A 72,089-nucleotide genomic window follows, 5' to 3' on the forward strand; every position below is an offset into this window, starting at 1 on the left:
GCATTGGTGCTTTTAAATTCTAATTTGTGAGTTTTAAATCAAATTTTTTTTTTAAAAAAAATTACCATTTGAACCTTTAAAAAATCTGACTGTGATAATATTATATGATATTCTTTGGCATTAGTGGAGATGCTTGGTCTATATACTGTATACAGTATATCACTGTCATTTTGACTGTTTGACTGATAAAGCTTTTGAAGTTTGTTTACAGAAGATTGATTTAGAAAATCTATAAGCATGACTGCTGAAGACCTACTAAATTGAACTGGTTTCTTGGAGTAGTTGAAACTGATTAAATAATATTAAAAGGCAGACAGATACAATACATGCAGCCATATATGCTATGGCCATCTTTCATTGTTCCACTTATTTAAGTTAACAGTCCAAACAATCAGGAAATGAAGAATAGTTGCTGCTCATCTTCACTTCTCATCTGATAATGAACCATACAGAGCATGTATTGCAAGCTTGGAAACCCTTAATGGTTTTTTTGCGGGTAAATTAGAAAAGACTGTTTAACTGAGTATAGTTTTAGAAGTGAGAATGTTCTCTTTAACCATGGCCTTTTCCTAAAACAGATGGTTATCGATGAGCAGAAAATGTTGCAAAATGGTGAAATTGTGCTGAAATATTTTCAAATGCACAGGAGTCAATGGCCAACGGGAGCAATGGATTTCTTCCCAAAATCTTTCCAATGTCAGACTGGGGGTCCAGCAGGACTGCTGCCTCATATCCACCCCACATACTGTACATTATTTCCATTGTGAATGTTATTTATATTATTTTACATTATTTACAGTCTTAGAGAAAAATGAGAGGGCATAGGGGTGTCATTGAAAGGGTTCAAGGATTCCAGTCCAGTATGTAAAAACATTATGTAATTATTCAAGCTTTTTTAATTGTTTGCCTGTTTCTGCCTCTTTTCAGTTTTGTAGTGGGAGTCACTGACCCAGGCAGACAAAAATACATTACTTATTATTCTATTAGGCCCTCTTCTATTCAGCTCCAGTCTCTAAGGTAAATTGGACCCTAGCAACCAGACAGCTGCTGAAATTTCAAACTGGAGAGCTAAACACAATTCTGAATAAAGTCACAAAAAATAAAGAAAATACAAAACTATTTGGTAACTGTATCCAAATATCACTGACTAATTCATAGTAAAAATGAATGCATAGGTCTGCTAGCTCTTTAATGTTCTAATAGATTTAAAGAAAAATGTACCCTCTTGGTTATTCTGCACAGAAAACATATTCTATTCTATTTTTATCTGTGACTGTGAAGATTCATGTGCCTTACATTGCTATGTTAACATGCATCACAAACAGTAAAAAAAGTGTTTATAAAACCCCACTGCCGTTTAAAGGTAAGTCTGTAATTGAACAAGAAGAAACCCTTTTTTTATTGAATTGAATCAGGCTATTAGAGGCCTGGGTACTAATTTTTGAGGTTGAGAAAAAAAATCCTCTAAAGGGAAATGCAACAAGTCATTGGTTCAGATATGGTTCGGGTGCTTTGGGAGGTCAAATCTTGACTTGTCTTCTCTGATAATACAGTATATAAGCATTAATTAGATTTCAATAAAATAAAGTTGACTAAATTTCTGTCACTATTTCGCTTTACTTTTGGTCCAAGATGCAGTCAGACACATGTCAGTGAGAAATTTCTCCTTGTTATTGAAATATGATGAAAAAATGGTATCCCATGAAATACAGCCAGTGATAAAATCTAAGTGGTTTCTCATTTATTTCCACTGTAAGCACAGAGAGGCCAGCCAAAGGCTGCGTATTCAGTATCATTTCTTACCTTTGCAAGGTTAAAAAAACTCTCATCAATCTACATTAAATGCACTGATACTTGCAGTTAATGAATTTCTAGTCTCGAGTTTTGTAAAACAATATGCTACATCAGCGTTTTGTTCAGGAACTGAGCCTTTCCCCAGAAAAAAATGTAGACATTCAAAAGTTTATATTGACCGTGCTCAGATATTAGATTTGTGAGAAGTATAGGAGAGATAGCTCTGAATCTTTTATTAGACCTACATCTCTGTTTAATCGCACTGCCAAGATTTATAGTAGGCATTTATTGATGTACTTACAAACATAGTCAAATAAACATGCCTTCCTCCAGGCCTGACTTTTCAATTATTTATTGGCCTACATCTTATGGACCAAAATAATTTGCAGGTAAAGGCTATAAACATAACATAAACACTGGCTAATGTTCTGAGTGGTATTAAAAGTGGGTAGTCTGCAATTTATTTTATGTGCATTACATGCTGCTTTGTTAAACATAATCTATTGCACATATGCAGGTTTTGGGAAAATGATTACACTTCACTTTTATGTCATACCCGATGCTTATAGAATACTGATGAAATTAGAGACATAATTAATATGGCATGCAGAATCACACATATGAGAGCTCATGTACGTCCTCAAGTGCAGTTGCAGTTCCAGCACCTCAGTCAGCATCAAAACGTGCTCATTGCACTTACATATGTTGCCTTCTTGACAAACTGTTCTTCCTGCCTTTTATTCCCAATTGAGCACTGCTCTCACTCTTGACATTGGGAATCTCTGGAGCTACTGCTACCTCCAGACCAGGTGGTAGTTCCAGGCATCCCTTAGTTCAGTTACACCATAAGAATAGGCACATATTTAATATGACGCCTGCTAACATCGAAAATGATGCAGGCAGACTTCAAAAATATTCAGTGCAGCTATGCCCACTTTGCATTGTAGCCTATGCAAAATGGTGTTCATTTGGTGAATTAGACATAAATATGTCTAATGTTCATGTGTTGCATATACAGATCCTTTAAACAAGAAAGTTGTTAATTAAAAGATAAACCAATTCCACACAAAGAAAATTTTGCCAAAGAACCAAAATGGAGAAGATGGGGTGATTAAAGGATCCACCATTCAATCCTGAGGAGGTGTTAAAACAATATCCAAACTGTCACAATAAAGGAGAACTAAAGTTTAACTAAGAATTAACACAAAATGCTGCACTATGTTTTAGGGGTCTGTACCAGCCCGAGGCAATCATAGCCCTTTAGCAGTAAAAATCTCAGCCAATAGCTCCCCGTTTTCACTGTATTCATTGTATTTGCTAATATACTATTATATATAGAATATAAATGTCACGATACAACGCTGCTTAGTAATGTTTTTAGATTGTTATTACATGATACCAGTTCATTCAGCATCAAAACGTAATAATAAGCCCTGTAGCATAAGCTAATATGACTACTGACAATTCATCAATTGACACAAGTACAAATATTTCAGTTTTTAAGCATAAGACAGCCTGAATGTAATTTACCTTTTCACTAAAATATTGGAATAGAATATGATTAATGGTGGTGATGGGGAGCAGGAGGCAAATTGGGAAACTGATGTGGTAAATATTGAAATATTTACAATTTTTCTTCAAAAGAAGATTGAAGTATAGAATCATAGACAATTTTAGAATTTCTTAGTTATCTAAGTTGCAGGTTCTTTTGATGATGTAATAAATGAGGCATGCATCACATGATCTGTGAAACATTAAGCTTTTAGAGACAATAGAAAGAAAAATATTTTTTAAGCTTTTTTATTGGTTTCAATCTAGCACAAAAATTGCTTACATGGGGCAGAATCCTCCTCTTGGAAACTAAAAATACATCACATTATTAAAAAGGAACACTACCCTTCTTCCTCATAAATACCTGCACAATGCTCATTGGTTGTCCAAGAATAATAGAGGCACTATCATTAACTATAAAGTCTTCATGTATAAGCGAGAATATATAAGAAAATAATGATTGGCTTACATTTTCAAAAAAAGTTAAGGTCATAGTTACTAAAATTAAAACTGAAGAATTTGCAATAATTCCCCTCTTAGAGACACATTTATTAAAAATAGAAATCTTGATTTTTTTTTCCTGATTTTAAAAAAACTTGAAAATTATTTGAATTTCAAAAACTTGCAGCAAAATCTGAAAAAAAACCTCATACACAGTAAAATCACATTCTACCCATTATTTTCAAAGAGTCAAATATTGAACCTCAAAAAAACTGAATTAAAAAATAGCTTGATCTTTGCTAATACAACTTCCATTGACTTCTACAGGAACTTGCCAGTTGTCTTATTAAATTTCTGAAAACTACAATATGTATACTTTAAAGGCAATGACCATTTTTTTGCTGCTTTTCTTTTCATTTTCTTTTGGCTTTCTTTTTGTAAGGGCTTATTTACAATGAGAGCTGTGAAAATGTGGAATTCTCTCCCTGAATCAGTTGTACAGGCTGATACATTACATAGCTTTAAGAAGGAGTTGGATGGCGTTTTAGCAAGAGAGGGAATACAGGGTTATGGGAGATAGCTCATAGTACAAGTTGATCCAGAGACTGGCCCAATTGCCATTTTGGAGTCAGGAAGAAGTTTTTGCCCCCTCTGAGACAAATTGGAGAGGCTTCAGATGGGTTTTTTTTTTGCCTTCCTCTGGATCAACTAGCGGTTAGGCAGGTTAAAACAAAGTTGAACTTGATGAACGTGTATCTTTTTTCCACCTTTTTTCAACTTAACCTACTATGTTTTTCAGAGCAAAATTTTCACAAAATCATGTTAATTAAAGCTATATTTATCTCAATGGAATACAGAGAGAACAGCACTAATGATTAAGATGATAAAGTGCAAATGATTAAGTGAAATGTTACAAAGTCAGTAGTAATTATTTACATATACATAGGGGCCGATTCACTAAGGGTCGAATATCGAGGGTTAATTAACCCTCGATATTCGACTAGGAATTAAAATCCTTCGACTTCGAATATCGAAGTCGAAGGATTTAGCGCAGATAGTTCGATCGAACGATCGAAGGATTATTCCAACGATCGAAGGATTTTAATCCAACGATTGAAGGAATATCCTTCGATCAAAAAAAGTTAGGCAAGCCTATGCGGACCTTCCCCATAGGCTAACATTGACTTCGGTAGCTTTTAGATGGCGAACTAGGGGGTCGAAGTTTTTTTTAAAGAGACAGTACTTCGACTATCGAATGGTCGAATTCGATTCGAAGTCGTAGTCGTAGTCGAAGGTCGAAGTAGCCCATTCGATGGTCGAAGTAGCCCAAAAAAAACGTTGAAATTCGAAGTTTTTTACCTTCGAATCCTTCACTCGAAGTTAGTGAATCTGCCCCATAATTTGTTTTTTCGTTTCCTTACTTTATATTTTATATTGTGTAATAATAACATACTTCAAAACGACCATTTTTCCTTAGTCCCCTGTTATTTCTGAGTAGGGTGCAATGTGTTATTGTCTGGGGCAGCAGAACTCATGGTTCCCTCTCAATCTATGCTGGCTGCTGTTTGCTTTACCTAGGGGAATCTGCAGGCTCCACACAGTTTATTACAAGATCCGACTCATTGCTCTGACATTTGTTGATCTTGGGAGTATAACAAGATGGAAACTGTTTACTATGATGATAATGTGTAATGCTTCAGGGTACTGTATAAACACCAGAAGCAAAGATTTGCGAATAAAACCCAAAGGGAATGGAAAGGTAAATTCTACTTTATCTAGTTTCATACAAAATTTATTTTTATCACAAATATCCCTTTGTTATACCAGACACATGCAATACACGCACTATGTTCTTTTCTTCTTTTGTCCCCTTATCCAAAGAAATATTGATGTAAAGAATATTTCCTATAGGGATACACTGTGTTTGTTAAAAGTCCACCTTTCCTTTTTAAAGCAGCAGGATCTCTGTGTTAGTAGCAATATTCTGATAGAATTGGGGGTCAGTGATGAAACATAAAGTAAAAAAGTATGTTAGGGTGATGCGGCAGTTTATCTAATGCTTCTATACTGCTATAATGAAAATGTTCTTTTACATTTTTCTGGAAAAAAATGTTCTATTTTATATATGTAGAAAAAGGGTGCAGGCAATCAAACTGGAAACAGGTTTTTGTATAATTCACTCTCACATCCAGAATGACACTTTTGCAAATCTAGCTCTTGATCCCATAAAAACTAATCGGAGTAAACAAAAAATGTGACCAAACACCCAACTGCAGTTATAGGTTGATCTGAAGAATCGGTCCTTCAGTCACATGTCACATCTAGGTTCACATGTTGCCAGATAAGCCCTTATTAACAAATGTTGTTTTTGGGAGTGTGGGTCTTTTAGACAATGTATTCTTTTGATCTAAACAGAACATAAACCACCATCTCAGAACGTAATTAATGAACAATCTCCTGTATGGAATGGAGTGCTGTTGAGCAAGCCTCTAATCTTAGATGGTTCCAGTCTGAGCTAGCCTGTTGTTGCTAAGCAACTGCTACTCAGTATCAATTTTGTGAGATAGTTGTTATTGGACCACAGAATCACCTAAAAATGAAACATGGATATGAGATATAATGAGCTTTATCATCGCTTTGGCAAACGTTTAGTTTTAGAAGGTGCACCCTAGGGCTCATTTTGCAAAAGCTGTCACTTTTATATTTACAGTTGCCACCTACACCCACCAATCAGTAGCCTGGGAATGAGATTTTCAAATTACTTTTACACTAAGGAAATGGTTAAAGAAGAAGAAGTATATGCAAATATTGTATGTGAATGAGCTTTCCTTCTCTGCTACTACTTTCCTAACTGTTTTGCATATCTGCCCATCTAGCTTCTGCCTTTATTTTTCAATATGGCTAAACATGGTGGTCTCCAACCAGGGTGAATGATTTTTGTCACAGAAATATGGGAAAGGGCCCTTTTTGGGATCTGATGTAGCAATTGGGAAGGCCTATGTGGGGACCCTCTTGTATAAAGCAGTCTTTCTGTCTCCTTTATTTATATTCTGATCTTTGGGGTTAATGTTTGCTTACTGAACATGACTTGAGATAATGCTATATTATTATAACTATTATTGCTGCTTTTTTACCCTCTGTTATTCTTTTAAATTCATTAACGTATTTCTTTTTTTATTTACAGTATAAAAAAGTGATAATTGATAACTCAAGAACAAATGAACTTACTGTACATAAATGTTGGTGTGCACATATGTTTGACAAATGTATTGTAATATTTTGAAATGATTTAAAATAACTAGGAAGAAATGTAAACCTTATTATAACCTTTATGGATACATACTTTTTTTTCCTGATGCAGATTTTGGGCAAAATTTGCATTTTCATGAGTGGTGAAAATTTGCACAAATCAATGCTAAAATTTTGCCATGTGAATTTGCCATTTGTTTTACAAACAAATAATGCATATTTTAAGTGAGAAGGAAACACCCATAACAAACACATATTTTGTGTAATAAAGTGATAAAAAAAACACCCATTGACATCAGTGCATTTGGTATTAGAAAAAAACATGACAATATGTGGTTTTGCGAATGTTCAGCAAAGTGAAATGCTGCCAATATTACTGGAACTATCATAATGTTATTGGAATAAAAATGTCTAAAAAATAATATGTAATGCAGTCAGTTTGACCTAATGTGGGTTGTTCAGTATTTTGGAAGTCAGTGAGAGAAGGTACACTTGAATACGTGTTAGTCTAGTAGAGTGATTAATATTCATTTTGTTTTCCTAAATAACATTATTTAGTTAACAGAATGTGTAAGGCTGGCACTTACTGATTATTTCATGCACCATCTCCGCATTGTTGCATGTTGTTGTATTGCAGGACGGTAGTTGTATTATGTCAGGTAATACTGTAATATACATTTGGGGGCAGATTTACATATCGAGGGTTAATTAACCCTTGATATTCGACTGCCGAATGTAAATCCTTCGACTTCGAATATCGAAGTCGAAGGATTTACCGCATATAGTTCAAAAAATCCATTTTAATCCATCGATCGAATGATTTTTCTTCGACCTAAAAATTGATAGAAAGCCTATGGGGACCTTCACCATAAGTTAACATGGCACCTCGGTAGGTTTTAGGTGGCGAAGTAGGGGGTCGAAGTTTTTTTTAAAGAGACAGTACTTTGACTATCGAATGGTCGAATAGTCGAACGATTTTTAGTTCAAATCGTTCGTTCCGAAGTAGAAGTCGTAGTCGAAGGTCGAAGTAGCCAATTCGATGGTCGAAGTAGCCAAAAAACTCATTCGAAATTCAAAGTTTTTTTTATTCTATTCCTTCACTCAAGCTAAGTAAATGGGCCCCTTGTTGTTTGACTGGATACAAAGTTAAAATCTTAAAATTATATTCACTTCATTTTGGTCATTGCAGTTTTCATGCAATTGTGTAATTGCAAAAAAATAGTAACATTTACAGGTATGTAGTGATTGCTCCAGTCTGCTATGACAATGGTTTTTCTGTCCTCCTCTGATTTTATCAGAGAAATAAAATTTTAACTTAATTACCTCTGCTAGTGTCTTGTCTTGTTAATTTTGACTACGCCAGCACTTACTTTCCTATTCAGTTCTCTTGTACCTATCTCCCTGTGTTCTCAGTTGACTTTCATCCTTCATCCTCCCCCCTTTAAAGGGGGCCAGGAGCCCCTGGTGTTCTGTATTGGCCCTTGGTTCCTTGACAGTCTGTCAGTTCTGCATGAATCATATTAAGACAAATGCAGGATTCTAAAGATGTAATAAAATCTCAATATTCATAGCATCAGCTACCCACCAGCTTAAGTGCAACCATGAAACCATTCAATGTAAAGAGGAAATTTCTTCTTATTTTAAATTAGATTTTTGTAGCATATGCAATAGCTGTTACCTGCACCAGAATGTTTTTCAGTTATTGTATGTTGTATTATATATTTGAGACGTAATTTAATGAATACCTCCCAGGATAAAAGTTATATTTGTTTACAAGTTTTACATTTGAAAAAGTTTTGAATGTTAAATATTTTGTAAATAATCTTACCATTTTGAAACTACCTTTGTGTTCCATTTTTCTTGCTTTGGCTTTTAATTTATCTCATTGAACACTATTCATAACAAAGCATTCTATCAATGTTGCACCCACTCGTTTATCTGTCAGCCCAAATCCAGATATTTCGACCTGTGAGTAATGTAATACTATCAAGAAGATTAATCTGCTGCTCCAAAGACAGCCACGTCTAGTCGCAAAAATAACACACATTTTAAGCTTTTTATTATGTTAATATATTAGTATATTACAGGGAAACCATTCCTCCAAAATTGTTAGAAATCTATTTACTGTATGTACACATCTAAAGTTTATTTGTAAAGCACTATTATAGTGTATGTCAAAAAACTAAAACTAACTGGGATAATACAATAAATGATCATTGTTTAGACTGCTGTCAATTACACACTATGACACAAAGTCATGTGAATGCACTGATAACATTTGTATTTCAATTTTAGTTATTTAATCAAATGTAACATATTTGCAGTTTCGTGGTAGAAATAAACATTATTTCAATACACTTTAAATGTAGTTTAGAAATCAAATGTTCTCAATAAATCATGAAGTGACTTCACTTGTTCTGATGTTTAGCTTTTTAAAGCATAATAATTTACTTTTTAGGCAATACAGTGTTTCATCCGCACCTCCCCCTGAAAGTCTTCAACTGTTGGTAGGTATTAGGACTTCTACTTCAACAGCAACCATTGAAGAGCAACCATATATTATGTTACAGTCACCATCTTGTTCTGATACCTTATATCCTTACACCAACTGCTGCTTTGTGTGGCCCTACTATGCACAGGCCTCAAAGTAGTCACTCGTTTGCATTCCAAATGATGTCTTTATCCCCATGACTGCAGTGTACTCACTGCAAGAACATAATCCCTTTACATACCATAGTAGAATGGAAGGAGAAAACACCTGCTTTTGCTCTGATCAACTAAAGCTGGTTTCAAGTCAATAACCAATATTAAAATGTGCATCTTTATACAATTGTCAATTTTTTTGCACAAGATCCTTAAAGAGCATAAGGAACTGGTAGAGAATTGCCATTTGGCCCAAGATGGTGCAAGGTAGCGCTGGGGGAATTGTGATGGCATGTGTGGGAATTCACTCAATTGTTAGCCTTAGCAAAAACGTCTTAATATAGAAATGCAACAACATTCAGGCAGTTTTAAACAGAAATGCATCTGTTTTATTCACAACAGAGTTTTCAAGAATAGTATGTAACAAAAGCAACAGTAACTCACAAACTTCTTGCTTCCTGTGGCAGAGCACCCCGCCCCCAGGGTATGACTCATCACTCAGAGCACCTGTGCATTCCGCTTTTTGAGTGATATGTATCTTACCGCTACTATTTTCCCTGCCACAGATGACATCAGAAAACACATGATTTCCCCAGTTGTTTATTCCCATTAAAATCAGTCCTTTGCTGTATGGCCCCAAACTACTACAGATTGTAATATTTACGACCTGTGTCAGGCTGAACCTTGTCTGCACAGATCGTAAATGTTATAATGTGTGCAACTAAGCAGTTAATCTCTCATTTTAGTTCATCGCTGTGCAGCAGAAATGATGACAAGCCAAATGCACAATTAAAGACTTTACTAGCTGTATATGAATAATATTTTTCTTTGTATGTAGAGTAACAGAGAACGTGTCCTGTCTGCAACCATTTATAAACCTTTAAGTACATAGCAAATGTGAAATCACTTTAATTTCCTTAGCTATTCTGTAAAAAAGCCCATTACTGAAAAGATCCTTATAGGACACAATTTAATAATAAATTCTATAAAACACAACAGAAAATGTTTCGGCTGGTTTGTTTTGAACATAATAGTCTACAGTTTAAAGGAAAAAAGTCCACATCGGTCTTTCTGTCATTCAGCTACTCATTTCAATGCGACCTATAATCTTGAGAATAAAATGTGCTGCCACTTGTCAAAAAACCCACGGTAAATCATTTCAGTCCATCAATTCATGCTAAAAGTATTTTAAATAGAAATCTTGTGGTGTTTACTTTAAACCTCCACATCCACTTTATGAGAACACATTGGCTTTTAAATAGTTGTCAAACGTCAATAATGTTGATGTGAGAGTGACATCAGCAGCTAATCAATATGAGTACCTGCATGAGTATACTGCTACTAAGCTGATTAGAAATAGAATGGCATTTCTCGGAATATGTGATGAATGCCACTTGCAGTAAAATAAGCTAAAAGGAAATTTATTGTGTGCATTGCAATCATCCACATAACTTTCCCAGGAATCAATGACAAAATTAAGGACAACGTGGGTGGTCGACAAAGAACATAGGAAAATACAATTTTCATTTTCAACATTCTAGAATATTAAAATATAGACATACAGTAGGCACTGTCTTATTATTATGGAGGAAAAAGTAAGTTAAAAAATAAGAATTGTTTACTTAAATAGGATTTTACTGAAAATGGCATTGCAATATTTTGGGGTATGCTAGATAACAGATTTCTAAGTAATACATACCATGCTCATATGTATTTGTTTGCATGTGTCTATATATAATGTATTATATTTATTATATTTGTGCTATGGCGGGGTGACGTTGAGTGCCTTCTGTGGTTCCACAAAGGCTTGGAAGAAGTACATCCCTCTATATCTTTTAAGTTATCCTATGATGCTGAACAGATTTAATTCTCAGATGTATTGATATATAAAAATGCTAAAGGTCGTGTTGATACAGTACATCCCTATATACAAAAACCACAAAACCTACTGAACGCAACCAGATCTTACATTTTCGCAGTAAGCATCTGTCTCATATTAAAAAATCAATACCCATTAGTCAGCTAGTAAGGGTTGACAGAATAGTGAGTGAGTGGTGTACAGGAGAAGGAGAGACAGCAACAATTGATGTGTAAAAAAATTTCAGTAGAGGGGATATCCGGAATATGTGTTACAACAAGCAAAGGGGAAAGTAGGTAAATTTTTTTAAAAAAAAGAAAATGTATTCCCTTTGTGTCCCAATATAATAGCTCTAGTAAAAACATTGGAACAATCTTGTGCCATTGGCACATCTTACAAAGGGCTTATCCCCAAATTGGAGAATTTACATTGTCACCTGTGTTGTCGTACTGTAGAGGAAAAACAATAGGTAGTATGGTTACATCTAGAGTAAAGAAACAACAAAGACAGATGGATACCTTTTTAGGAATATGAACTTCTGGTATGTATCCATGTACTGAATTGTTGGACACAATAAACCTCCTTTTTTTGGTGTGGTATATATATATATATATATATATATATATATATATATATATATATATATATATATATATATATATATATATATATATATATATATATATATATATATATAATGCAAAGTAAATGAACAAAAGAGGCATCATTTACAAAGGGCCCAGATACCTACCTTAAATAATTTTAGTTAAGTTGAATTTCTAATTTAGGTTGTTTTATTCTGTACACGGTAAATATTTCCTGTGCTTTATGCTGTGTTTTTGCTGTCTGCTTTGGTCTGCTTTGGTGCCTGTTGCATATGGAATGTTTAACAAAGTCCCATCTGGCCTAATGTGTTTGGCACTAATTTATAACTTGGATCAGAAAGTCCTACATAAGAACTATTTTATGAATACCTTGCTTTCCTATAGTTTTGAGCATTATGTATACATACTTCACAGATTTTGTAAAAGCCATTTAAATATTTTCTTATTTAGCACCAACTAAAGTCTGATTTCAGCCAAACTTCCTTTGTATTTACAATGCAAATGTGATTCCCTTGGTCTTCTATTAAATTCTGCCCATTTCCATTTTTGGAAATACATAATTGGAACATTAGTGGGCAGATTTATCAAGGGTCAAAGTAAAAATTCGAATTTGAATTTTCCTGTTTTTTTATGGCCAAAACTGTCAAATTCTATTATGGAATTGTTAAAATTCGATTTGAACTTTTAAAAAAAATTTGAATTCTATTTTCGAGATTTATCACACTCTGGCCCTTTAAGAACTCAAATTTGACTTTTCAACACCTAAAACCTGCTGAATTGCCGTTTCAGTCAATGGGAGACGTCCTGGGATCAATTTTGAGTTGTTTGCTGCCTTCCTGACATTCAAGTTTTCAGGTCGATCCTATTCACCCGAGTTTAGAAAATTTGATTTTTTTTTTGATTGGTCAAATTTCGAGTTCACAGGAGTTTATTGGAGTTTTAAAAAACCAACGAATTTGAAATTCAACCCTTGATCCTTAGGGTAGGCCTCCCATTAAACTGAAGTTTCCTTAGGTTATCCATATTTATTGGATGAATTAAGATGATTTCTAAGCCATTATACTTGTCGGGGTAGTGCATGTCAGCATTTCATGGAGAGTTATTTAAACTGATTCTTTATCACTATTCAATATTCAGTATGAGATTATTTTCCTACTTTTCCCTAACAGAAATAAAGAATAAAATAAGATTGCCTAACATGTTTTCCCAGATGTGAACTTTTGAAAGCCTTCGTGATTTTAACAGAAGTGGAATATATTTTTCATGAGCTTCCATTTTGCAAACTTTTATCTGTAACCCTTGTGTAGAGAAGATTAACTTACATTCAGTCATGTCTAAAAAAGGTCCAGTGTAATAATTTAAGTTGAACATCAATGAGTGATTGTTAAACATAAGAAAGGTTCACTATAGTGATACGGTGGCCCTTTTCTTTATCTAAATCCAATTTTTTCTGATTATTTCAATAAAAAAAGTCTGACCAAACTAGAATCCACAATTGGACCTTTTTTATTATTAAATAAGCACAATTTAATCAGATCGGCGACAAACACAAAAAGCCTGAATTGTCTGGATTTTGTCCTAAAAAATCCAAAAAAGTCGTATTCTGGAATAATTCCAATGCAGACCACAAACATATACAACCTCAGGAGGTCTGAGATGCCGGATTTTCGGATTCTGACTTTTTCCATCCTCGGGGTATAATAAATCTCAAAAAATTTTAGGTTTTTTTCCACTAAAATTTAAGATTTTATAGTAAAAAAAACTCAAATTTTCCGAGTTTTTGGCATTTAGACTTTAATAAAAAAAAACCTTAGTGTTAATAAATGTTAGGAAATAGGGTTTAATCCAAACTTTAATGTGACTAAGACATATTCTTGATGGAGAAGTACATAGGGGTACTTATCAATATGTGCAAATGTAACTGCAACAAGAAAAGCTAAAGACTAGAAAGATTTTGCATTGCATTAAAAAAGGGGTAGGGTAATTATTTAGAATATGCATGGCAGTTTTGGTCCCCAGTACTCAAAAGTACTCAAAGGAGACTAGAGAAAAACAGCTATAAAAATGTTCCAGCTATAAGGAAAGGCTTGTGAAGTTGGGATTGTGCACACAGAAGAAAAGGCGCTTAGAGGTGGACAAGATACTACATATAAATGTTTGAGAACCATAAAGAAAAACGTATATTTCCATAGGACATAAAGGCATCTACTACTAAGATAATATAAATTTAGAATCTGTCAAATTATCGTGCGGTTTGTGGGATTTGAACAATCGTACATCTTATGATTTTTCGGCCGACATCTGTCAGGAAATTGATCGGCCAGGTTAAAAAATCTTTATCGGCCCTAGTGCAATCTATCTATGTTTGCAGGGCCAAGCAGGCAGCTACTCTTCAGTTTTGCTGGCAATATTGCCTAAAATGGTCTTTTTAGTAGATGGACAGATCGTACAATTAAACGATCATTTTGAGATAATCGTGGTCTCACGATAACGATTGGATCTTTTAAAAATCTTTACATCTATGGCCAGCTTTAGTTATAACAACCAGCGAATAAATGGTGGATAACAAACAAGGGTTACTGAGTACAATAGGATTAGAGGGCCCTACAAATTAGAGTTTACAAAGTAAAGGTTAGGGTACAATTGAGACACTACGATTTTAGAAATAATTTTGTAATTTTTGCTGCAGCAATGATTAATTAATTAAGGTACATTGAATAAGCTTCTTTTTTTTTTATAACTCTTTATTTATTAAACATAGAGTTTTCATTTTCATCTGTACAACATCTATGCAATGACATTTATAGACCTCAGATCAGCACATTATTTCACAATATACAGAAAAAGTAATATAAAATAGAATAAAAAGGCATGGCATCCATAATATGGAAAGAAATCATATGCATCCTAGGTGTACCTGTTCCCAATAAAGGGAAAGTTTTTCGGGATTATTGCAAACAGTGTCAGCATTCCGTACATGTATACAGAGAGGAAAAGGAGAACAGAAACAGCAGGTAGGAGGAAAGAAAGAGTAAGGGAAGAAAAAGAGAAGGAAAATAAAGGAACATCATAAAAACAGCAAAATTGCGGGAGGGTTATCACTTCCCCAAGCGCCTGTTCCCAGGCCAGCATATAGCCCCTTCCTGGATCCTCTAGTGGTCATAATCGAATCCAAAGGACTGAGCACCGAGGGGGCCTGAGAGCCCACCATTGCCAGGGCAAAATGTTTTATTTGAAGATATTGGTAAAACAACGAATTACTAAACTCATATTTGGCTTGAAGTTCTTGAAAAGAATACAGTTTACGAGTGAGCGGGTGATAAAGGTCCCTGAGCTGAGTTAGACCGGCCTGTCGCCAGGGCTGTGCAAAAGAGTCCGTAAGCCCAGGAGGAAAGTAAGGGTTGCCCCAGAGAGGGCTTAGCCGAAATGGCCCTGGGAATGTGTTAAACTGTACTTTAGCATAGTTCCATAATGACACAGTCAATTTTACCGAGTTCAGTACACAGTCCTTGACTTTCAGCAACTTCTTCGAATCCCATAAAAAAGAGGAGATGGCAAAAGGAGAAACAGAATCATTTTCCAAGGATACCCACTTCCCACAGAGTGTCCTGGCCGACCATGCCACTGCCTGCCTTAAATGCGCAGCCAGATAGTACCTAGTAATATCTGGAGCCCCCAGGCCCCCCCACTCCCTCGGAGATGTGAGCACCCTCTTAGATATTCTGTGGGATTTAGCAGCCCATATAAAGTTAACTGATTTAGCCTGAATCTGCTTCAATATTGTAAATGGGACTCGTATAGGCAAGGTCTCAAAATAATATAGCAATCTGGGAAGAGTTACCATTTTTACCGTGGCAATCCTGCCCAGCCAAGATAATGAATGGGAGGTCCATTTATCGAGATCCGCACAAGTCCTATGAATAAGCTTCTTTAAACAGGTGGGTCTTTAAGGAGCGCTTGAAAGTTTGGAAAGTCTGACAACTCGAGGCAGAGAGTTCCAGAGAAAAGCAGAAGCCCGAGAGAAGTCTTGTAGACAAGAATGGGCAGAAGTAATGAGAGAATAAGCGAGGCGAAGGTCAGAAGCAGAGCGAAGGTTGCGTGAAGGAGTGTATTTGGAGATCAGAGTTGAAATATAGGGAGGGGCTTCATTATTAAGTTCCTTGAAACTAAAAGGTTGAACTTGATGGATGTTTTTTGAGGATAGGAATGATTAGTGCTTGTTTGTGTAAAATAATACCATCCCAACATAGTTATTGTTACAACTGATGATGGGCGAATTTATTCACCAGGCACAAATTTGCGGCAAATTTCCTTGTTTCACAGTCGCAAATAAATTCGTGAAACTGCCTCATAAATTTGCAAGCGACAATTTTTTGCACACCCATTGACTTTAATGCAATTGGACATAATAGGCGCGTGTCAAATTGACGCCGACATCGAAATTGTCACTGGTGTCGATTTTGATGCCTGTGAATTGACACCAATGTCAAAATTTGCGTTTAGTTTTTTTCGGTGAAAACTGGACAAATTTGCACATCCCTGGTTACAACCTACTTTGGCTTTTATAGCAAACACTGGCTAAGCATTGTGTCTGTGGCCTTATATTTTAGTTTTAAGAGGATTAAGAGGGTGTAAGATTGCACTTGTGTTTCAGGGTGTGCTAGATGACTTTTAACTGCCATGCAAAGTTTGTGTGAGCATTCAAGCATATGATAATGTATGGTAATTGAAACTGCATTGCATTGATGGTACAGAGATTTTAACTTCAGCTTTTAAATAGGATTCTGTTCTTCAATTACTTACATTATGATGATGTTTAATGTACTTTTACAGGGTCCAATTAAATTGACTTATATAGTTGAATTAATTAAAAATATTACAGTGTATGGTATAAGAAGCATAATGTAGTGTGCATACACTGTGTTTTTTTGTCTAAATAAACAAAACAGTATTATGTTTATTCTCACCTTGCTTGAAGGTAGAGAGAGAGAGAAGTAATTGATAATTCATTTGATTTCAAGCTAATAGCACACCAAATGCCTTGTAAAAACATACACATATTTATTAAGTACAAATTCTAGTACATTGCAGTGTAAACACAAAGATAATCACATTTTCAAGTCAACAAAGAAAAGGACAAACGTGTTTTTGCTTTAGCTGGAAACAAGGTGAGCAAAGTAAAAAGAAAGGAAAACATATATGGAGAAAGCTTACAACACACAACCAGATAGGTCTTGGACAAATAATGTCGAATAGTCTAATTTTTAAAGAGACAGTACATAATAAATTTCAATATTCTAATTTTCTAATTTTTATCAAATTCGAATCGAATTTGGACTATTCCCTAGTCGAAGTACACAAATAATAGCTTGAAATTCTAATTTTTTTCATTCGAAAATTCTTTGATAAATCTGCCCCTAAAAGATTCAGTTACCATGGGCACAGGTGATAATGTTGGAGTTGCGCGGCTACTTACCTGCATCGGCATCCAGGGGTGCTTCAAGGCTAAGTGCCACCCTGAGGCAACCAAGTTGTTGTAGCCCCTGGAGGCCGCTGGAGGTGCACTTGCAAGCAGTATGTGACATCTAAAAGCGACCCAACTGCCACCCCTTCTGATGGCTAAGATTTTCCCTCCTGTGACAAAACTCTCAAGTCTCCTCATCTGCATCCTTGTGCTCCCTCCCATTTACAAGTTGCGTCACTGTGATCCTCTCAAAGCATGCGCAGATGCACAAATTGGTGTTGATACACAACTATTTGGGTGCAAGAACACTCCCTTTCCAATTTGGTACTGAACGCCTAGTTCATTGTTAGGTTGTCTTTGTTGGTTCCAGAAGCCTAGTTGTATTCTCCTGTTGATTTCCTGTTGTGATTCTTCTCCTGCATTTTGAACTTCAATGTTTTCTGCCTGCCCAGACCCTAGGTTCGACTCTGACAACAAACTTGTGATGCCCATCTTTGATCTTTGATCTGTTTGACCACAATTTTTCCTGAACCCTTTTGATACCTTGCACCAGCTTAGTCTCAGTGGCTACTTTCCACTTCACTGGCCCCTGTACACACTTCAAATGGGTTCTGTGTTGTGTGAGGTTCTTTGGAGTTGCCTTCTACTAGAGTGCTGCTCCTCTGTCATGGATCCATCCGATAAGCCTGACAGGAGTGTTACTAAGTTACAAATTAAAATAAGTTGTTAAAGGGAAAATATTAAAGTCTGAATGTCTAAAACTTGAAAAATTCACGTTTTTTTTACTATAAAATCAAAATTTTTGGTGGAAAAAAAACAATTTTTTTGGAGATTTATAATACCCCGAGAATGGAAAAAGTTAGAATCCAAAAAATCCAGCATCTCAGACCTGCCGAGATTGTATGTAAGTCAGAGGGAGAGGTCCCTATCGTATTTGGACGTTTCTGTGGTTTGCACAGCAAAAATCCCGAAAAAACTTGTGCCTTGCTGTAAAAAAAAAAAACTTTTGCTAATAGGGTTCAGAAAGGTTCTTTCTAATCTCAGTGGATGCACTTTTAACCTACTTTTTATATAAGGTTTTAGAGATTTTATTATATGGTCTCCTTAAATATTCATACATTCTATCTCTCCTTAAACACCTCATCATGTAAAAAAAATCCACTTTGCTCAACCATTATTCATAAAGGAGAATTGTCATGCCTTTGGCTGGCTTACTTGCCCATCTCTGGACTCCCTATAATTCAATAAGGTTCCATATTAGCACAGGAGACCATATCTCCACTGCATTTTCTAAATGTGGCCTTAAAAGTGTTTTGTAAAGGGGATAATCTCCTCCGGTAAATCTATGCTCCTTTAATGAGGCTCAAATCCTTGTTTGCCCTTGCAGCTGCTGATTGTCATTGCTTATTACAGCCAAGTTTATTATCCACAAGTACCCCTTGATGCAGTGGCGTAACCAGATATTACTGGGCCCCACAGCAAATTATTTTTCAGGCCCCCAAAATGTTTAGAGGTTGACTTGTTTCTCCAATATTTATTGAAATTGTATATGAATTAGGGCATCATGGGGCCCCTATACCTCCTGGGCCCCCCTGCAGCCGCAGGGTCTGCTTCCTCTATAGTTACGCCCCTGCCTTGATGCTTCTCCATCAATTATTTACCTACACGTATGGTATTGGGGGTTTGCCTATTTGTATATGCCAAATGCATACATTTACTTTAGCAACATTGAATTAGATTTGTGACTTGGCTGCCTAGACTGCCAGTTTACCCAAATCCTGCTGCAAGGATGCTGTATCCTGAATGTAATTAATTGACCTGCTGTGGGGTGCGATTGCACCTGGGCCCACATGGGGCCCACTGGAGCCGCAGTAAAGCTTATGGGCCTTTTACAGTGCTGAAAATGAGCACCAAAAGCAGTGAAGGGTAAAAACAAGTAAAAAAAAGTGCTTTCACATAACACAATGTTTTGGCCAATGTTTCAGCCATTTCAAATCAACTGTGTGTAATATAACACTTCAAGTCACACGAAACCTGTAGACCACACAGCTATTTTGGAAATAAGTTAACATATTATTCAAGTCTGAAACTTCCAGTTAACCAAGTTAATGTTTTAGAGAACAAATATCGGCTCATATTTATGTGGCCGATATATTATACCTCCCTTGTGCCAACTACCATAGCAAAATATGGGCCCAGCATGCAAGGTGTTTATAGTGTTGCAACCACATCGTTTTTAAATGCTAATTAACTTTATTTAAAAAAAAAATAGAAACTGTCATATTTAGAACCAAACATTATTAGGGGAAATTGAGTAACTGTCCCCTTAACAGACAACCCCTCCCATCTTAGACACATACAGACACAAATTCAAAATATATGGTACACCCAGTACCAAGCCTGTGACCATTTGCCCCAAAAGTATAGCCCCAGGCCTGCCCCTCCAGAAAAATACCGGATCTTAGTCTATTTTTGGCTCCCCACTAGGGCAGCCCTACCACACTCCCCACCGTGGGATAACAGGGCCCTTCCCTTTGGCCAACCCCCTATTGTCCCATTCCTTATCTCCAGGGCAGGAGAGAGGGATGTTGTCTTCCCTTCAGCCGACCACAAGGAACTGCTCTTCACTTTTCTTTTCCTTAATACTGTATATTACGCTCATCCCCCTCCCACCTACAGCCTCCATAGTACTACAACTCCCTAGCACTATGTTACCTGTCTCTATTCATCCTGCCACTCTACCTGCTACCAGCCTGCTTGTTTGGTGCTTCTTTTTATTAACAATTCATCATTTCAGCAACCCACAACTGAAATAAATAAAATGTACTAAAATGTATAATTGTAATGGTGGTAAAAAAAAGATGATATTGAATCATCCTTCATGAGTCCTACCCAAAGGCATGGGCTCCGTTGCTCAAGTGTCCCAGGCCAGGCCAAAAGGACAGCATGAGCAAGGGTGAGCCCCACCATCCCGCCCCCTGAGGGGGTTTAGGGCCATTTGGACTCCCCTTCGCCTTGTGGCTAGGGGGAGTCCCTTCTACCTTGGGTTCAGCTGAAGCTTTCCCCAGGGCGTAAGTCTTGGCCTGGGGTCAAGCTCAAAGGAATATGACACCCATCCAGTGGTGCACAAATCAAACCCAAAAGGTGCTGGGGTGTGTAGGTGCAGTGCCATTGATTGCCTTGGGAAGGCTTTAGCTGGTGGCTGGAAAAATAAAAAACTTGCTGCCTGCCTAATGGCTGGGGCAAAGGAAATGAAGCATGATTAGGCAAAAGGTGCATGTGCATAGCCCCTAACTAAAAATAAATCAGACACCTCCCTCATGGTATCACAGCAGTCCCACTTTCATCAAGCTTCCACTTGCCAGCCTAGACCAGAGGAACACGTGTGTTTTATGTGACCTAAGCACTGGATCATAAGGGTCTGCATAATATTTTCTCTGCAATTCATCTCTTTATAAAAACGGATTGCCACTATGACTGATCGAGCTTTCCAGTGGATCTACATTGCTCTTTGCAGTCCCTCTATCGTATGTTAGCTCTTTATTTTGTTTCTTGTGTCTTTTTGAGAGTCTGAGCTCTGGAAGATCTTAGCATTTGTCATATACAGTACATATACATATATACATGTATACATATACTCTTTGATGACACTTTCCTTTGAACTTCCTCACTGGCCTTTATATAATTATATGTATGGGCATTATTCTATAACAGTATTACTCACTGCATTTTTTACAGTGCTAAAACATATTGTGAAAAAAAAGATATAGGGATAAAACAATAATTTAATCAAGGTAAAATGTAGCAGTGTAGTAGTCAGCTCTTCTCAAGGTCTGTTAATCAGCTACTTCTACTACATATTTTTAGGGGTCAGAGCCAGTAGCCCAAAGAATGAAAACAAGACTAATACCGCTTTCAGTTGCAAATACATTTACAAATAATATGAAAAACATTTGAAATGTATAACTAATGTTTATTGCATTATTTCTTAAAATGTAATTTTCTTTAATTATGTAAAAACATATTTTAGGTGGTGAACACCTTTAAGTTTGAATATATCTTACTTACAAGTGTCTGTATGGCCATTCTAGTCAGAGAATGGCATTAACCGAGCTGTCAGCCTATCCCATGTCATGAGGGAGATAATGGGGTTTTTTAAGGCCTGAATTTGTCTTCACACTAAGGGGCCAATTCACTCAGCTCGAGTGAAGGAATAGAGGAAAAAAACTTCGAATTTCGAATGTTTTTTTTTGGCTACTTCGACCATCGAATGGGCTACTTCGACCTTTGACTTCAATTCGAACGATTCGAAATAAAAATCGTTCCACCATTCGATAGTCGAAGTACTGTCTCTTTAAAAAATACTTCGACCCCCTAGTTCGCCACCTAAAACCTAACGAGGCCAATGGAAGGTCCCCATAGGCTTCTTAACAATTTTCTGATCGAAGGAAATTCCTTCGATCAATAGATTAAATCCTTCGAATCGTTCGGTTCAAAGGATTTAATCGTTCGATCGAACGATTATTCCTTCGATCGTTCGATCATAGAAATAACGCTTAATCGATATTCGAAGTCGAAGGATTTCAATTCGGCAGTCGAATATCGAGGGTTAATTAGCCCTGGATATTCGACCATAAGTAAATTTGATTACATGAAATAAAGTCTCAAAAAGGCCTGGAGTGAATTACTTTCTTCATTGTGACATGGAGTTGGTTGGCTCTCCATTAGGCACTAAATAATCCAAATTTTTAAAAATCTATTTAAATTTATCTGTAATAATAAAACAGTAGCTTGTAGTTGATCCCAACTAAGATATAATTAATCCTTATTGGAAGCAAAAACAGTCTATTTGGTTTATTTAATGATTAAATGAATTTCTGGTAGACTTAAAGCACAAAGACCCAAATTACGGAAAGATCCATTATCCAGGTCCCGAGCATTCTGGATAACAGGTCCCATACCTGTATTATAATATAACGTAATGTATTTGCCAGTCAGCCCAGTCTCCTGCACCTCCCACCCCCTGCACAACTCACCAAATTACTACTATCATGGAACGATCAGTCCAATGCCATCCTTTCTACATCATAACCCTGCCCCCATTTCCATCATAACATGCCCCTTTTTGCATCATAACTCCACCGGACATTTATTAAGTCAGAAGTCAGGCTTTGTAATATTTCTATAATCACTTCACTTTCTAAACTCTAATAAAAAAATTAGTACTTGAAGTTTTACAGGTTATCGAGAAAGTTCAGTATTACAGAAAGGCCACCTCCCATAGACTCCATCATAATCAAATAATCAATTTTTAAAAAAATGATTTCCTTTTTCTCAATAATAATAGTACCTTGTACTTAATCCAATCTAAGATTTCTTACTGGAAGCAAAATCAGCTTATTTGGTTTATTTAATGTTTACATAATTTGCTAGTAGATTGAAGGTATGAAGATCCAAATTATGGAAAAGATTCATTATCAGGAAAACCCCAGCTCCTGAGCATTCTGGTCCCATACATATATTAGCTTTTTGTTTTTTACTTGATGAAGTGGGTCTGGAATGCTCTTGTTCTCTTACCAAACCCTCATACTATAAATTCTAATTGTATGTGTGCAAACCTTTAGTTGTTACAATAGGAGAGAGCATTTTCTATTTAAACTCTATTCATTCACATTGATGAAGAAGGCTGGAAGACACTGTTGTGCTTTCTCTGAACAAAGCATGTCCATGGCACGTCTCTCTTCTGGTTACAAACAGAAAATTGTTTGACCTTTTACTGGCCAGTGACCTTACTGCTGCCAAATGAGTGATCAATTCAATTTCACCACCCACATGCTGGGCCAAATTGAACAGATCTGGTGTGGGGGCAAATACTCAGATAATACTGTGGGCCTGCAGAGACCGTTCAGACAAGAACACATCAATGCTTTATTTAATCCTGTTCAACTGATATATGGCTGTTTTGCAGCCAGATATTGGCAGGGTTGGCCCTTTCAAGTTTCCCATTCACATCCAATAAGCTGCCAACCTGGTCTAGACCCCGGTTTTTATTGCCCATGGATGGCCAATGTAGTTACAGTATATCTGTGAAAGGGTTTTCTGTACATGGATAGTGCTACAGTACTCCTACAACAATACTATTTGAAGGTGTCAATAGAATTCTGCAGAGTGGCTTACAATTCATATATATGAAATCCATATAATTTATGGTGTCAGCACTATGTTGACAGTAGTCCTAGAAGCTTATTATCTATAAATTCTTCAGCCACTGCATTGCTACACTGTGTTGGCATAAATCACCCGAAACAAAACTTTTTCACACAGTACTTAAGGCTTGTAAACATTCTCCTTCGCTGGGAAAGAAAACACTAGTTATTGGCTTTTCCCACAGATAAATTTAGTCTAATAGAATACAATGACCCTAAAATTTTATTCCCTCTATAGCTAGGAGGAGAGAAGCAATTTGTTTATTGTGAAGACACAGAGGCAGCTCCAAATAAGTGACTGTGCGTTGGAAGTTTCAAAGATGCTAATGATGCTTCCAGCAGTATTTCTTGCCCTGCCTAAGCAATGTTTGAAAGTTTATTTAGCAAAACGCCAGTGCTGGTGTCCTATCACAATTCTAATTAGATTATATTTTTAGCTAGATTGTTAGGAGGAATATTGGTACATTTTGGTGAAGTATTTCTTTTATCAATTAACCTTCAGATCACATTGAATAAAGTTTGCACTTGTTAAAACATATTTACCCCAATCTGATGCAGCATCGGCACCTGGTCTTGAGACGTTTTCAGTGTGAGTCGATTTTGAATTGAGACATAGATTTTTTTTCTGCTTTTAAAACTGAGGTTTCAGCTATAATAAACAGTGACACAATGAATGCCTAAGTAATCTCATTAGGAATAAGAACAGAGTAGCAAAAATGTTTTCACACACTCCTCTTTTGCAGTATATATACCTGTATCCAGTAGAACCACCATTTTACATTTTCAGGGGACCAGTCTCACATTATATACATTCTACTCACAGAGCATTTGTATTTGAAAAGCTCATCAAATATTCTCCAATAATTCAGTTTTTTATCATGCTTCAACTTTTCCTTAGGGACAATAACAATATAGCATGTGCTAGTACCGTCAGTTAAAAACCATTTTAATAAAAAAAAAAATTACAAAATCTCTATAATACTAGCGTATATCATGTTTTACAGCCGCAGTCCCGAATATCGTCCTTTACAGAGTGTACTGATGTGTATTGCGCCTATTCCAGGTGTATGCGTTCTCCATGTTGCTGTGTCCTAACGTCCTTTCTTCAACGTAATTGCATCCTGACGTCCTAGCTGACGAGTTTCACCTGTCTGGCTTTGAGTCAGCCTTAATTTGCACCCTGAAGGTGGTGGTACCCAGTGTAAACTGCGTTAACAAGCGCAGCAGCATTTTAATGGTGAGCACCAGAATGATGTTAATCTTAAAATTTTGGCTGCAATTGTGTCTAATTTGTAAAAACATGGTAGCGCAATTGCACACATTGCACTGACCAAAATCCACTGCATTATGGGTAAAAACATGTCAGAAATTTCACTTTACCCACTGCACTGGAGCTTGTACTGAGCCCTTATATGTTCCTGAATTCTTACTTAAACATTCCTAAACGCTCACTTTAAGACTCTCTACATGCTCCCTACATGTACATCCAATATATTGGACCCCACTCATGCAAGCAGATCACCTACTTAGGGGCAGATTTATAAAAATGTGGGAGTTTACCACAGAAAAACTCTGTATTTATCAAACAGTGAGTCCCATAGGAATGAATTGACATGACTCAATGTCAGCCCCAACACCCTCCTACTCCCAAAAATACTCCAGACAATAATTATGGGTGAAAAGGCCGCAGCTTGTTTTTATTCCTTAACCCAATTTAAGCTTAGGTAAAATATCCACCAAACAAACCTCATTATTATTATCACCAAATTGAGTAACCTGTTGACATAAAAACATTAGCCGCTAAAGGCTGCATATAACAAAATGAATAACGTGTTGACAATGAAGGCTGCATATAACATTTAACAATAACTTGTAATAACTTACAGTATTCCTGTTAACCAACCCTGTTCTCCAGCCTAAGGCTAAGCCTCCATCCCTTCCTTCCATGCCTGCTGCGTCTAAGCCTAGCCCCAGGTCAATCTTTGGAGTAAGCTATATCACATTTTGAGATTAAGTGTTAATGATCCTCTTGCAAAGAGACAGTTGTGGGAACTAATTTTACTTGCACTATGTAGGTTTTGCAGCAAATATGGACCTATAGATTTTCTGTTAGAAAAACAAATTCTAACATACTTATTCTTAGAAGAGTTAGAGATCCTAATCAAACATAAATCTACCAATTCTATTGATGCTTTTAATATACTGGGTTATAAACAAGTTAAATCCTTTCGATGGGTCATAACAGTTTCCATATGCTTCTTTGATTATGTCATCTTGCTATGCATCTATCTCATAATAGTGTAACTCCATCTTGGCCACCCCCCCTGTGCCATATGTTATACACCATTACTTACTAGATACAGGTCCTGAATTTCCTTTGCTAAGTGAAAGGGTACTGGGAATTTACCTCTTATGGCAGTGCCTCCACCTAATGGGATTCAAGAATACGCCTGTGGGTGGCCCTCTTAGGAAACAACGATTAAACACACCAAGTGCTGTATAAGAAATAACTTTATGTAAAGGTAAAAGAGCAAATTAAATATTCAGTTCACATACTAATATCAGACTACCCTGGGGTCCCATCCTGGCACCTCCTTGCCAGGCATTATCCAAAAAACTCAAATTCGTAGAAGTTTTCATATTTTTTACCGGATTGGTCAGCAATTTTTTTCATTCGTGCTTTTTCAGTTTGGTTCTTTAGTACATTACATGACATTAGTGATTTTAGAGAAAGTGAGTTTAGTCATGGTTTCAAAAACCTCTAAAACCACTAAAATTAGACTGTTGATAGATAAGACTCTGAGTGTTGTAAAATGTACAATACTCTTGTCTGACTACTATCTTACATTTATCTTTCACACACTGGATGGCAAGATTTGGTTCATATTTGTCACAGAAGAAATCCAGTAGCACTCTGAAGTAGGTGAAAGCATGTGATTTGCAATTTATTTAGCCCATGAACATACAAATAAGGGCAATGTTTCGGGTCCCCCTGGGCCCTTTTTCAAGCCTAGTGACAATACAGTGACAACAGTGTTTTAAAGGGCGTAGGGGAGGAGTGGCCAAACTCTTCCTAGTGACATCACTTTTAAAATTCAAAATCATCCATACAGTCCAATAAGACACTGATGAGCATTCAACTTTAATTGGTAGATCGCTTTCAGGAGACTTTTGAATTCGCCCCCACTCAGTTAAATAACCATACAGTCAATACAGCAACAATGCAGAAATCAGCCAAGCAAGCAACTCGGGCGGGAAATCGTTAACAGCAGGAATCTCTAGCAAGGGTTGATTCGTGCGAGGAAAAAAAGCATACCAGTCTTTGGAAATAACTGGGCAGGCTTGAAATAGTTAGTGAGACTGTCTTTGCAAATACAATTGTATAATGAGTCTTCAAGCATGCAAGGATTAATGCACAGTTTATGAATTAATCACCAGTGCTATCATAGCTTCAGAAATTAAAGTCTTTTAGGCAGAAAATAAATGCACACTGATACTGGATTAATCACTTCTCAGACAAGGAGAACAGAGGCAGAGCCGTTGCTCTGGGGCATCATCCAAGAAACGGAATCAGGGAGGAGAAAGAGTAGCCAAATTCAGGAACTTGCCGGGTCAAGCCAGAAGATCCGCCCAACCAATGCAAAAGTACCAAGGGAGGAGAGCTGAGCCAAATCCAAGAACTAGCCAAAGTCAGGAACTGAAGATATAAGATAGAAAAAATGCGGACGCTGAAGTAACTTCCGGGTAGAACGCAAGTATAACTGCGCAGTGTCGCCCCTTAAATACTGAGGAAAGGCAACCGCAAGGTCTGGCATGGAGCTGCAGAGCTGCGGTGCCTTACAACTGGTGGATTATAGCACAAATAAGAAGCAAAATATATAATGCTAAAAGTAATCTTATTGTAAAATAATGGTTTGTTAAACCATTAGCAGGTGGCCCGCTAAGCTACTATTGAAAGTAAAGTGGTAGTATATGATAAATATGGCCAATCAAATCACAGTAGCCTGCTAAAAGCACACTTTATATTATATATACTTCTGCACTACGTGCTACAGTGAGCTTTACCTCAATCACTACATTGCACTGGATCAGTCATTATGTTTTAATTCCCTGTATTCAGCTTCACTAGGGAACCTGGAGGTAGGCAAGCAAATTAGATCTTTGCGATGTTGAATTGTACATACCCCACATACAAGACAGAAAAATAGATTTGTTTTACTGTTCTTTTTTTTATGCCATTGAACTGTGACAACTATGCTCTGTATATACAGTAGTTATACACGCTACAAGTCCCCTGTGTTAATATGGAATACTAGTCAAATACTCAACTCTTTGTGGCCTTTCATTGATCTGTTGTCGCAAGTGTTTCAGTCCTTCTGATTTCCCATAGGGATGCTATATGCAAGGATTTTATTTCTGTATACTGTACTTAAAACGAAAAGCTGCAACATATAATCTTTGGGGGCACTTCTTAAGAGTAGGGGTCATTTATGAACAAACATAACTGCACTGTGTAATGTTGTGATGAATCTTTCAAGAGCGGAAAGAATTGTCCTAATCCTTTCTCCCAGCATGCAAATTGCATTGGGATTAAGAATTCAGACGGGTGTTAGAAGTAAGCACTGTTGCTGAGCTGGGCTGAGTACTATTACAGGTATGGGATCCATTATCCGGAAACCTGTTATCCAGAAAGCTTCAAATTACAGAAAGGCTGTCTCCCATAGACTCCAACATAATCGAATAATCCAATTTTTAAAAAATTATTTACTTTTTCTCTGTGGTAATAAAACTGTACCTTGTATTTGATCCAAACTAAGATGTAATTAATCCTTAATGGAAGCAACCCCAATTTATTGGGTTTATTTAATGTTTACATGATCTTCTAGTAGACTTAAGGACAGACCCATTATCCGAAAACCGCCAGGTCACATACCTGTACCAAAGAATATGTGTGACTGCTCAAAATGGTTTTTACACATTCAGATGCATTAACAGGTCTGCTTTGATAAATGTATCAATCTGTTTTGTTAAAAGACAAGGAAAGCCCAATAAGTTATCCCCCCAAGGTAGATTCAGTCTCTATGTTTTTTTCCTGGGCTGGTGTTACTTTATTGAAAAAAATCCCATTCCGGGGGGCGTGGCCGCATGGCGAGAGAGTAAGACGCACTTCTGCTGAGCTCCCGCCACAAGTCACTATAAACCCGGTTTTTGGGACACTTTTAGAAAAAATTTCAGCACAAATGGGGAAGCTAACTAAGCCCAATCCTACCGGTAACACCATGAAGAACAAGGAGACCTCATCCGCGAGCGGTATCCAGCAGTTCTTCCCGAAATCACAGGAACGGCCCGATCCGCCGGATGAAGCCAATATGGCGGACAGCCACGAGGAGGTCACTGTCCCGCAGGAAGGCCCAAACCACAACCCGGAGGTAAGCGGCAACCTGGAGGGAATAATACAGATCATGGCTCAAATGCCCAGCAAGGCTGACCTTCAGGCCTTCGGCGTAGAGCTTAAACAGGCTATACAAACTGAGACAGCAGTTCTCAAGCAAGAGTTGTCGGCTGTACGCGACACGCTAGAAGAACTTGAGGATAAAGTAGCGCAAGCAGGGGCAGCTACAGAGAACAATCACAAAACACTACACAAGCATGATCAGGCCATCCTAGATTTAAGACGCCACACAGAGGACCTGGAGAATAGGAGCAGGCGGTGTAACATCCGCATTAGAGGGATCCCTGAGAGCATCCTAAATGAGGACCTAAGGGAGCTGGCCATTAAATTGTTCAACGATGTGCTGGACTTAAAAGAACCCCTGTGATTGAGATCGAATGTATACACAGAGTGGGCAGTATGAGGGGTAATATGCCTAGAGATGTCCTGTGCTGCCTAGCGCGCTTTGAGATAAAGGAACACATTCTACAAAAGGCACGCAATGCTGAAGGTATACACTTTGAGGACAATGTCATTAACCTTTATCAAGACCTATCTGCCTCCACAGTTATGCAGCGCAGATTACTCAAACCTCTCACCGCCATATTAAGGGAGCAGGGTATCTCTTACAAATGGGGATTCCCCTTCGCCCTGCTAGCTCATAAGGGCGGGAAAACGTATGCACTAAGATACCCTGCAGATGCCACAACTTTTTGTCAACAGCTGGACATCAGACCACTGGATCTCCTAGATTGGCGAAATTATGTTCTGGGCACAGCCGACGAGGAGTCACCTAACCCAGTGTTGGGCTCCTCCACCAGCCAATATAATAGAGGCGAATCCACCCCATCCAAACAGTGGAGGAAACGCTTTCCTACTCACTCTCCAGCTAAACCGATGCCACCTCAAAAGAAGCAACCTTAACAGGTGAACGGATCAAATCTCAGACCAGGCTAAGTGGAAAGGACAGTTGCACTCATCCCTTCCTAATATTGCTGCAGACCAGGCTAAGCGGGAAGGAGAGGTACACTAATCCCTTCCTAATATTGATGCAACAGCACAATCCACTACAGTCGGCCTAGGAACTTAATAACGCGAAATTCTCAGCTTATAGCTTACAGGTTATCGAAGTTTGCCTATCCAGGCAGTGTTTTTATGTCATGCTCTAATGTTTGATTTGTTTAATGTTCTCTCCTATTATACTTAGGAACTACGTGGGAATTGTCTCATCCCGCGACATTTGGACGTTTTGCAGATTGTTGTGCGCCGGGGGGAGCTGCCGCGGACGGGTCGCCGTTAGGTATTACTTATAACACCCAGCTATTCATTTAGCGGTATAGGGCAAAAGAGACAGTGTATAATTTAGAGACTTCCAGATTTTGCCTTGGCTGTATGCTTATACGTACGTCGCTAAACTAAGACCGTAGTGCTTCATGTGCTTATGTCAAACATAGTGTATACTAGATGCGGTGGCGTCGTGGCGGCTCTCCCCGGAATACATCTCCCACACAAGTGTAAGGTTACTATATGCATTTCCTTGCTTTCATTTTCATGTTGTGTTGAGACTTGCTGAGACTGTGAGACAGAGTTAACTTTGACAGGTACCCTCCCCTCCCGTATGACAGTCCCTTACCCTGACCATATCAAACCGGCACAACTGCACACACTATAATTAGACTTGTGGCGGAGCAGAGGCAGACTACCACCGTAACACTTTCTCGTATCCTCCGCCCCCCTTTTTCGGAGGTAATACCCCACACCACCCCTTTTTCAAGTAATAGGTCAGACTGACCTATTAGTGGTTTATTCTACACTTGAGCTGTAGCTCAATCTACACCAACTCAGCTCCCCTTAGTTTCTCTCTACCTCCCACCTCCTCCCCCCCCCCTCTTTTTTTTTTTTTTTTTTTTTATGTGACAGGACACCACTTTCCGCCATGACACATTCACAAACTCAGGCACTGAATATTTACACTATTAATGTGAACGGCCTGAACTCCCCATGGAAGAGAAAGGCCTTACTGCAAGAAATTAAAGCCAAAAAAATCCACGTGGCTCTAATACAGGAGACTCACTACAAGACAGATCACATCCCGAAATGGTACGATAAACACTTCTCAAACATAATACATAGCATACCACAGCCCACAAAAGTCAGGGGAACGGCTGTACTAATAGCAGACGCCCTGGAATTCCAATTGGATAGCATCAAAAATGACACCCACGGCAACTTTACCTTTGTCAAAGGGACGTTACATTCCACAAAATACACGTTTGCCTCCATCTATCTGCCAAATAATGAACAAACTAAAGTCATGGAACAGATTTGTACCCGACTTTTAGAGTTCGCTGAAGGCACTCTGGTGATGGGAGGTGATTTTAATACCCCTCTAGATCCTAACATCGATTGCTCTTCAGGAAAAGCCTCAATGTCTTATAAGAAAATTAAGCAAATAAAACTCCAGCTGCAACTTCTTCAGGTGTTAGACTCATGGAGAATCCACAACCCAACAGGTAAAGACTATACCCATTTCTCTCACAGCCATAACACGCACAACAGAATTGATTATATTTTTCTCTCTCATAACAGTTTGGACAACTTAAGAGGCGCCTCAATAGAGAATACTACTTGGTCCGATCACTCTCCAGTAGTCTTGCGACTAAACATCCCCCTTTTAAGATCCAAACAATTCACTTGGAAATTAAATGATAGCCTACTTAAAGACCCAGAAGTACTCAAATCAATCTCAACAGCTACCAAGGATTATTTCCAAATAAATATGAATACGGCTAGCTCTGCCATCCCTGAATGGGAAGCTTACAAATGCTTTATCAGAGGTATTTTAATTCAGCAAGGAGCAAAAATCAAACAAGATAGGAAAAAGCAAAAACAACTTCTCATCCTTAAAATCCAGCAACTAGATAAACATCATAAACTCACTAGAGCCACACAAACGCTATCTGACTTAACGAAGGCTAGGCAGGAACTTAAACTACTGATTCAAAAAGAAACTGATAGAGCTACCTTCCTACTTAGAAAAATGTACTACGATCATGGAAACAAATGCGGCAAATTGCTAGCCAGAGCGCTCAAAGCGAAAGAAAATAAGACTCATATATTTAAAATGAAAGACTCGAAGGGTAATATACATATAACACCTAGTGGCATCCACACAACACTAACTGACTTCTACAAACGCCTGTACCAACAACGACCCTCAGACAATGCGATACCTACGACCACTACATATGTAGAATACTTAAACTCCTCAGGTATGCTTAAGGGACATCCAGATTGGCTACAAACCTTAGAACGAGATATAACTCTAGGTGAAATAGAATGGGCGATTAAAACCTCTCCTTCAGGTAAATGTTCTCCATGCTCTTCTTTAAAACTCTACAACCACATCTAGTCGCTGGTTTGGGCAGAGCATATAACATGATCCGCCTAGGCCACCACTGGTCCCCGTCCTCTTTAGAAGCCCACATCAGCTTAATTCTTAAAAAAGACAAAGACCCTTCTCAACCGGCCAGCTACAGGCCAATATCCTTAATTAATAATGATGTGAAATTATTCGCGAAAATCTTGGCTCATCGCATGAAATTAGGACTTTCTCAATTTATCAATCTAGACCAGGCCGGCTTTCTCCCGAAACGTGAAACGAGAGACAATCTTAATAAACTTATAAACCTAGTCACCATAGCTAAGCACAAAAATATCCCCATGTTCCTCCTATCAACTGACGCGGAGAAAGCTTTTGATCGGGTAAGATGGGATTTTATGTTCCATTGTTTGTCATACATTGGTATAGGTCCACACATGCTGACCTGGATAAAATCTCTGTACCATAACCCTACTGCTAAACTTAAAATTAACAACACACTCTCTGATCCAATCTTACTTCAAAACGGGACGAGGCAAGGATGCCCGCTCTCACCACTTCTGTTCATACTAACCCTTGAACCGTTACTAGCTAAAATACGGAATAATGCTGACATACATGGGGTATCCGCAGGCACATCAAGACATAAAATCTGCGCTTACGCAGACGACCTACTGTTCACCCTGACACAACCGGTTATCACATTGCCTAATTTACTACAGGAGATTAAGGAATATGGCTACCTAAGTGACTTTAAAATAAATTATGGGAAATCCAGTGCCCTTAATATAAGTTTGCCTCACTCCACGACGAATGCCCTCAATGACAAATTCCCCTTTAAATGGGAACGGGAGAAATTGATATATTTAGGTATTATTCTTACACAAGATGTAAATAACTGGGCTTGTATTAACTACTCTTCCGTTCTACAGACGATTAAAAAAGATTGCACATTGTGGTCCAACAAATCCTTGTCCTGGTTTGGCAGAGTGAACTCCCTCAAAATGAACACGCTACCGAAACTTCTGTACATCTTTCAGATGCTCCCGCTCCAACCCCCTAAAAACTTCTTCATCACTCTCAATGGACTGGTTAGTAAATTTGTCTGGAATGGGAAGCAACCACGCATAAAACTGAAAACTTTGACTTATTCACGGTCCGATGGGGGGATCGGCCTACCGGATTTTAAACTGTACCACTTAGCCTGTGTCCTACTTCGGATAATAGACTGGACTTACCATTTAAACTCCAAAGCATGGATACAAATCGAGCAGACTTTTGTGACACCTTTACTTAAAGTGGTTCCATGGCTCCCACCTAAAACGCCCAGACAGCTAAAGGATCCTCAGCCTTTACTATCCTATTGCTTGCACTTATGGGATTCAGTGCATATGAAACTGAATCTAACCACTAACCACTCGCTTCTGCTTCCACTAATAGACAACAAGGAGTTTCCGCCAGGCACACAATCTGGTTATTTTAATAAATGGCGAGATGGAAAGGTGACACAACTGTTTCATCTCTGTCCTAAAGGCACCATGCCATCCTGGGAACGAATACAGAACACCTTTTCACTCCCTGACACTGAAAGGTTCAAGTACCAACAAATTACAAGCTACACAAAAAAAGTACATAACCGTCCCGCTAGTGCCTTGCTATATACAGACTTTGAGAATCTGTGCCGCCACTCCACACCACCCCTCAGGAACATCTCCGCTATCTACCAAATACTTCAGCGTCCAACCAATGCCAAACATTCCCCCCTGCTACGATTTAAGAAATGGGAGAGCGTGCTGAATGTCGCTTTAACCGAACAAGACTGGGAAAATATTCTGGAAAAATCGCTTAAAGGTCCTAGAAGTTGCAGAATTTTGGAGAATAACTACAAAATACTTTCTCTCTGGTACAATACTCCCTCGAAACTACATGTTATGTTCCCTGGAACTTCAGACAAATGCTGGAGATGCAAAAGCCAAATAGGCACAATGCTTCATATATTCTGGGAATGCCCACTCATTCAGACATTCTGGACTCAGATACTAGACTTGTGTAAGAATGAACTGCATTTGGATATCCCCGCCGAGCCGTCTGCTACTCTTCTACACCATACTCTAGATTCTGCCTCCTCATACAAAAAATCCCTGACACAAACCGCTCTTAATGCTGCAAAAATCCTGATCCCTCGCAAATGGAAAAGCAACATCTCACCCACAGTGTCCGAGTGGATAAGAGAAATGGAGGAGATCCGCAAATTTGAGGAAACACATTCAGACTCCCATAAGACAATGTTAAACCATTGGGCAACCTGGCGCCCCTGGTTACAATACCTTGATCTCACTACATGAGACACGACTAACTGATATCTGCCAAATGTAAAAGAAAAAAAGCAATAGGATAAAGGGAGAACAAGGGATTATAAATGGGCTAACCATCATACTCATCGTAGACCACGATTGTGCAATCTGAGTCATTCTGTGAAACCGCTTGCAATCTTAAGTTACTGAGATGTGTCATTAAGGGTTAGATGTTTATCTATGTAATGTGTTTCCTTCTTCTTTTCTTGTCTCCTTACTATACCGTCTCTACGAAGCGGACTATAACAATGGGTATAGCTCCTGTCTACCTCCCCCCCCCCTCCTTCCCTCCCCTCCTTTTCTATTTCCTTTTATCTGGGATTTTGTTCTTTTGTTTACCCCCATATTGTACGTCCTCCATTTCCAGTACTGACCCCCACCTCGACCTAATTCGGATTATGACAGCGCACGGTGTTTGTTTAGAAATGTTGAACATCTTTATCCTTTGCCTCGGTGCCCTATAGGACACTTATTCTCTCCAAAGGAAACATGCTTAATGTTCAAAACTGTTATATCACTCATGTTCTTACCACCACTATGTGTGAACTTCTTGGTGGATACTTTTCGATATGTGATATTGCTGACTGCCGGAGGAAATAAAAATAAAAATTTAAAAAAAAAAAAATCCCATTCCATGAAAAAAGTCATGAAACATGGGGTGCCTTGTTCCTCACCTTTCCCAGATGTCCCTTGCATAGACTTAAGGGCTGATTTACTGTCATATTTTGTTTTGTTTCCCAAAATCATTTTTTTTAGCGCTAAAAATTGTGTACTTAACTAATTAACTAAATTAATTTACTATTAACTAAATTCTGTATTTCTTAAAGGGGACCTGTCACCCTAACAATTCCGAATTCTTTTCTATTGTGTTTGGCAAGCAAAATAAACTTTACTTACAATATATAAATTATTGAAACCTTGTTTCCTTCATGCTTGTAATTAACACACAATCACAACAAACAGGCAGCAGCCATTTTGTGGGCACTTTTATTAAGACAAGCTTTGCATCAACAAAATCTTATGTATGCACCAACGTGGTGGACCTAATGCCCATGTCCATGCAACAGCAACAAAAGTAGATGGTGAGGAACAAGAGGGTATGTAAGGAGTGCAGGGAAATGCAAAGTGAAAGTAATTGTCTGCCTGGGGCAAGTAATATACAGTATGATTGACAACTGAGATGTATTTTTTTTTACCATTTTCAGAGAAACCAAATGAATCATATTCGCCCATCACCAGCCTGTGAGTACTAGATGGCAGCATTTTATGTGACCTGCATGATGTGGGTGAGATGGCTTTAGAAATGCAAAGCTTGTTATGCCATTTTTCCAGGGGTTCATAGGTATATATCAGTGAAAAGACACTTGTTTGATTTTAGCTTTCCAACCTTTTTAGCCCCCAGTTATAGAGAAGAGAAACATGTCTGTTCAGTTCTGCATCATGTGCCACACTCCCTGGATTAATCTTTTTAATAAGATTGCCGACTCAAATACTAAAAAAAAACAGCTCCCTGAACAACTGAAAGAAGAAACAGATACTATTACACTCAAAATGTGATTATTTTTTGTTTATTTTATGTATTTTTATTATGCTCACAACTTGTTTTACAATTTCCCCATGGTCTACATATCTTCACAGAAACAGAAAGCAGTAATTTCTCCAGTACCAAGAAGATGCATGTAAAAGGCATTAATACATCAAAATTATGCATTTAGACAGTTTCCTGCAGACGAGAAGTGAGCACAGACCCCAGTGGCTGGGATTAGGAAGGGACTTGCTGCTGAAAGACAAGTGAACCCAGAGGAAAAAGCTAAATATTCCCATCAAAGAATGGTAGGAACTGTCTAAATGACAAGTGACTATTAGCTTCTGGGCAAAGGAGATTAGATTAACTGGCTGAGATGCAACATGAGGGTTGTTACTGTCCTATTTATATATGAAGCTGACAGACAGCAGGAGGGTTTCAACAAAGAAGGTGAAATGGCAGAAAAAAAGCAAGAAGACCACAGCTGTACTCTGTAAATCATACCTTTTGAGACAGCTGGAGGGCTGCCTAGTGCAGTTTATACAATAAAAAGAAGGGATATCCACACAACAGTTTAAATATCTTAAGAGACAGAAGGCGGTCTGCCATACAACATTACAGTACATGATGAAAACAGCAGGAAGGTACAGCATCTTTAGGGAGAAAAATAACAAGAAGAGCACAGGCCGGGTCAACAGCTAACAAACAGATTCTGAGCCAAGGGAGCAGACAATTTGTAAACAAGCCAAGCTGGGTCGTAACTTTGAAAAAATAAACATGGTGCTGAGGATTTGACAGGAATCAGAGCTGGAAAAAGACAAGTTAACCACATAATCAGAATGCTTTTTCACATTCTATCAGTCTGTTGGCTCATAGAATCTGTGTGCATGAGAAGAGTCCAACAGGCTTCAAATGGTAGCTAGCATGCTTACTGATTAACCCATGCACTGCTGACAGGAAATGACTGGAAAAATGAAGTATGTAAGCAACACATTTAACATATGTACTGTATAAGGGTGCCATCTTTTCTAGTAACACGTGCTGGCCTTCCTAGTTTTTTTATTGTTATTTACATTGCCATTAATCATCATTATTACTGGGAAGGCCAGTAAAATTTCAGTCCTGTAACAACCATGTTATTATATAAGACATTTCTACCTGCTCTCATATACAGATATGGTAGATATTATCCAGAATGCTCTGGACCAGATATTTTCCGTATAAAGGAGTCTTACCATAATTTAGATCTCTGTACCTTAAATCTTCTTAAAAACAAATAAAAAATGCAAAAGGATTGTTTTGCCCCCAGTAAGCCTTCATTATTATCTTTGGATCAAGTTTGGATCAAGTGCAAGGTTCTAATGTATTATTACAGAGAAAAAGGAAATCAGTGAAAACATTTTGAACTATTTGGTTGAAATGGAGTCAAGGAGAGATGGTCATCCAGTAATTTAGGGCTTCCTAGAAAAAGGGTTTCTGGATAACATATCCCACACCTATACTGCAATATGTTTATTTATAACTGAATCAAAAGTTTTAGAAGCAAGAAGCTTCTCTTATGTATAATTACAATTAGGGATGCACCTTATCCAGGATTAGGACAAATCTTTAAAATCACACGCCTTTTCATCACACAAATTGTGAATTATCCTAATTTGCATATGGAAATTATGGTTTGGATTTGGTTCAGCACATGGCCAAATCACTCATGAAAGATTTGGGATGTGTCCAAATCCCAAAGTAATAGATTTAGCGCATCCCTAATTACAATTGTCATGGGTGTCAAGGAGTGTTGTCTCAGGCAATGCTAAACTCCCCTCACGCACACACACACACAACTCCCACCCAAGATTACATTGAGTTCTCAGAATGGAAATTTCAAGTGGTGAGACATTTGTCTTAAAGATACTAATGCTGCATCATTGCATCCCCTAGTTAACTGCTATCATATTTTATGTAACAATCACATCAAAATCTCATCATCAAAATTTTCTGTTTCATTTTTATTCACATGTAAGGGCATATTTCTGTTACTTTTACTTTATATAAAATTTATATTTATATCAACTATTATATCCCAAAACCCCTATGCTAAACTTTCATATCTCATTATTAATCTTTTCAAGGGTTTAAAATTCTTTAACAGCACAAACAATGGGCTGCAGATCCGTATCTGACAAATGTAGTAAAAATTGTATTATAGGGATTGATAGAATCTTAAAATACACTTGCCACTCACGTACAGTATACAACAGACCGGCCTATGAAAGTGTCCATACAATCACATTCCATCTTCCATTGTTTTTCAAGCTGTTGCTCTTCTTTACCTCTAGTCGACTATGCACCCACCAACATGACACATCAGCAGAAGAAATTTAGTAATAGAATCAATCACAGGATAAATAGTTGAAACCTACCCTCAACCTGTTATATGTGTCCAGATGTGTTAGGCGGAAATTAGCCAAATGGCTTAACCAGATGAAGGTATTTATTGCCAGATTTAGCTGTAATCTAGACATAAAACAGGATATTAGAGGTCCATGTGAAGTGTGTCAGCACTGAAGCAAGATTATTTGTAATTTTAGTCGTGTTTTTTTTAGTCAAGCGTTTATTCACAAAAGTTCAATTTGCAGGGGAAATGCCCATATTTTTTAATCATTTTTTAATCATTGCCTTGTGTGTGAAATGTGTGCTGAATGTCACAAGTTTGTATCTTACATCTGAGTTATAAACTCATATAGTCAATCAGTGGACTACTTGGGGTTGTATACATTGACAAAAAGAACCATCATGTAGAGGAGGTATAATCAAATTATGCAAAGATAAAGTCATTACAATGATCTGTCTAATCCTGTCAGTGGACTTGAAGGCATCAGAGATTTTTCCACATTGTTTTGGACATATAAAGTAATTTATTATTAAAAGAACACTGTCACCATATTTGATACATATTTTATATCTAAATCCTCATACAGAAATATGTCTCATAACTCCATAGGTCCTACCAACATAAGGTCCACAACATAAGAGCACCATGTACTTTGAAAAGCTCAATGTGAGTTACTTCCAGGTTTAAAGTCTGTTCATGTCAGTATTAGTTTCGGGGTGAGGGTATTTAAAGGATGTTTGGACATATTTGCTGACTGAAGGGAAAGGGCCACTTGAGCTGTCACAGAAGGGTCTGTTCCAACATTATACTTGTACAGTCATAAGTCATTCTGGATACTTATTACTGTACATGCAGCGAATGAAAGGACTTTCCCTAAGTGCCTTGACAGATTTATCCTGGTGTGTGAAGGAGCTTTGCTGATCTTGAGAATTCATACATGCAGGCACTGTTATTCTACATATAAACACAAACAGGCTTGGACTGAAGGTTCAACTCAATGCACACTGACTTAGCAAGGGCCCAGCATGCTTCAATATGGTGGAGAGGCCTAAACATCACATAAATAACTATCCAATGCTTTTTCACCCTTCATCTGTGTGATCTTGCATGGAACACCACATACTGTATCTACCCCATCTACCTATTATGACTTCATAGGTAGGAATTTTACAGAAGTAATGATGGGCAACATTTTTGGCCAGGTTTCACTGCTAAATGCCATAAAAAAGATGCCTAAGAAAAATTGTTGTGCAATACAACAAATTTGTCGCCTATAGACTTCAATGCATTTGCCGAGTTTTATGCCATTTCGGGAATCTATAAAGGCTGGAGTGACTGGGTGTCTAACATAATAGCCTGAACACTACTTCCTGCTTCACAGCTCTCTTGGTTTCCACTGATTGGTTACCAAGCAGCAGGGCCGCCATCAGGGGGTCACAGGGGGACAGTTGTCCCAGGTCCGCAGAATTTTCTGCCTAAGGGGGGGCTGGACCATGCTCACTTACTTGATTTCAGCTCAGCGTGCTGCCAGTGTCCTACTGGCAGCAGGCGGAGCTGAAATCAAGTAAGTGAGCATGGTTGGGCCCCCCTTAGACACAAAGCCCTGGCAAGTATTTTTTTTTTTAAATTTGGGGATATCTAGCCAATTTTTTTACTTGCAGGAGGGCCCCTGATCACCAATGGCTTTTTATAACTTGTGGGGGGGCCCAGACTATCAGTTTCTTTTTTTTTACTTGCAGGGGGGGGCTAGATCACCAATGGCTTTTTATAACTTGTGGGGGGGCAGGCTATCAATTTCTTTTTTTTACTTGCGGGGGGGCCCCTGATCACCAATGGCTTTTTATAACCTGTGGGGGGGGGCCAGGCCATTAATTTTTGTTTAACTTGTAAGGAGGACCCTATCATAAAAATAGTTATGGGGGGCCCTGACACCAATGTTTTTTTTTAGCTTATAATGGAGCCTGACAATCAATAGCTTTTTATAACTTGTGTGTGTGAGGGGGTTACCTTTTTTAGCACTGATGTCTATGTGGTCTTTTAACTGTAGTGTGGAGTGGGCGGGATCTAGGTGGGGCTTGGTGGCCGTGGTGGGCGGGGCCCAGGGGGGCCCTGAAAATTTTGTTGTACGGGGCCCGTGATTTCTCATGGCGGCCCTGCCAAGCAGCAACCAATCAGTGACTTATCATGGGAGGCCACATGGGTCTTTTGAATCTGGCCTAGATCTGCCTTATTGCCTACCTGAGCTGCAATATAGCTTATTTCATTTACAAGCCTCAGTCTTGCCTGTTTTAGCTCTGCTTCCTCCTTGGCCCATATTCCAAACACTGGGCCTAGTAGCCTTTTTGGGGGTTATTTACTAAACTCTGGATGCAAAAATCACGAAAAATTCATGATTTTTTTTATAAAATCGGACTTTTAAAAAAAATCACACATTTTTCAGAATTTATTAAACCCAGAGGATGTAAAAGTCAGAATCTGAAAATTTGGCATCTCAGACCTGTCGAGGTTGCATATAAGTCAATGGGAGAAGTCCCAATGATTTTTTGATGTGCGCTGGGTTTTTGGCAATACCCTGAAGTTTTCGGACAAAATTCTGAGTTGTGAAAAATTCTAAAAAATCTTACAAATCGTATGAAAGATCCAAAAAAATCGTGAAAATCTGATTTTTCACGATTTTTTTCTGATTTTTCCCACAAACAAAATTTTTGGGAATGTGTATTAATAAATAAGCCCAAAAAACCTGTGCGGATTTGGTCTGAGTTTTTTTCAGAAAATAATGAGATAAATTCGGACTTTGATAAATAACCTCCTTAGACGCCATAGTAGCCCCTGATTCTTAAAGTTATTATCAAATACAAGTTTTTCAAGTCCTGTTTTATTGTTACAGAGCAAATATAAATTGTTTTCAAAAAACAACATGGACTTGGAATTTTTAACATGGAAAAAGGAATTACATGTACTATTTGAAGATATAAATTATTAGTATAAATACACTAGTTAGTATATCTTATATATATATAATAGATATTGAATGTCAAAGTTCTTTTTTTATATACATATGCAGAAATAATTGCTTGACCATCATAGTAATTAAAAGTGATAATGTCCTTGGAGATTCCAGAGCAGATAGAACATTTTAGATCATGTCTGGTTTGAGCTGCTAATTAATCAACTTTTCTTCCAGCTAAATATTGTCTGTTTATATCAGTGGAATGGTACATCATTACAATGTTCTATACAGGATGCATTATCTATTATCTAGCTTTATTTAGGGTTGTGTAAACAAGAAATGATCGCTGCAAGTGAATGTAGGTTAACCATAACAAGAGGTGTCTTGGCTTATCATTGATGACAACATATGTAGTTGGAAAAAAACAAAACTTTACTTTTTTGTGACTTGTGTAACAGGCAATCCAATCATTAGCGACAGATGCAACCTGGGGCCATTTCTGACCTGCTTTTTCCTTCTTTTGAAACCAAGAAATAAATAGCAAAATCTTCTATACCATCTTCTAGACTGCAGATTTTCTACCAGTTAAGGCTGTTTAAAGATGTACACTGACAACTGTTGCTAAAGAGAACATAATAGAATAGTACACATTTTGTGAAAATTATAACATCAACTCATTTATTTTTAAACCCTTATTCTAAAATGTACCTCTTTTAGACATCTTTGAAATCATTGATAGTAGTCTTGGCATTGCTGCCTGATCATTTAGTGGCTTTGCTATTAAATTAAAGGGGACCCGTCACCCAAAAAAATTATTCCAAATGCTATTTTATCACATTAGTCAAGCAAAATGAACTTTAATTACACTATATAAATTATTTGAATCTTGTTTCCTTCAGTCTGGGAATTCATAATTATAACAAGCAGGCAGGAGCCATTTTGTGGACACTGTTATTAAGACAAGCCTTGTATCATCTCAGAATCTTGTTTGTGCACCAGAATGAGGGACCTGATGCCCATCCCCATGTCCTGGTTACACAATTATATGGTAAAGAGATTGGGAGGAATGTGGGGAGAGCAGTGACTTGTAGGAAGTGCTGAATGGAAAGTGAAAGTAAATGTCTGCCCCGCCTCTATGCCCATGGCATAGAGGAGGGGCAGACAATATTTGATTGACAGCTGAGATGTTTAAATGAGCTTACAACAGCTATGAATGCTTTAATAAAAAATAGAAATTGGATTTCATGTTTAATTTGAAAAGGACTTTTATTACACAGATTTTTGTGTTTGGGTGACAGGTCCACTTTAAGAAGTCAACAAAATACCAGTAACAGCTTCCCTTCCCAGTCAAATCAGTGGTATTCATCCTAAACCACAGGTGTAGGTGTGTAATTCTCTGCACTTTGCACCCTGTGCTTTAGATAGTACCTGACCCCTTATATATTTTGGGAGCAGTTTTTCTATAGTAAGAAACAGCTACAGTTATGGAATAAAAACAAACTGTACTGGGGAACAAAATAAGTTAAACTGATACATTTGTGTTGCTGTTCTAGGGGAACAGTCTCACAAAGTTTCCACGGCCTCTGAAGGTGGAGATGCTGCTGGTATCTCAACCTAATAAGGAAGATTTGAAGTTTTTACGCAAAAGCATTGAGTGGAGTGTGCTTTTGTTCATATTTTGGTCTACTTAAGGGCCTGTATATCCACAAATATATATTTATTTTGTTGTGCTTTCACCGGGATGATTGGTAATGGTGGTTACCTGGTTTGATATTTCTCAGAATTTTCAGTATTTTATTTAATGTTTTAAAGTGATGGCCTAATATACTGTTTGGCATTGACAAACAATTGTATTACTACAGTATATTAACATTACAGACACCTACAATTTCTGAATGCCAATGCGTTTAAATTTGAACAATTTCTACACCCCAAGGTATAGAAAGGTACAGGCAATACAAGATAATCAGCTATCAACTATGTAATTAGAGTTCTAGTTCAGGTTTTTTTCCTTTTGCTATGATAAATGAATGATCATATCCCTTAAAGCAAGGTTCCCCAATCCTTATATATATATAATTAGGAAACCCTGACCTCCCCCTGAAATACTGTATTACTACTACTACTACTACTAAAATTACAATCTGTATTTGACAGAAAGGGTAGGGGTACAGTAACTACTTTATTATGTTAAGAGTATATACTCCCACACACACACATACAATGCACAAGGAAACCAGTCTCAGAACTATAGTTAGCCTTACAAACATTGTCTAGCACTATAAACTGTTTACCTTTATACTAACTTTTAGTTTTTTTAGTATGTTACATAGAGTATACCCATTCTAAGCTTTTTTAATTTTGTATGATTTTTTAATTATTAGGGTTATATATATTATTCTATATATATTCTGTCTAGTACCACTAAACATAGGAACGTAATTAGGAAGTAAATTAAATGTATCCAATAGTGTGCATCGATGTGCTTTAAAAACCACAATGTGTTCCAAGCCTCATTTCTTGACAAACGCGCATGCGCGAAACCCATATCGAGAGAAGAGGCATCTGAAAACAAATATATGCAGTAAATTACTGCAAAACAACCCATAGACTTCAGTGTATTTTGTGCTGAAAAAGTCACTGCTAAATAAAAGTAGACCACAGAAAAGGTTGCTGCAAAAAAAACTCCTATTGATTTCAATGCAATTTTTGCAAATTTTTGTTGCTTCGCAAATTTTTCTGCGGATTCACAAATTTCTCAGCAAAATGATACAGGACAGATTTGCTCATCACTCATTGTTAATTTCTTCCACCCACTGATTTATAGCAGCGTTAAAAAATAATAATTTTAAAGCACTCTTATTATCCTAATGCAAGATTAAAATTGTCTATCTATCCTTATGCTTCAGTGTTCATGTTTGGAAAATTTTCTGTAAATGCATGTATGATGAAATAAAAATCTTTAAAGTAAATGATCCATTTGTTCACTGAATTTTAATTATGTTCAGCTTATTCTTACCTGTTTTAAATTCAGGTCTGCAGTCTGACCTTTACTGCTTAATGCAATTATGCATCACATGTACACTTCAATGATATTAATTATATGCACATATAATGAGTTTTAAAATAGAAAGTTAAGGTAAGTTAATATTTGCTTTGCAGTATGCAATCTTTCTGTTTGTTCAGACATGGTGATTGTATTAACTCTATTAGCAAAACATAATGCATCAAAATAATTAGTATATATGTAAAGGCTAAAAACACTCCCAGAAATGCCTTGTTTTCCATCAAGATTAAGCTGCTTCAATAACATGTGCAGTAAGGGGGTTATTTATCAAAATCTGAATTTATCTCACTATTTTTGGAAAGCCACTCCAACCAAATCCACACTGACTTTTTCCCCCTATTTATCATTACATTTTCCCCAAAAATTGTTGGCCGAGCACAATGGGAAAAAAGAGAAACAATATTACAGCATAGTGATAGTAGGGATATAGAAACCTCTTTGTTTGTAAAGGTGTAATAATATGTAAAAGATATTGCATGGTATAAATTTTGCTTCATTCTACATGTATAACAGTGTTATTATGTAAACATATTAGCATTACTGTATAAGTGACACTTATTGGAAACGTATTGCATGATTGTTTGATTAACAATTATGAACTATATTGGATGTAATGTATTAAAAGATTAAAAAGATTATGTTAAAAAAATAAATTCTTTCCCACACAAATTCTTGTGTGGGAAAAGTCTCAATAAGATAGTAAAAAACTTTTTTGGATTTGATGCCTGCATACTGTGACTTTTTCGTATTTGATGCTCGAATACTGCAACTTTTTCAGAAACCTTTGCAAATCAGGGGACATCTTCCATTAACTTCTACGTGAACTCGGCAGGTCTGAGTTGGAGTACTTTTTTATTCTGACTTTTAACATCATTGGGGTTTGATAAATCACAAAAAGGGTTTAACGAGGGTTTATTTTCTATCAAAAAAATTGTTGGTTTCCCATTTAAAAGTCCAACCAGAAAAAATCAGACTTTGATGAATAACCACCTAAAACTTGCAAACATTCAAGAGAGTCCTTAAACTAAGGACATCAATCAATCATTCACCTATTTGACTATTAAAAGGGAGACCTAAGATACAGTAGATAGACTTCCCCGATAAGAGATCACCATGGAAGTCACCTGGGATTTACAACAAAACAAACAAAGAGTAAACTTGTTGATCTCTTCCGCTAGTTTACAATGACTTTAGCTAGTTAACTAGTGCAAGGTCATTAAAAGTACATTAAACTCCTTTTTGTTATTTGACTTTTGTATTGGTATTATGAGAAAAGGTAAATGGATAATTGTATTCTTTTTCTTGCTTCTAGAAAATCCCTACTCTGCTTGCATAACATATTCAGTGCACTTTTTCTTTACAATACTGTAATTACTCTTCCCAAACCCCCAAATTGAAATGCTGCTGCATTTGGGTACTAATCCTTTAACACATAATGGCTTGGGTCATGGCCAAAAAAAAATAGTAAGAGAGTAAACTTTAAACACATATACAGTACAACCATGTGAGTTTCTTCATAGGAGTTACAGTAATTGTCCTCTAACTGTGGCCTTCCTGTGGCAAGCTAATCTGTTTCACTTCTCCAAAAAATTCACTAAAACTGTTGAAAAATAAGCAAAATGCCAAAGTTAATAGGCAACAAAATGTTTTTACATACAGCAATTTTTTGTGGCAACTTTTTGTCCCATCGACTTTTTTGTCTCAGTGGCTTTTTGTCCAAATGCTTCAAATTCAATGGGTGTTATTTTCTTATTGTGACTTTTTGTCTTGGAGTGTTTTTTGGTGCGGTGAATTTTTGCTGCAGTTACATGAAAAAATTTGCAGATGGTGAAGTGCAGAATTTTGCTGAAAATAATGTATGAACTACAACCAATATAACAAATTGGCATTGAAGTATGTTGTTTTACAGTAAAGCCCAGAGCCAACCTGGGAAGACGGAGACATGACTGGGGAAGCCACGGGAGCCAGTAATAAGGTATATACCTGAGAACAGTGACATCATGGTGGTGGGTGGATCTTCCTATTTTTGTCTGGAATGATCAGGAGCAGAGGAAAGCAAGACTTGTGGCAGAAAAAAACCTTATCTGCAAAGGTATTTATTTGACCACTTCATAAGTTGCATTTCTACCAGAGATAGTTTAATGAAAGAAGCAGATGGTATGTTTAAACTTGTCTGTTTAATTATACTCTAATTTAGGCATAAGGTTGATCAGGTTAACAATGTAATGTTCAAGAACTTTGGATTCACACCCACTTTCTTTATGGAAGGTCAAATACCAAGGTCTTGCTCAAAATATTAACTGTTACCTCAATACAAATATTTCATACTGTATATTTAGTGTGCTTATCATAAAACCTATTTCTATTTTCAAAATGTATTTAACTTGAAAATGAAACTCAGAAATAGCATCTAATGTATTCCCTGTTTATTAAATAACCTTCAAGCATGAGTTATATTTTCACATTTTATTTGACCATAACTTATCTTCCTTTATCTGTTTTTATCATTGGTATATCGATGATGGAATTGGACAGCGGGTAAGAAGATCTGATAAGAAGAACTGATCTTACAGTTTGCAGTTGCTTGAATATGCAAAATTAATATTAAATGAATTGTTTGTACAATACTGTTAATAACATTTCTGGCAAATTAATTGCCGAGAATTTTCAAAAAGAAAAAATAAAGATACCCTGCTTTAGATTTCCAGCATTAAGCATGTGACTACTTTGAAATTATTTTGCTGGATGACAACCTATATTTTTTGAACAAGAGCTTGTTAGTGTATTTTTTGTGTGTTTGAAGCCAACTATCTGCAGGATTCCAGAAATTGTGCTAATTGCTGTAGTGCTCATGCTATTTACAAATACAGAGAAGCAGTGCAATATACATAAAAATAGTGCTTTAAGGGGGTTATTTACCAATGTTAGAATTTATCTCAATATCGGCTGCTACAAACTCCGATCTAAGCCGCTCGAGTTTTTAATGCTTATTTATTATTACATTTTCTCGAAAATTACCTTTGCGGGAAAAGTCATAAAAAAAATGTTTAAAAGTTCGTTAGTGCACAACAAAAAATAAACACCAAGACAAATGAAACTTTTGAATAGCAAAGCCTTTATTAAGAAATAACTTACAGAAAGTCCACTTCCTGTCCTCTTCAGAAACGGCGAAAGGGCGACCATCCATACTGCTCCCCAAACACTTCCTTATTTCCAAAGTAAAAAAAAGACTTTAATTCAACACTAGTGTAGCCCTTTTCTGCTACTGCAAGAAATCTAGCACTGTTTTTCTGCCTTGTGGCACTACAGAAGTCGTGTGTCAACGCTACAGGGGAGAGCAGGAACACTATAAAATTGTGTGACTCCATCCAGGGTCAGGACAAACTGGGCTGTCATACCCCTCACTGGAGGAAAGTTTGAAGAATTTATTTGCAGGACCCTGTAGTTTTAAATAACCATGATATATACAGCCTACCAGCCAGGAGTAACTTTAAAGAATAATGCAGGTGATGATCTCTGATCTGCTGATGGGGATCCTCACTTATGTGGCAATATCTTCAGTCCTGAGAAGGACTCCCTTTGGCTTTCCATGCCCTGAGAAGAGCACACTTTGCTCCAGAGCCTTCACAAGGAGTCCCTTTCTTTTGATGCCACAGGCAGCATTCTTTATTTTGTATATGTCAAAAATGTTTGCATTTGCCTTGAGGTTATTTTGCAGTAACATGTCTGTGTCATAGGATTATAGGGAAAATGACAGTGTAGTTGACATTTTATGTGACAGCTTTGGCTAAGCTTCAATGATACAAGTCACTGCGATCACGTTATGCCTACTGATCCAGTTTGGTGTATGTAAACACAGATTCATTCACTTTAAGTTCTGTCCCTGTTCTGAAAAATGTTTTTGTTTCAGGAACTTACTGCAAAAGCTTGAAATCGCTCCCTGACCATAAATACAAAATTGTTAAAAGCTCCAAAAAAGGAAGGCTTATTGGGAACCAAATAGCTGCTTAAATAATATGGGATTCTCAATAACAAGCAAAATGTATAAAGTAATTTTATACAAAAGGCAATTTTACCTAATAGAAAGATTTTGCAGGAAATAGGAAGATGGGAGAAATAAAAGCCTTTTCCTTACTGTGGTTTCCAGACTGTATGTGCAGTCCCCTTTTTGAGACACAACTTTTGACAGGTGCCCCATCTTAACTCATCACAAGTATTAGCTGTATCAGCCATCCATTCAAAGTTCCAAAAATATCTGCAACAAAAAATTGTTGACCAAGCTGGGCTTCCAGTAGTATCTAAGGTACTCTTTCCAAATCTCTCCTAATAGGGAAGGCAGTACTGCAGTTTGGAAACTAATTCCTTAAAATAATTCCCACTAAACCCAGAAAAAAACCCAAATAATCAAAAAATATTTTTTCCTTTAAAATAAGATTCTTACTAAGAGATATATATTAGCATCTTCAAGGTGCTAAACACCAGTAAGAACTATTAGTTACAAACTTTTAGTTGGTATTCACTATGGGGTTCCGGATACAGTATACTAGGTCATTCAGTTCAGGTCTGTACTGGTGAAACACACTAAGGAGCATGTTTATAAAGGGCTGTACACCAAACAGTTGGTGTAAATTGAAAGTTTGTTTTAAAAATAAATTTTTGAAATTTAAATTTCTCATGTTAAAGTTGTAGTTTCATTTATAAAGCTGTGTATTTTGATTTACTCCAAAAATGTGCACTATAATTGTAAACCATCTCAGAGCTGGGGAATGGAACCAATGAGAAATTATTAGCACAAAAGGAACTAAGATGAGGTATAAAATATGTGTCATTTACAATAGCGTGTATATTGATTTTAAACCATTTTTTACACACTTGCACTTTTTAAACTATGATTTTACACTCTGCCACCCATGCATTACACAGCATTATAAATGCACATGGTTTAGCACATTGTAGCATGGCAGTAATGTGGTGATGCATGGTGTATTTTAGCTACACTTTGTAAATAGCTTTATAAATATGCTCCTAATGGTACTCACTCTCTGCACTGGTCTCCTCTCCTAAGTAGTGGTCTGCTTATTGGTGCACCTGACCAACAGACAACCCTGTACTAATAAGAATCTCCCTATTGCAGGGCATGTCTACATCCAGATAGGGCAACATTTCCCATATACTGATACTTTGTTCACTAGGCAGCAATGGAGCCTTTTTTGTACCATGAGATACATAGGAAGCAGACAGATTAACAGAAAAACATAATATGGATTCATATCTCAAAGGGACTTTATGAGAAGTAAAAAATGTACTTGTTCTACAATATAATTTGTTTTCATATCCTCTGCAAATATGTTGAAATATGTTTTTTTTTTTAAATGAATCGTAATGGTAGAAGACAACCAATGAAAAATGCACCTGAATAGAGAAAATGTGTCAAAGTAAATGTGCCAGCGGTAACCAAAAGCAGCTTAAATGTTTATAATACTTGTGATTGTGATATATGAGTGTAATATGAGTGTGTAGGAATTCATCTCATGTCATGTGGGTTTAGAAAGAGTCAGCACTTTACAACTGCTTTCAGATAACCTATTGTTTATCCTACTCAATGTAACTGAAGGAGTCTTGACTTAGTTTAGCTGAACTTGGATCTTTACTATTGAGTGCTATTCTCATATCAACCACTAGGTGGAGAGCATTTTACGCAATGCTGGTGGGAGGGAGCTGCTTTTATCTGAACATCCCAATGTTCAGTTGATTTACTGCTGGGTGGGAAGTGAGGGTTGTAATATCCATCTTGCACTGCAGCAGCAAAGAGTAACTGAAGTTTATCAGAGCACAAGCAGCAAAGAGTGACTGAAGTTTATCAAAACACAGGTCACATGGTTGAGGGCATCTGGGAAACTAAGAACATGTCTAGCCCCATGTCAGATTTCATAATTAAATATTTAAAAAAATGTTTGCTCTTTTGAATAATGAATTTCAATGCAGGATTCTGTTGTAGCTATCATCGGATGCATTTTGTAAAATAACGTTTCCCCATGACATAATCCCTTTAAAATAATTTACAGTATCATTCCAATAAGAAGTGCAATTATTCTGAAAAAAACTGCCTCAAATAGTAATTATTTTTAGTTTTTTTAATTTTGATATAACCTCTGAAAATATTTGGCACACACAATATATAATCCCAGTTATTATAGTAAATAAAGCAAATCAAGTCAATTACATTTAGGGGCAAATTTATGAAAATGTGAGATTAGAGCACCATCTCACCAACTTTCTATTCAGTCTAATGGAGTTTTTAGAATTGTATTTATTGCGTTTATGTTTACTTCACTATTGTAATTGTAACCTGGGCATATCAGATTAGATTTACAGTGTGCAGGTTAGCTTGTTGTGGGTCTCATTGGTAGTGATGGGTGAATAAATTCGCCAGGCATGGATTGGAAATGTCCACGTTTGCCGGCTGCAAATGTTTTGAGGAAACTGAGTTGAAAAATCCACAGCGACAAAAAAAATTGTCACGCATCAAAATTGACGCTTGTGAAAATTCTTCAGATGTCCATTGACTTTAATGCATTTGGACAAAATAGTCACACGTATAAAAAAACCTTATTTACCCTGGATATGATAACACTTAAATTCTGAAATGGGTGGCAAAGACTGGTATTGGTGTTTATTTTTTGATAATCTTTAAAGTACATGCATCTGGGCACAAGGCAGGGCCTGTCTTAATTCAATCTCTCATCTGAAAATATCAAAAACAGTTTACAGTTTAACTTGAAAACTGTTTGAAGGAGTACTATCGATATATATTTCTTCCATCATACATCCTCTTGTGTGCATTAAAGTTGACTTACAGTTAAGTGTTGCACCAAAGTCTTCTCTCAGGCAAGAAATGCAATTATCTTTTTGTCTGAAGTTCTCATGGTTCCAGCATTGATGACCCTTTAAGAAATACAGACAACAAATATCTAATGGCCCGAATACATCTATATCAACGTAAATACACATTCTTCAAAAGCAGAACAGCTAGATAGACATACAATGCAGCTAGAAAGGCACACATTTCCTAACAATACATTTTGATTAATATTGTGCCAGAATGCTACATTGAACAATTCATTTAAAAATGATCTTGGCTTTTTTTTCATCTTAGAAACATTTTATTTTCTTTATTTTCAATTTAGACCACCATTTAAGGTAGTTGTAAATATATGTCATTAGCATGTAACGTTGAACCATTTTATAACATGACTGACAATTTATTCATTGCTGCAATGAGAAGGCACCTATATTCTGTTCTTATAACGGTGTCTGTAAGATCACGTTACCAGTGTTCCTGCATCTGGATAAAATCATCTCTTTGATCACATCTCATCTACTTGAGATTGGACCTACTTTCTCTTGTTACATTCTTAAGGTACCCCATATAAAAGCAGACATTGACTCCAATCCCACCAACGTCCAAACAAGCAGCCTACAGGACAGTGTACAGGCCAAAATCTATTCCCCTACCAATTAAAGATTAATGAATGTTGGTTTAGGTTTACATACAGATGAGAACTGTATCAGGACTGCGTTTAATGGGTCTACACAGGTAAATAACAACCAGGTCAGACTGATTGGACTCAGCCCTTGGTTTACAAAATCAGGCAAAGATTTGCTTTTGCCTAGTTTTGGTTATGGTTGCAAACTGACTGCATATTTCCATTGAAATCCTCCTGTTACTTGCTGATTTTCCTTTATCAGAATGTAGATATGAGGAAATGAGGTCTTTTCTTTTCATGTTAATTGTCTTTTCTGAATAAAAACCTTCAACATTCATTCGAGAACCATGACGTGCATGTAAATCCCATGCAAATAAATGTCAGTCTCAATGGCAATCAATTTCACTATAGTCAAGCTTGATTTAAATGTCAAAAACTGCAATATTTTTTTCAAATTAGATTCTTTTCAAATTGTTTCACAATGCCATTTTTTAGTCTGCTTATTAATTATATACTGTATAAGCACTATACCTAAATATACAACATTTTTACTTTTTTGAATCAGTTGACTCACATATTGTTGATTTCAGATCTTAGTTTCTCATAATCCTCTGACGATATTTTCACATTACACAAACATTTTGCTAGTTCCAAAAATAGTAATATGAGAATATGATACCTAACCAAAGTTTAATAAAATGACTAAGCCTGAATCTGATATTGCTTTCAAACTTTAGGCTTTCAGAAACTGCTAACACACTTTTGCAAAACCATAGATTGTTTTACATTTTAATAGCTGGTATATGTTCATATAGCTATATTGTTGTGCTCCTGTGCATTAACTCGCATACAGTTGTACAATACAATTTTGAATTCAAGATTAATTTGAATTCAAGCTGTTAACATATTTTTTTAACTGAAACTCCACAACTTGAAATATAGTTTCCAAAACTTAATTTTTTACGAAGAAAGGAAGAGTAACACCAAAAAATAAAGTGTCTTAAAGTAATGAAAATATAATGTACTGTAGCCCTGTGGTTGTAAAACTGGTGTATTTCCTTCAGAAATAGGGATGGGTGCATTTTTTCACCTTGTTTTGCCATGGAAATGCCGCCCATAGACTTGTATGACGTCCTGCATCAAAAAAAAATATGCACGTCCAAAAAAAATCTGTTGCGCGACCAAAAATTTTTTGGACGCCCATAGATTTTATTGGGCATCAGCGACATTTCGCCGGTGGCAAATTTTTGACAAAATGGGTCAAATTCGCCCATCCCTATTCAGAAACTCTTCTACAGTTTATATAAACATGCTGCTGTGTAGCCATGGGGGCAGCCATTCAAAGTTGAAAAAGGAGATTAGGCACATGATGCATAGCAGATACACTTTGTAGTATACAATAGGATTCTTCAGAACTTATCTGTTATCTACTGTGTATCCTGTACTCAAATGGATGTTCCCATGGCTACATAGCAGCTTGTTTATATAAATTATCATAGTCTTTCTGAAGCAAACACACCAGATGTACCAGGACAGGACAACAATATTATATTGCCATTCCTTTAAAACACTTTATTTTTTTGATGTTAAACAAAAAATTTAACATCAACCTTGAGTAGAAGTCAACAGGAGTTGTCCTAGGCCAAGTGTAAGCAATTTTTTTTAAGTTTAAGTTTAATTTTTTTCCGTTTTTCAAGCTTGCTGTGTGCAAAACACATGTACTTTAACAAGGCACTTAACCGCAGCTTTTTGGTTCTGTTTTACTAAAAAAGTTGTGTGTCCATGGAAAAGTGTTGCAGATATATAATATCCATAGACTGTGTAGCAAGAAGTAGAAAATAAATTGAAAATGCCTGGTTTGTTGTATCATGCAGGAAGACACAGTTTAAGGATACCTGACCAGTTGTGTATGGTGATATGAGTTACACAGATAGAAATTAATTTACATAATTGATAGTTTGTTTGAATCATTTATGACAAAATATACATTTTGCCACAAGCTGGAGATGTTTCTTATGGTACAATATGGCAAAATGTGGCTGCAAAATATGTGAATCGTCATTGTACTCTTTCATATAGCATACTGAATCATTACATCATAGAACATGTTTGTTAGAACTGTGTTTTCACAGGTATGGGACCTGTTATCCAGAATGTGCGGGACCTGGGAGATCTTTCTGTAATTTGGATCTTTATACCTCTACTATACGTCTACTAGAAAATCATGTAAACATTAAATAACCCAATAGGTTGGTTTGCTTCCATTAAAGGAACAGTTCCGTGAACAAATAAAAACTGGGTAAATAGATTGTATGTGCAAAATAAGAAATGTTTCTAATATAGTTAGCCAAAAATGTAATCTATAAAGGCTTGAGTGACTGGATGTCTAGCCTAATAGCCAAAACTCAACTTCCTGCTTTTCAGCTCTCTAACTCAGAGTCAATCAGTGACTTGAAGGTGTCGGACTGGAATGCTAGAAGCCCACCAGTAAAACCTTAGCCTGAGGGCCCACTTTCCAACTATTATGCCGCCTCTCCTTACTCAACCTCATTATTTTCCTAGTATTTTATCTCTACATACTAAACTCCATTTTTCCATTATTAAGCCTTTTTGTTCCAATAAAGAAAAAGGGAATGACCATGAAATAGGCCAAAAGGTTAGAAGCAAGAGGCCCACTGACACTTTGGCCCACCAGGAGTTTTCCTGGTATCCCAGTGGGCCAGTCTGACACTGTGAAGGGTGGCCACATGGGATATAAATATTCTATGAGTTTGCAATTGATCCTCAGCTTGCAGCTCAGATTCAAAAGCAACAGTTATGACCCATGAGCTCTGTTCTGTTATGTTAGCTATCCAGTCACTCCAGCCTTTATACATTACATTTTTGCCTAACTAACTATATTAGATACATTTATTTTGCAAAGCCTATCTATTTACCCAGTTTTTATTTTTACCCTCAACAATTCTTTTAAGGATTTATTATGTCTTAGTTTGGATCAAGTACAAAGTACTGTTTAATTATTACAGCAAAAAATAAATAATTTTAAAATATTTGGATGAAATGGGTCTATAGGAGATGGCATTTCGGTAATTCTGAGCTTTCTGGATAGCGGGTTTCTGGATAACAGATCGGGTGTACTGCATAGAACAGATATAATAATTTTGCATGGAATATCCCCTACTCAAGTAAAAGTAATAAAATATATCTCATTCCACATCACATTGAATAGTCAGTCACAAATTTGCCCATGACCAATGAGCCCCAATGATTTTAGCATTTTCATTTTAAACAAGAGCCCCATATGTTACATCAGTGTATCCCTGCAAATCAGGGAAACTCAGACAAGGAGATAAAATGTACTCCTACAAGTACAAAAAGTTTTAGAGTTCTGTAAATTTTATACACTGAAAATCTTGTGTTCAATAACATTGCTTTAGTTAAATACATTTATATGTTTACAATGGATACCAAAGGATAAATGGAGCATTTACAAAGATATATATATTAAGAGACTGCAATTTCAGATCCTCAAGATGCACTTTTGCCTCTGGATTTACAAATGGAAAAAATTCAACAAGGTTTGAATGTCACTAAATGTCAATGCAATTCCAATAGCACGGAGCAGGAGTTAAGATTCACTGCACTTATCATAAGTAAATGTTGAATTTAAGACTTTATATTTTAAAATATGTGTTCTCTGAAGAACAGCAAATCCCTTTAAATGTTGATGAAAACTGTCATATTAAAAAAACTGTGCTCGAAAGAAAATTTATATTTACTCTCCACATTTCAGTGAATCAGTTTTTGTTTTTATAAAATGAACATAGAATTTGCTTTTTTATCACTTTTTTTACAGAACTGTGAAGACTGACCTTTTTTTTATCAAAACAGTAGCAAACCCCACACAACCCTTTGGTCTCTGGAGCACTTAATAGGAGATTTTGGACCAAAAGATAATTTCCTAATATTTTTTAAATTCCCATTATTTATAAATAATCAAATTTTCGAACTTTGTTCTTCAACCTAAAGATGGAAATATTTTAGTATTGATATTGTTATATACATACATAGTAACATAATTAGTTAGCTTGAAAAAAGACACACGTCCATCAAGTTCAACCTTTGACTTTATATATAACCTACCTAAGGGTGGCCATGCACGATAAGATCTGCTCATTTGGCGAGGTCACTAATGAATGTTAGCCTATGGGGACCTTCTACAGAATTTTTCTACGTTTTTGAAGTCAAAGTAAAAATTCTTTCGATTCGAAGGATTTAATCGTTCGATCGTTTGATTTTACTTCGATAGTTCGATGGCCAAATTCAATGAAAAAAAGTTTGAATTCAATATTCGAATTCGAATTATTTTAATTCGATGGTCAAATTTTGAAGTATTTTTAACTTCGAAATTCGACCCTTGAAAAATCTGCCCCTAAAGGTAAAATCATCATGATGAATGATGGTCATGCAAAAAAGTGGGAAGTGATGTTGTACTGTCAGCATATTTGTTGCAGTTAAGCTTAAATCAACCAAAAACTAGTTCCATTACAAGTTGACCTAATTTTTTAGAAGTATTCTCCAGCATAATAGATTTTGTAAAAAAAAAAAATAGTACAAAATAAATGAAAGATGATTTGTCCTGGGAAAATTCTACTTCCTTGATTTATTTTGTTGATACTGAAATGCCACTAAAATGGATTTGTGCTCTTTTCTGTTGTATTTTATTGATAACTACATATGAGGGACAACTTGCATCTGATTCCTCTCAATCAGTAAATAGTGATGGGCGAATCTATCCCGTTTCGCTTTGCTGAAAAATTTGCAAAACTCCATAAAAATTCCGAAAACGGCAAAAAAATTGCAAAACACATTGAACTCAAGGGGCGTAAAAATAATTTTGACGCAACAATTTTGATACGAGCACCAATTGTTTTACGTGTGACCAAAATTTTTGTATTCGAAAATTCACTTCAAATTCCCTTCGACCATTAGTAAATGTGCCCCTTAATGTTTCAGTGGATTGCTGTTGTTGAAGCTGTAAGGAAAGGTATAAGTTCAGCTAACTGAATATGTGCAAATATTTATTTAAGATGATTTGTCCTGGGAAAATTCTACTTCCTTGATTTATTTTGTTGATACTGAAATGCCACTAAAATGGATTTGTGCTCTTTTCTGTTGTATTTTATTGATAACTACATATGAGGGACAACTTGCATCTGATTCCTCTCAATCAGTAAATAGTGATGGGCGAATCTATCCCGTTTCGCTTTGCTGAAAAATTTGCAAAACTCCATAAAAATTCCGAAAACGGCAAAAAAATTGCAAAACACATTGAACTCAAGGGGCGTAAAAATAATTTTGACGCAACAATTTTGATACGAGCACCAATTGTTTTACGTGTGACCAAAATTTTTGTATTCGAAAATTCACTTCAAATTCCCTTCGACCATTAGTAAATGTGCCCCTTAATGTTTCAGTGGATTGCTGTTGTTGAAGCTGTAAGGAAAGGTATAAGTTCAGCTAACTGAATATGTGCAAATATTTATTTATGGATTCTCAACTTAGTAACAATGATTTTTGACTTAGTGTTTCCTAAGTGAGCCAGTTTGCTTAAAGTCAGTTTGTTTGACTGTTTTATCCACACTTCCCTTGAATATACTTATTTTTCCAACTCTTTTCAATAAATCACTTATGCCCTTTAACTAAATTGCCGTGAACACCACAAATCAAGTGTTGGGAAAGAGCTCAGACATAAACCATAATGGTTAGAAAGAGACAAAATAAGCACTTTTGATTAAGAGTAGCTCTAAAAATTTACTAGCAAGTAAAATAAAATATATAATAAAAAAAATATTAAGAAAACTTTGAAGCCATATTTAAAAAACATAAAACAGCACCTCTTCTCACCTCTGAATTTTCTTTATTGTAAAATTATTGAACTTTACAAAGCACAGACTACTTAATGAGATTTGTCTTGTGTCTCTGACATTGTAACCTGGAGACTGCAAAGAAGATATAGCTCTCATATTGCTATCACAATACCACTACTGTGACTGCTGTGTTGGATAAAATTTTACTTAGCGTTGTCATGGTTATGTCAAAATAGCTAATCTTCACAAAAATAATACACCTGATGAACTGTCAAATGGAATGTTATTTTTATACAGTAAAATAAAGTGTTCTGTTGCCATAAAGAACTAATTTCATGGTTAACATTCTTATGAACAAAGATATTCTTATTGGACCCTGGGGAATGATGTAGCCCCTACATAGTTACAGTTTAAAAAAGGACAGTAAAAGGACAGTATACACATAAAAAAAAACTTTGCTAAAAATGAGCACCCTAAATATGAAGTATGTTGAAAATGCAGTCTTTCTATTCTTTTTATTAAGAAAATGTTACTATTGTTTTAACTTTATAAAACACTAATTCAAAATTGGGCTTTTTACAATGAACATCCTCCATCTACTACATTTATAAACAGGAAATTAATTCAGAGCTCCAGAGCTACATTCAAACAAACAAAGCTTAAGTTAAGCTCATTATTATGGGATTCACAGTAGGCAGGTGATTCATTTTATGAGCTTTTCATCTGCTCTGTGGAACCAGGAAGTTACAGGAAGCAAAAGTGAAACTAGTTTAATTTTCTTGTTTAGTTCACAAATAATCAAAACAGTAGACTAAGGGGTTTATTTCTCAAATTCCGAAATGTTGTCACTATTTTCTGAAATCGATTCCAACCAAATCCACACGACCTTTACACCTCGATTCATCAATACATTTTCACGAAAACTTCTTGTGCAGGAAAAGACGCGATAAAAAATGTTAAAATTGTACAATTTTTTCCAGTTTTGTCACCAAAAACTGTGACTTTTTCGAATTTGACAAGCAAAAACTGTGACTTTTTTGGATTGTCTCCTAGAAACCACAAAATTCTAGGTTTACTGTATAAAACCCAGCAAAGATCAGGATATCTTCAAAATGTCAATGGGACATTGACTTCTACATAATCTCGGCAGGTCTTAGTTGGAGTATTTTTTTATTTGGACTTTTAACACCATTAGAGTTTAATGAATCATGAAAAAAATCTAAGTTTTTTTTTCTGCAAAAAAAAAATTCAACCAGAAAAAATCAGACTTAACCACCAAAAAGTATGTTTGGCAAAAGCCCCTTTAATTGAGCCCATGTTGAAAAGGTATGCAAACTTTACCTTTATGGATCAAAATACACTGATATCAATGTGGTAAATGGCCACTAGAGGAAACTGAGCATTAGCTAAATATGTTTTGGCTTTCCTGGTTGCTATGGCAGCATTATTATTATTTTAATAATGTTTCACTAAAGTCAGTTTTACCAAGATTTCATCAGAACATTGACTTTGCTACACAAGGAGAAAATATGCTGGATCTTGTATATATAAAATTGAAGATCGTTCCCCATTATGTATAGAGAGAACATCTGTTGAGATAGTTAGGAATGTGAAGTTCCTAGGGGTGAATTTAGCAGATGATGTCTCTTGGAATGTAAACACTGCTTTTATTCCTAAAAAAGCAAGTCAGCGGTTGTATTTCTTGCGGAAGTTAAAGAAAGCTAGTCTTTCCTCCTCTGTTCTTACATCTTTTTATCGTGGCACTATTGAGAGTGTCTTGAGCTGTTATATTACAGTTTGGTACGGAAACTGCACAGTTGTGGAACAAAAATCCCTACAGAGAATAGTTACAGCGGAGGGAATTATAGGGAATTCCTTACTTCCGATTTCTGAACTATACAAAAAACATGTCATCCGATGGGCGAAAAGTATAGTTATGGATGTTTTCCATCCATCCCATACACTGTTTTCTTTGTTAACATCGGCAGAAGATTCCAGTGCATTCAAACTACAACAGCCAAACAATATAAAAGTTTTTTTTACCACAGACAGTTTAGAGTTTTGAATGCATTAGTGTGAAAAAATTATAGAAAAGAAAGCAGGAAACGGTGGGCATGGGTGGTATGCATGGTTTTGCACTAGGTCTTAGATGAATGGATATTTATATAAATGGGTTGTTAGGTTAAAGATTTTTTAAAGGTATTTATTATAGAAGGATGCACATGTCACTTTGGTATCATTTTGCACTTATTATGAAGAGGTGTGTGTGGTAGTGGAATCATTTATCACTGGATATATACGGGTGGTATGCACAGTTTGAATAGGTTTTGGATTAAAGTTATGGATATTTATTTACTGTAAATGGGTTGATAGGTTAAAGGTTTTTAAAGATATTGATATTTATTACAGAAGGATGCACATGTCACTTTGGTATAACTTTGCACATCTCATGAAGAGTGTGTATGTGGGGAAATTGAAATATATTTTCACTGGATATATACGGGGTATTATAGAAAAAAAGTAAATTAATAGTAGATGCAAGAGTATTCGACATACTTTAAACCTCAGTAAAACTGAGGTTGTAAGAGGTAGGGTTGGAAAAAATGAATCACTAATGAAAGGCATGTGTAAGGTTTATGTCTCTTGGTTATATTAAAGTGAAAGGAGGAGGGTAGTTTTAGAAATTGCATTCGTACGTCTGAAAGGAAATGTTACAGCAGTACATGGTACATAATTTTCCTCTCTTTTTGAAAAGATTTGTGAAAGTTTGCGGGGCAGATTTATCACAGGTCCAGTTGAATTTTCGAATGAAAAAAAAATTAAAATTCCGAGCTATTTTTTGAGTACTTCGACTAGGGAATAAATAAAAATATAATTTAAAAATTAGAATATCGAAATTTATCATGTACTGTCTCTTTAAAAATTTGACTTCGACTATTCGCCACCTACAACCTGCCGAATTGCTGTTTTAGCCTATGGGGGACCTCCTAGAAACTATTTGAAGTCAATTGGTGGACTTCTAGAAATCAAGTATTTTTTGGGGAAAACTTTGAATCGAATTCCATCGAATGCGCTATTCCTTTGATTCGTACGATTCTAATTTGGCCGAATACGAACCTATTTTGATTGAAAACAGACCTATTTGACCAAAAAAAAACTTAGACTTAATTTCAGTTGTTCTTTTTGAAAGTTTTTTCAATTCGAAATTCGACCCTTGATAAATATGCCCCTTTATCTCTGAATTTCAACATAATTTTAAATATATTGTTTTTATGTCTGCACCAAAAGGGTGGGCCTGGGTGAAACGGAAATTTCAATATATTGTAACAAGCATATTGACAATAAAGATTTCTGATTTTTTTTTATTGATTTTTGATTGATTATTAATTGGTTTCACAATACCTTATCAACGAATACAGAACTATCCAGATTATATACAGTTTTATCTCTAAACTGAAATGAAAGTTAGAAGCATATCAGCTAGCAAAAAAGAGAATACATGTTTAGCTATATCAAAGAATAAAAAAGAATAGTTACTGCAGTCAATACTGTTTTTTAAGAAACCAATACATTTTTATATATCATGTGTTAAATAAAATGATGCCAAACTGTTATTTGCTACTAATGGATAACACTCAGTAGATGTTATCATATTTTGTGCCTTAAAAGAAGGACTTTTAACTGAAGCGGAATATATCTATAATTATATAATTCACTGTCATGACTTTAGTTTAATGAGCCCCTTGCTGTGAATCGAGCATTATGATTCAAACACTGCGTTAATATCTATGAAGATAAGTTCATTAAAAATGCAGGATTTCCACTGAGCTATTGCTGTAGCTGTGACTTTGAGTCACCAAAGTCACAGTTGTGTATAGCCATGCTGTGTTTAATTGCTTCTGTTTCAATGGTAACTGTAGATCAAAGGACACAATACAATATTTACTTACATTTCTACATTTTAACTTATCAAAATACGAAACTGAAAATGCTGAGTGTGAGCACCACACAGTTGCTCATCTGTATAGACTGTACATGGAATTTTGTCATATAACAATGTTCTTAAAAATTATTATTATACCCAATTCTTATCAATATTACAACAAACATTTCAGTTGGCTTTAAAGTTATTTGTTCAAAGTAAACTTTGTCTGTCCCTCCCTGTCCTGCTGGTCCTGGTTTAATAGTACAGGTATAGGATCCATTCTTCGGAAACCCGGTATCCAGAAAGCTCCGAATTACAGAATGAATCCCATAGGCTCCATTTTATCCAAATAATCCAAATTTTTAAAATTGATTTCCTTTTTCTCTGTAGTAATAAAACAGTAGCTTGTACTTGATCCCAACGAAGACATAATTAATCCTTATTGGAAGCAAAACCAGCCTATTGGGTTTATTAAATGTTTAAATCTATTTCTAATAGACTTAAGGCGTAAAGACCCAAATTACGGAAAGATCCGTTATCCGGAAAACCCCAGGTCCCGAGCATTCTGGATAACAGGTCCCATACCTGTAGTAATGTAGAAGAAATCAGTTCATCTGTGGCCAACACCATTTCCCACAACACTTTGCATGTTCATAGACAGAATTCTGCTGCATTTTTGTTAAATTAAGTTTTACCCAATCTGCCCTTAATCAGTTTATTCTAGATCAACTCCAACTCTACCCAGTGATACTAATGAGTTCATCAGAATATATACTATGTACAAACTTAAACAATACAATACAATTGACCTTTTTTTGCCAAATAGGTCAGTTTTGATCAAATACGTAGGTCAGTTTTACATCAAATTCGAATTGTACGAATCAAAGATTCAATCAAATTCGATTCAAAGTTTTTTTTGAAAAAAAGTCCACCAATTGACTCCAAATAGGTCCCCCATAGGCTAAAACAGCAATTTGGCAGGTTTTAGATGGTGAATGGTCGAAGCTGAATTTGAGTACATGATAAATTTCGATATTTGAATTTTCAAATATTTGATCTAACTGTCAATGAATATCTGACACCCAACTCCTGCCTAAAGCGAGAATGAAAAGAAAAAGAGGCTGAGAGATAGTGAAGATAAACTTGATCATTTCAGAAATGGTACAGAATCTTTAATTGATTATATTTAGAAAACTTCTTATTTCAGTATGCTTACGCGCATATTAAATTTTCATTTTCGTTATAGTTCCCCTTTAAAATGCCTTTATTTTACATGGTAGCACGTTTAACAGCACAGCAATGTTTCAAGTGGTTCACTGCTCTTTATCAAGCTTTAGGCACATAAAGGGGGTTATTTAAGTCTGATTTTTTTCTAGTCGGACTTTCAAAGAGGAAAATACCATTTTGTTTGAGAAAAAAAACTATTTTTTTTTCTTGATTTATTAAAGTCCGATTGTGTTAATAGTCTGAATAAAAATGTACTCCAACTAGGGATGCCCTGAATGCAGGATTCGGTTCGGGATTCGGCCAGGATTCAGCCTTTTTCAGCAGGATTCGGATTCTGCCGAATCCTTCTTCCCAGCTGTACCAAATCGGAATCCTAATTTGCATATGCAAATTAAAGGCAGGGAGGGAAATCGTGTGACTTTTTGTGACAAAACAAGGGAGAAAAACGTTTTTCCCCTTCTCATCCCTAATTTGCATATGCAAATTAGGATTGGGTTCGGTATTCGGCCGAATCTTTCACAAAGGATTCGGGGGTTCGGTCGAATCCAAAATAGTGGATTCGGTGCATCCCTAACTCCAACTCAAACTTGCCGAGATCATGTAGAAATCAATGGCAGACGTCCTGAAGATATCCTGGTTTGCGCTTTATTTCTGAAAAAGTTGCGGTATTTGGGTGTCAAGTTGCAAGTTGCTTATTTTTTAATGATCTTATTGAGACTTTTCCCGCACAAGAATTTTCCAGGAAAATTTCATGATAAATAGGTGGAAAAGTCCGTGCAGATTTGGTCGGAGTGGCTTTCAAAAAATAGTGAGATAAATTAGGATTTTGATAACCCCCTAAATATATGCACAATAGAAAAGGCACAACCAGAAAGGTGTGAGCATTAAAGTTTAGACTATAGTTTCCATCATTAAACTCAGGTGGGCTACATTCAGCCCAAAAAGTTTTATCCATATAATCTGTTAAAGTATCATCTTCTAGGCAATAGGAGCCCCCCACCCCAGAGGCTATATTAGACCTAACTGTCATTCAAAATCAGACTGCCAACTCCTGCATGAAGACAAAATAAAGAGATACAGATGAGTGGGGGCTAGGGAAGATAAACTTGATTACTTTAGAAACAGGTCCAAATTTTTAAATGATTATATTTAGAAAATTTCTTATTTCAGTATGATGAAGCTTTTATTACATTTTAATTTTCACAATAGTTCTCCTTTAAGAAATTAAAACATTATTTATATGTGACTTCTTTAAACCACAGAGCATTATTGTAGGTTATTGTGGTGTCAAAAAATGTTTGGTCTGCAAAAGAGGACATGAATTTTTAAGAAACTTTCAAGCTGCAAAGGCATTAATGTTCTATTTATAGCCATAGCGAAATATTCTTCCAAATAAGAGTAGCTTAAACTTAAGATAGAATCATCAATTAGAACAAATGTAGAACAATGGCATCTGAAACTGTAATGAAGATGTTCTTTTCTATTGCAGTGCCATTAAAACACAACCTGACTAGGGGGAATTTGAGATTTGAATTTACACCATAATTATGTCTTTCGGATTAAGCTTTATTGATTGTTTATAAATAAAAGATACAATTTGCTCTTGTTAGAACTTTTTGTACCATAGATTTAGTGCAGCATATTCCCGTGCTCAACTTGGAAATGTATTTTTTAGATTATTAATCATGGCTGTTTATCTCCCTGGAAGTAAACTACAAGCAGAAAGGGCATCCTTAATGAAAAATACCTGGCTTATTTCTCATTTATTTGTCTTGACATAGTGTAGTTCATGATTACAGAAAAAAGGAATCTACATGCCAATTAGATGTACTGTTGAAAATAGCCAGTGTATTTTTCCTTAACAACAAATTGCTACCCAGAGACCATTTTCTATAATAACAGTCGTCTTTATAATTTAGATGTGTCAAATAAAAAAAGTGCTCCTAAATTACTGCTAATATTCCAGGTAACCGTTTTTGTATAATAAAAGTCCCATTATTTTGGCCATTCGCTTAAATAATTTGCATCTTTTTATCTTTTGCTCCTGTCCCCAAAGATTGTTTTGCTTGTAGGGAGTTTATTATACGTATGTTTTAAATCCAATGGCCTGAAATGTCAGTAGTATGAAGAGAATAAAATGTTATTCTTACTCTTGTATAGCAATAAATGACTCTTTTCCTTGGTAATCATAACTTTTTTTCTGTAAGTAACAAATATGTTAAATGAAATCTACCAGCAAGTTATAAGGAGCTATTAGAAGTCCCAGGGGCATATTTATAAGCTCTGCAAAAAAATGTGGTGTTAGAATACAATTCTAAAAATACAACTGATACTTTAACATCATGGTACATTTTGTAAAATTACACTTATATATAGCTGTGTAATGATTTTATGCAAATGTGCAAGAACAAATCTAGCATAAAATTAAATGTTAGCTTAAAAAAAAAATCAAAGTTTTTGAATGCACACATTTTTACATGACTGTTCACAGCAGACGTCTAGAATAGTATAAATTAATGGCATTCGTTTTGACATAAGTCTTGCATTAAAAAGTGCATACCTTTATAAAAATGCTCATTAGTTCTTTGTATCAGGGTTATTTATGTGCTTATGGTACATGGCATTAATTCATGCAGAAATACTACAACTGCTTTATAAATATGCCAATTATTTTGCTCCCTAGAACTGTATACATCAGAATTATTGGTATTATTGCTTTTTAATGAATATGCATAGAGCTTAATTTTTGTTTCATCATTAAATACAAATCAGCTACTGGGAGGAATGCATACTGCAGGGCACCTGACAGGAAAAATAAATTCCCGTAAAACATGAAGTTAAATATATGGGATAAGGTGGATATACAATTGGGAAAAGATGAGGGGAGATACATAATAATTATTAAAAGGGGTGGTTCATTGTTAAACTAACTTGTAGTATGTTACAGAATGGCTAAATGTAACCAAAGTTTTAATTAGCTTTCTTTATTTCTTTTTTGTAGTTTTTGCATTATTTGCCTTCTTCTGTTGACTATATCCAGCTTTCAAATGAGGGTCACTGACCCTATCTAAAATAAAAGTCATAAGGCTACACATTTACTGTTATTGTTACATTTTATTACTCATCTTTAGAAATGGGCGAATTTATTCCCCAGGCTCGAATCCACGGTGAATTTGCCCGTTTCGCCGCTGCTGAATAAATTCGCAAATTTGCAACGAAAATTGCCTGGCATCGAAAAAATTTGGACGCTGTTGATGGTCAAAGTTTTTTCCAGATGCCCATTGACTTTAATGGGCGCCGGTGTCAAACTAGCCGCTTCGCAAATGTTTTGCGAACTTTGCGGGAAATTCGCGAATTTCGTGGCGAAGTGAAACATGACAAATTAACCCATCGCTGCTTTACAGTACCTAGAAATTCCTTTGTTTACAATGTTGAAAAACTGAGTTCTTATATTACACTTTACAATACTATATTACTTACTGACATCAAGTGAATAATCTATATTTGGTTCAGAAGTCAATGTAATGGTAACTGTCCCAAAGGTCCTCCAGCTATTATTTCAGACTTAATGGTTTTCTTTCAGGTTAGCTAGAACCCAAGAGATTACTAAAATATATTAATCCATATTAATCCTTGCAACAAGGAATATAATTACTCCATCCGTGCAGGTTATTCTGTCCCCTGCCTGTCGATCACCTTTTTAAAATTCCATTATGACATTTCATGTCTGCTGAACATATCCATATAACCTAATATTACAAATAAAATTGTCTTGGACTGAACATTTTACCTGAATATAAAAGTAAAGATGAGAGCCCAGACTGAACTTAATCAATGTTTCATTAAATTTAGCCTGAATGGTCTCACACCATTCAAATACAAATAATATGCCAAAGAATGGATGTTTCCAAATAAAGAAGTGCTAATAAGATGTAAAAATATATACAGCTTAAATCATGAGAATTCATTTCTTCACGCGACTGCTACAATGGCAAATACTGTAACAAAAGTTGGAAAACCTGGTAACTCCCAATAAAATTGGGGGAGATACAGCTCTTTCTGCGTATGCAGCTTTAAAGGAATTGTTCAGTATAAAAACTGGCTAAATAGATAGACTGTGCAAAATAAAAAATGTTTCTAATATAGTTAGTTAGCCAAAAATGTAATGTATAAAGGCTGGAGTGACCAGATGTCTAACATAACAGAACAGAACACTACTTCCGGCTTTTCAGCTGTCTTGGTTTCCACTGACTGGTTACCAGGCAGCAACCAATCAGTGACTTGAGGGGGGGGCACATGGGTCATAACTGTTTTCTTTTGAATTCGAGCTGCATGCTAAGGATCAATTGCAAACTCACTGAACAGTTGTGTCCCATGTGGCCCCCCTTCAAGTCGCTGACTAACTCAGAGTTAGAGAGTTAAATCCTTCGACTTCGAATATCGAAGTCGAAGGATTTAGCGCTATTCCTACGATCGAAGGAATAATCGTTCGGACGATTCGAAGGATTTTAATCCATCGATCGAAGGATATTCCTTCGATCAGGAAATTGTTAGGAAGCCTATGGGGACCTTCCCCATAGGCTAACATTGGCCTCGGTAGGTTTTAGGTGGCGAAGTAGGAGGTCGAAGAATTTTTTAAAGAGACAGTACTTCGACTATCGAATGGTCGAATAGTCGAACGATTTTTAGTTCAAATCGTTCGATTCGAAGTCGAAGGTCGTAGTCGAAGGTCGAAGTAGCCCATTCGATGGTCGAAGTAGCCATATTTGACCATTCGAAAATTCGAACTATTTTTCCTCTATTCCTTCACTCGAGCTAAGTGAATGGGCCCCAGAGTGTTTTATGATCTTTTAAATAGGGACAATGTATGGTTTTCATTTGCACAAATGTGCACTCAGTTCTCGCCAGCTCCAGGAACAAACCAAGCAATAAAATAGCATGGGACCAGTAGGACTCAGACCCCCAGATAATTTGCCTTTATGTATTGCAATACATTCATTTATTTCATTCCTACTATCCTGTTTTATTCCAGCAATAACTTGATGCATCAAATAAAGGCACAATATATTGTACAATATACTATATATGTATTCTTAAGTAAGGCATTTTCAGCCAGCTTTATGATTGTAGAGTTGTTCAATGTCAATCTTAATTTTTAAATACAGCATGTAATTAATTTTTTTTTTACATTAAAATGATAACAATTTCCTCAGCATTTAATGTATTTCACTAAAACGCGCATATGGAATTGTTATCCTGTTACATATTTAATGCTATTTGCTTTTTATCACATACCAATTCCAATAATTGCTGTTCATTGTGCCTAATTAGCACTCTAAATATTTATGTAAGAATTCATTTACATTGACTCCCACACCAGCTTTTACATAAAAATGTTTCCGGTTTCTTTGTCCTGAAATGTAAAATAAAAAAAAAACACATTTTTCTAAATGTTCAGCTGAGACCTCTTGCTGGAAGCTGGGTTTTAACAGAAGTGCTACAATTCAGCTGGTTGCATAGAACGTATTATGATTAACAAAACGCAGGCCGATATTTCATAGTTACACTTTATTGCACATTTATTCAAGAATAACATTTTGTCATAGTGTTCCCTAAATTGTCATGGAATGACACTAGATGGCTTTTCATATTCACTTGTTTTCTGAATCATCTTTGCTTTCTGGGACTGTATGTTTGGGGGCTCCAACTGATTTATAGCAACTCTGATTTGAAACTTGTGCGGGTCAATGACATATAAGAAAACAAAATAGACACTGATAGACAGAAAATGAGACTGCGTATCTTCAAATGGTAATGTTGTTTGGCTTAATAGCCAAAGTTTGAACTGGTACAAGATACTCAACCCTGTGCATGGCACATAGTGGTTTGGACTATGGGGGTTTACATTATACCACATTTAACCTAGAATAACAAAATAAAAAGACATAGTCAAGTAGGAGGGAGAGATCAGTAAAAAGGAGAGATATAAGGCCTCATTTATCAAATGGAGCCGCCAAACATAAAGAAGATATATTAGTGCTTCCTCTATTAAAATTGCCAGACATCATGTCTCTCTACATGCAGGGTTTGTGAAAAAGGCAGCTATTTTGTTAGTTTTTGTTTGTACTTGAATCAGTTATTTGTGTGAGCTCTAATTCATCTTTTAAGGAAAGGCCCCCCTATAAGATATATTGGATCTAACTGTCAATGAATATCTGACACCCAACTGCTGCATGAAGACAGAATGAAGAGAAATAGATGCTGAGAGAGGGATAGTGAAGACAAGCTTGATTATTTCAGAAACGATACAGAATATTTGTAGAGTTTCTTATTTTAGTATAATGAAGTTTAGTGCATATTTACTAAGCTCGAGTGAATGTTAGCCTATGGGGACTTTCCCCATTACTTTTTAAAGGTTTTAAAGGAAAATCATTCGATCGATGGATTAAAACCCTTCGAATCGTTCGGTTCAAAGGATTTTTCCTTCGATCGATCAAAGTATTTGCGGGAAATCCTTCGACTTCTATATTCAAAGTCGAAGGATTTTACTTCGATGGTTGAATATCGAGGGTTAATTAACCCTCAATATTCGACCCTTAGTAAATGTGCCCCTTAGTATTAAATGTTCATCTTCACAATAGTTCTCCTTTAATATAATGATTGAGCTAGAACCGAAAGGAAAAATAATGCATATCATTGGCAAAGGTTGTTAAATGAATATGCTGAGCAATGTATTAATATTTGTTGTACAACATTTAACACTTTAATATTTACAAATGCCAAGATTTAGGGGGTTATTTATCAAAATCCAAAAAGTTCTGTTCAATGTTCAGAAAACTACTCCGACCAAATCTGCACTGACTTTTTCCCCCCTATTTATCAATAATTTTTTTGTGCAGGAAAAAAAATTAGTAAAAAATCGTGAAATTTTTATTCAGATTTGTTGCTGAAAATTGTGACCTTTCAGACTTGGCACCCGAAACTTCTGACTTTTTCTGGGTTTGATGCCCGAAAACTACAAAATCTTTGAATTATTGAACGAGTATTGATCAGGATATCAACGGAACGTCTACCATTGACTTCTGCATGAATTTGGCAGGTCTGACTTGGAGTACTTTTTTATTCTGACTTTTAACACCATCATTAATAAATCATGAAAATTTTGAGCTTTTTTTCTACTTCAAAATGGTGTTTTTCCCCTTTAAAAGTCTAACCAGAAAAACTAGCACTATAATAAATAACCCCTTAAAGTCTTGATCAATCCAAAGAGAAGGTGCTGTGATGTACAGGTCTGGCTATATCCCCAAAAGAAAGGTAATATAAACAGATTAAGCAAAAGATTGTTAGATTGCTCTGCAAACAAATGTTTAAATGTTCATGATCGTGCTTCCCTGACCATGGCTACTCTCAGTATTATTACATCATACATCCCTGTTCTTGCAGCTCTTTGCACTTTCTCTGCATGTGTTTATTTACTTTGTGATGGTGTGTGCTAAAGAGCAGGACTGTGGAATAGGTGCATAAATCTTTCAGTTTCAACTCCTCAGTTTATGGAGTCCATCTCGGACTCCACTGCTTTTAATATACTAATATATTTTCCATGTTGGTTGTAAGAACACAACATACAAGGCATTTCATCACTGCCAAAGCTCAGCAATTGTAAAGCTACAGTATATGAAGATGGTGTCTGATTTTGGGAGCAAACCATTGGTCCAAGTATGTCACTGCCAACATGAATGAAGATTCTCTTAAAGTTGGGTTCAACTCTATAACTAAGCCTATGTTGTGGCGTTTTATTTTATTTATTAAAGAACCTTAAAGCATTCCTTAAACCTAAAGTCTAACAAAAACTCTGAGTTAGTCAGTGACTTGAAGGGGGCCACATGGGACATAACTGTTCAGTGAGTTTGCAATTGATCCTCAGCTTTCAGCTCAGATTCAAAAGCAAACAATTATGACCCATATGAACCCCCCCAAGTCACTGATTAGTTACTGCCTGGTAACCAATCAGTGGAAACCAAGAGAGCTGCAAAGCAGGAAGTAGTGTTCTGGCTATTATGTTAGACATCCAGTCACTCCATTACTCCATTACATTTTTGGCTAACTAACTATATTGAAAACATTTTTTTATTTTGCACAGTCTAGCTATCTACACAGTTTTTATTTGTATCCCTACATGTCCTTATCTCCCTAGTTGCTGGGCGGATGCCCATGTATCTTGTTATTTCATTTACATCTTTGTCTTATTGGTCTACTGGCCTATGACCACTTCCTGCCACACCTTAACATAGTACCTGGTTAAGGGTGGATCCTCCTCTTTGGCTTTTGTTTGCTGACCCAGCTGGGTCTGTTCCAGGGAACCTAAGTACAGCAAGGCCCAGTAAAGCTGTTCTTCCCTAGAGGGACCTCTAGTTAAAGCCAGGGAGCAGGGACCCTGTAAATTGGCCAGCTAGTGACAGGTTAACTCTTTAATACTTGGAGAGAAAGATAGAGAGGTTAAATAGCACAAGCAGCCTGTGCTACAACCAGGATTGTACTAGGGAGTAGCTCTCCCCTAGGCTCTGAGTCTGCCTTAAGTGAAGGGACCACAGCTGATCATTCCCACTGTATGGACTCCACCCACACTGGGGCATTCGAACCTAGAGGTGCACTTTAAACTACCCGAACAACT

The sequence above is a fragment of the Xenopus laevis genome, chromosome 4S, assembly GCF_017654675.1.
Source record: "Xenopus laevis strain J_2021 chromosome 4S, Xenopus_laevis_v10.1, whole genome shotgun sequence".
NCBI classification, from domain to species: domain Eukaryota; kingdom Metazoa; phylum Chordata; class Amphibia; order Anura; family Pipidae; genus Xenopus; species Xenopus laevis.